General features: G+C 45.4%; 3 long non-coding RNA genes across 3 annotated transcripts; all 3 read left to right on the top strand.

Moving 5' to 3' along the window:
* Positions 1 to 3,438: 3,438 nt before the first annotated feature.
* LOC116989830 lies at positions 3,439 to 5,447 on the top strand. The gene is made up of 3 exons (XR_004416334.1): positions 3,439 to 3,532; positions 5,217 to 5,239; positions 5,336 to 5,447. It is a non-coding gene; the product is annotated as an uncharacterized LOC116989830 (long non-coding RNA).
* An 8,460-nt stretch (positions 5,448 to 13,907) lies between these two features.
* On the top strand, positions 13,908 to 16,876 carry LOC116989826. The gene is made up of 3 exons (XR_004416331.1): positions 13,908 to 13,958; positions 14,729 to 14,824; positions 16,823 to 16,876. It is a non-coding gene; the product is annotated as an uncharacterized LOC116989826 (long non-coding RNA).
* A 149-nt stretch (positions 16,877 to 17,025) lies between these two features.
* On the top strand, positions 17,026 to 31,515 carry LOC116989825. The gene is made up of 4 exons (XR_004416330.1): positions 17,026 to 17,056; positions 20,939 to 20,961; positions 21,059 to 21,177; positions 31,395 to 31,515. It is a non-coding gene; the product is annotated as an uncharacterized LOC116989825 (long non-coding RNA).
* Positions 31,516 to 64,121: the final 32,606 nt, after the last annotated feature.

Here is a 64,121-nt window from a genome sequence, read left to right as displayed (position 1 = left end):
GGACATGAGGCAAAAACTTTTTTTCACAGTGAGGTTGTGAGTCTGTGGAATTCTCTGTCTCAGAGGGCAGTGGAGGCCAGTTCTCTGGATACTTTCAACAGAGAGCTAGATAGGCTCTTAAAGATAGCAGCGTCAGGGGGTATGGGGAAAAAGGCAGAACGTGGTTACTGATTGGGGATGATCAGCCATGAATTCAGAAGATTGAGGGGGGATCTTATAGAAAATTACAAAATCTTAAGGGGTTGGACAAGGTAGATGCAGGAAGATTGTTACTGATGTTGGGGAAGTCCAGAATAGAGGTCACAGTTTAAGGATGAGAGGGTAGTCTTTTAGGACCGAGATGAGAAAAACATTTCCACACAGTGAAATACTCTATATCCATGTCAGCACTCTACACCAATACCATGTGCCCTTAATTTTGCCCACTTATCTCCCTATGTGAGACCTCTATCAAATGCTTCTGAAAGGCCAGGTACACTACATCCACTGGCTCTCCCTTGTATCATTTCCATAGTTACATCTTCAAAAAATTCCGAAGATTAGTCAGCATGATTTCCTCTTCGTAAATCAATGCTGACTCGGACGATCCTGCTACTGCCATCCAAATGTGCCTCTATCTATCTTTATAATTGACTCCAGCAACTTCCCCACCACCGATGTCAGGCTAAATGGTCTATAATTCCCCGTTTCTCTCTCCCGCCTTTCTTAAAATGGGGATAACATGAGTGCTTTCGACTTGATAAGCAGAGCCTACGGCCAGACTTTCCTCAAAACACACTGTCAGCCATTTTCGGTACCCCTACAACATCTGTTGCGGTGAACGGGGTTCCTAGCTTTTACAACCTTGTTAGCCCGGAGATGATCTTGCTTAACGGGGGCTCACCCGTCCCCGACACACGCCGCTGGATTAAGGAGGGGCTGTCAATTTAAAGCTGATAAAAAAACTTAGGTTCTCTCTCACAGGCTACCAAGACATACTAGATACATGGATCCCTTTCTTGTAATTGTTAACTCTCTCAAACTTGTCCCGGACTCGGAAGAGGACTGAGTGCTCTCCACCATTGTTCTATACAGCTGCTCTCCCCTTAAAACCCCCGCCCCCCCCCACACTATTATTAATTACTTACTTATCTGATGTATTTAGTGGACCCCTTATTTATTTATTTAGTTTTTTAGTACTTTTTGTGTAGTTTATCTTACCATATTTGTGTGGGTGTGTACGTATGTGAGTGTTATTTGTCCCCGTTTGTTCCGCCCTGATTCGGGTGGTTAAGGTGGGTGGGTAAGGGTAAGGGCTTTGAGGTCGTTACATACTGTTGCACAATTATGCCGTGACTGTCACGGTCTGGTATCATGTATGTATGCAAATGCTGTGAAATTCAAATAAAAAGAGTTAAATTAAAATGGGATACCATTAGCTACCTCCAATCCACAGGAGACAGATCCCGAGCCTATAGAACATTGGAAAAATATCACCAATGCATCAACGATTTCTAGAGCCACTTCCGTAAGTTCCCGGGATGCAGACCATCAGTCCATGGGGATTATCAGCCTTCAGTCCCATCAGTCTACCCAACACATTGCCTGCTAATGTGGATTCCTTCAGTTCTCTGTCACCCAGCTCCTCTGGCCCTGGTACATCAGGAAGGAGTTTTGTGCCTCCTTAGTGAAGAAGATCCACAGTACCTGTTCAAACTCATCTGCCATTCTTGTTCCCATAATAAATTCATATTTTTTCGTAAGAAAGGTCAACTTTGGTCTTAACTAATTTTTTCCTCTTACATAATAAAGAAAGATGCTATACTATACCTTTATTTCCTGACTAGCTTACTTCGTACCTTATCTTTTCGCCCGTATTGCCTTTTCAGTTATCTGCTGTTGCTCTTTAAACATTACCCAATCCTCTTGCTCCCGCTCATCTTTGCTACTGGTACTTCTTAATTTATTTTATACTGTCCTGACTTCCCTTGTCAGCCACGGTCAACCCTTACTCCCCTTAGAATCTTTATTCCTCCTAGGAATGAACTGATCCTGCACTTCTGTATATTCCTAGAAATATATTCCATTTTTGTTCCACTGGCATTTGCTAGTGTATCATTCAGTCAACTTTGGCCAGATCCTCCTCATGGCCCATAGTCCCTTTATTCAACTGCAAACACTGACACCTCCGAGTTGGAGGGGAACAGCTCTACAATTATACCGTCGCATTGCTGAACTCGGAGTCCCGCCGACAGATCCTCCGGTCCCGCAGTCCCCATTGTGTAATTATTCTGTTTTTTGATTATGCTGTATCATCTTTTTTTTTTGTTTTTCTATATTGCATATCTACGGAACTGACGCAAAACTGCATTCGTTGTACCTATACTCAGTATTTGTGCAATGACATTTAAAGTTGAATTGAATTGAATTGAATTGATTGAATCTACCCTTCTTCATCTCCATGTTTCCACTGGTGTGACTGCAGGACCAGAGGTCGTATACTTAGAATTAAAGGGCGCTTTTTAGAAAGGAGGTGAGGAAGAACTTAGAAAAGCGGTCATGGTGGTGCAGTAGTGATAGAAATTGCTGCCTTACAGCGAGCATGAGACCGGGTGGATCCCGACTATGGGTGCTGTCCTGGTGGAGTTTGTAAGTTCTCCCCGTGATGTTTTCTCCGAGATCTTCGGTTTCCTCCACGCTCCAAAGTCGTGCAGGGTTGTAGGTTAATAGGCTTGGTAAATGTAAAAAAGTTAATGTGTGGGATTACTGGTCAGCGCGGGACCCGGTGGGCGATGGGCCTGATTTCGCATTGTATCTCTAAACTAAAAAAAACTAAACATATTTTTTGAGGGTAATAATCTTTGGAACTCATAGCGCAGCAGAGGGTGTGGAGGCCAAAGTCAGTGGATGTTTTTGAGGCACAGAGAGACCTTTTTTGATGGAAAGGGTGTCAGGGTTTTGGGGAGAAGGCAGGGGAAAATGGGGATTAGAAGGCAGAGATCAGATGATTGAGTGGTGGTGTAGAATCGATGGGCCGAATCATTCATTCTACCTCTTATAACTTGTGACTGTCCACTTTTATCCACATTTCAGAAGCAGTTGGACAAGGATTTGAGTGCCACGGTAATTAAAGATACGGATTAAATCCAAGTGAATGTGGGACTATTGTAGATTACTAGGGTCGGCAGCATGGACATGTTGGGCCAAATGGCTTATTTCTGGGTCAATGCCACAAGGTTGATTAGCCAACTATCCCACATGGCGTTAGGAAAGACATACAATGACATTATATCTTGATCTTCACCTTCATTCCACAGGAACAGTCACACAACCTTCAGTCACAGGTCAAATCCCCAGTTTGCTGAACTGCACCCCAGATTTTCACTGAGAAAGAGCGGCGTGTACTCGCAGATATCCGGGAAGAGAGGAGAAAATTCGGAACGCAATGGAGAAAAGGCTTCAAGAGATTCAAGCAATTTAAATTCCATCCAAAAGGAGCTCTCAACGTTGCAGGAACAGATGGATCAAAAAGACAACGGGATATTTCTGGAAGGTGAGGGGTTACACTACAGTTAGGCGAAGTGAAACTGCCACAGTCACAACATGGTGGGTGACATTTCTGAATGAATGCATCATTTACCAGTCATTCAGAGCTGGGTCCATGTTCCGTCTTTTCCAGCGATGTGCTGCTGTTGTCCACAAACTAAATGGCCACCTACATAAACTGTGGGATCTCAGGACAGCCTGCAAACTCCTTGAGTAATAGTCGCTGTGATCTTGTCACTGAGTTCGTTAACGTGTAATATTTCCCGAAAGAAGGAAAATCTGCAGGAATCATAAGACTACGGGGAAAGTCTTCTGTTATGGTCAGCATTAGAGGAAAAGGAGTTTGTGGTGTTTAGAACATCCCAGTGCAGGCAGTCTAATGATTTTAGCCTAGGATGCACATTGGAATTTGTCCTCCTTAACAGCACTAAATTGGACTGTTCTATCCCTAGTTATCATTTTGCTCTTAAAGGGGAATAGTTCCCCCGGTTATTCTTCTTGCTGATCATATACTTGTAGAATCTTGAAGAGGGGGGGGGGGGGGATAGTCACAATTATCCGAGGCACATCAAGACCATTTGCATAGATTTCATGAACTTAACCATGAAATGATGTTACAGCATTGGAGGCAACACGAAAGAGAATCACCAGGATAATTGCAGGGTGAGGGGCTTGTTCTCATCTGCAGAGGTTGGCTCTATTCCTTGCATTTGAAAAGAATGATGAGTCGTTTCACCATTGTCCCAAGGTCCACGACTGGATAGAGAGCAGTGAAATCTCTGGAATTCTCCAACCCAGAGACTTTTGGGATTGAAACTGTTAGCAGTATTTTGAACCAGAAGGAGAGGCTTTTTTGTTGTTGAAATTTCCAGGAATTGAACATGAGGGAAAAAGGGGGAGTTCGGTCCTGGGCAAGATTAGCCATGACCACATTGTGGGGATTAACATTGAAATCTAGAACGTGGCGCACACATCATCATTTATCATCAGTCATCCATGAATTGAACATGCAGGGAATGGGGCAAACAGGGGGAAATCTCTGTGCTTATCCTACTCCCCCTTCAATGTATCTCCAATATTGGCTTTGGTCACATTTGTGTGAATGAGTTCCACGTTCCTTTGTGGCATGACTAATGGGATTTATTAAAGACCATCCCACATTTCATCTTTGAATTTCGGTCTCCCTAAAAGTAGCTGCTTCTCTTGCGTATGGCGTGCACAGCCTAAAGTTGAAGGACAACTTGTTCTATTTGATCATATTGATTGTGCACGCCGGGTTGATTGCATTCGTCGAACAGGACGGACTACGTGAAGGTTCCAATCTCCCACCCCCCTAAAGTAGCAATACTATTTGTCCCCCCCCACACATTTAAATCCACAGATAATCTTAAATCGCCCCATCCCTACGTTCGCTGACATCTTCTTCAGATAACACCACACCATCTCCTCATTCTTGCCCCTAACCTGCATCCTCTCAATGATGGCATCATTTCATGTACGTTCCTTGTGCCCCCCCCCCCCCCCCCCCCCCAGTGGTGCTTTGTCCCGACGGAAATACTATTATATGTCTGTGTAGCTGCCGCAATAAGAGTTGGTAACTAGGAATCTTGTGGCAATCTGCGTGCCATTTCTGCTGTCGGGGTGTGGATATTCTGTCTCAGTTATTCAGACGTGTGTCTTTTTTCTTTCAGGAGGCAGCTGGTCGGAGAAGGAGGTAGGACACGCTCTTGATTGAAACGCTGAATGTTTTTGTAGAACAGCTCCGAAAATGTTGAAGCTCAGATTCTAACCAGTTGATAAATATTTGCAGGGTCAGTGATGAAGCCCGTACATTGTCAGTGACAGATGGTGCCTTGCCGATTGAAAAGATTCATCACCACTTTGTGTTGAACACGTTGTGGAGAGAAACCTGCGTCATCCAGCCGGGTAAAACTTGTTCAGTTTCCATTCTTCTTATTGATTACACATTTAAGTACCACAAATGTAAACATTACACAGTAACTGTACTCACCTCCACCTCTGGCATCTCGTTCTATCTCTCTACCATCCACTGCCTGAAAACATTGGCCTACAATGCCTTTTCCAACTTTACCATCTCACCTTAAACTGATGCCCTCAAACTTTAGACTTTATAAAATTCCGTCTTCCATTCTTCAGCCCATTACACCTGCTAATTAAGATCACATTTATCACAGATCACCTTCTTCATTCTCCATGACGCCATCAATTTTAGTGTCCTCCACAAACCTGTTAACTATGCCACTCACATACACATACAAAGCGTTCGTATAAATAATGACCAACAATGGAGATAGAGTCGAGCTCTATGGCGCACCCTTTGCGAGAGCCTCAGTCTGAAAAGCATTCCTCCACCAACCCTCTGTCTCCTGCCTTCAGACCACGGTTGTGCTCCATTGTGTAACTCTTCTGGATTCGATCAGATCCAAACATCCAGACCACGTACCAGGCAGAGGGTTGAAGTTGTTTCTCCACATAGCAGTAATTATCTGGAATTGTGTGACTAATTGATGGTGACAGGCCATATCTTTGGATATAGGTGAAGGCAAAATAGTTGGATATTGGAAAGATCTTAAATTGAGGGTTATGGGGAAGTCAAACTGAAGAGGAACTGGAGCCAGCTTCGATTAAGCCATGATCACATTGAACAGAGGATAGGCATGCGAGGCGGAGCCTACTCCGCACCTATTTTCTTCCTGCATTATGTTTTTCTTCTACTTATTCAAAGATAAACTTTGCACAGAGCGAGTGTAGCAGCGATTGACAATAGTTGGTTCTGTAACGATATTTCTTGTGTAGGTGACATTGAGTAGACTCTGCCTGTGTGCTCGAGAGTCCAATTGTATTTGAGGAGATCTCTGGTAAACACAAAGTTCCTACAGGGCTCAGTGGGCTGGATGCAGGGAGGATGTTTCCCCTGTCTGAGGGGTCTGGAACCAGCGGACATCCTCTCAGAATGTAGGCTGGACCATTTAGGACAGAGACAAGGAGACGTTACTGCACGCAGAGACTGGGCAACCTTTGGAATTCCCTGTACTGATGGCTGTGGATAATCAGTCATTCACTGCTCTTGGAGCCAGAGAACCATGGTTGTACATTACAGAGTCAGGCCCTTCGGCCCATCACATGCTTGTCCACCTTTTTCCACAGCCACACAAATCCCATTTGCCCACATTAGAACCGTATTATTCTACACCTCGTTTGCAAAATCGCAATGCCTCTTAGATGTAGTAATTACATCTAATTCCATCACCTCTGGCAAAATATTCCTGGTATTAACAACTCTTAGTGTGAAGACAACTGTGTCCTCAGTAATGATATACCTGCATGACAATAAGGTTTCAATGATCTAGCCTATATCCTGCTGCAGACTTTGACAGATTTACTTGTTATCCACAACATTACCGTTCTCTGCAAACTTTGTAGTCACACCTCCTACATTCACATCCAAGCCATGAAAACATAAAATAAACAGCAAAGGTTGCAGCACCGATCTCTGCTGCACACCACCAGTCCCAGACCTCCAGGCAGCAAAATCATCCTTCTACCGCTACCTCTACCTCCAACCACCAAGTCAATTGTGGATCCATTTACCAACTCATCTTGGATCCCACCTGCCTTTGTTTATGGACCAGCCTTACATGTTAAACATTGTCAAGTCCCTCAGTGACGTTCATATATTGCTTCACCATGACATCAGAGTGTTCTTGGTTGTACAGACACATCAAACCCACCCTCCACTAAAGAAAGCAAGTAAACAGTAGCAGATTGCCTCGCCCGTCCAGTCCACTCCCGTTCAGTATGATCACGGCAACTCCACCCACATCTCTACATCCTCTTTAACCACCTCTAATTACCACTCACATCCGACTCCTCATCTTCCAATCTGCCTCTCCCTCGCCATCTACTGGCAAGATATTTGAATATCTGCCTGAAGAATGGTCTTCTGAAGAACTATAAAAGATGAAATAGCCGCACATTTGGATAGCAGTGACAGGATCGGTCCGAGTCAGCATGGATCTACGAGGGGGAAGTCATGCTTGACTAATCTTCTGGAATTTTTGAGGATGTAACTGGGAAAATGGACAAGGGAGACCCAGTGGATGTAGTGTACCTGGACTTCAGAAACTATTTGATGAGGTCCCACACAGGGGATTAGTGGGCAAAATTAGAGTACATGGTATGGGGGGTAGAGTGCTGACATGGATAGCGAGTAGTTGGCAGACAGAAAACAAAGAGTAGGCATTAACCTTCCCTTTCAGAATGGCAGGTAGTGAACTAGTGGGGTACTGCAATGCTCGGTGCTGGGACGCAGATATTTACAATATATATCAATGATTTAGATGAAGGGATTCAAAGTAACATTAGCAAATTTGCAGTTGACACAAAGCTGGGTGGCAGTGTGAACTGTGAGGGGATGCTTTGAGGATGCAGGGTAACTTGGACAGGTTGGGTGAGTGGGCAGATGCATGGCAGATGCAGTTTCATGTGGATAAATGTGATGTTAACCACTTTGGTGGCACAAACTGGAAGGCAGATTATTATCTGAATGGTGTCCCGTTGGGAAAGGGGGGAGTACAACGAGATGTAGAGGTCCTTGTTCATCTGTCACTGAAAGTAAGCAGGTACAGCAGGCAGTTAAGAAATTGAATGGCATCTTGGCCTTCACAACAAGAGGAGTTGAGTATAGGAGCAAAGAGGACCTTCTGCAGTTGTACAGAGCCCTAGTGAGACCACAACTAGAGTTTTGTGTGCAGTTTTGGTCTCCAAATTTGAGAAACGACATTCTTACTATTGAGGGAGTGCAGCGTAGGTTCATCAGGTTAATTCCCGGGATGGCGGGACTGTCATATGCTGAGAGAATGGAGCGGCTGGGGATCTTATTGAAACATATAAGATTATTAAGGGATTGGACACGCTAGAGGCAGGAAACATGTTCCTGATGTTGGAGGAGTCCAGAACCTGGGGCCATAATTTAGAACGGGGATGAGGAAACACTTTTTCACCAAGAGAGTTGTGAATCTGTGGAGTCAGGGGATATGTGGAGAAGGCAGGAACTGGGTACTGATTGGGGATGATCAGCCATGATCACATTGAATGGCGGTGCTGGCTCGAAGTGCCGAATGGCCTCCTCCTGCACCTATTGTCTATTGTCTATTGTCACTCGTCCTCCACGTCCACCCTCCCCGCCTCACGAAAACCCCCTCTCCATCCCTGGCTAAAATCTCTGTGACAAATGTCTGTTGTCCACCCGGTGTTGTTGTGGGTGACACCCCGGGCAAGGTTTCAGTTGTCCGCCCGCCTGTGCCCGAGTCTCCCCCCGACCCCCGGGGACTCTCTGATTCTCTGCTTCTCCCCCCAGTCTCCGTCACCCTGGATGTGGAAACAGCGCATGCGCGGCTCGAGGTGTCTGAGGATCGGAAGAGGGTGAGATGGACCGGGATCGAGAGGCGTCTCCCTGACACCGGGAAGAGGTTTACAGTGTATGGGTGTGTGCTGGGATCGGAGGGATTCACATCGGGGAGACATTACTGGGAGGTGGAGGTGGCGGGGAGTCAGCGGTGGAGTCTGGGAGTCGCCGCAGAGTCTGTGGAGAGGAAGAAACAGTTCACACCGACCCCGGAGACTGGAGTCTGGAGCATCTGGCGGTTGGGTGACCAGTTTGATGCATTCACCTCCCCTCGATCCCCTCTCCCCGCCCGTCCCATCCCCGGGAAGGTGGGAGTTTATCTCAGTTACGAGTCCGGGACAGTTTCATTTTACGACGCGGACACCAAGTCCCATCTCCACACCTTCACTGGGAATAAATTCACGGAGAAACTTTATCCTTACTTCTGGCCTTGTGATGTAAACCAGTGGCTGAGAATCTGCTCCGGTTCCGCTCCGGGTGTGTAAAAAAAAATGTAAATGTGGGAAGAGTGAAATAAACAGCAACTGAAATCAGAGCTGTCTGTCTGTCTGTCGACCCGTCATTTTAACGCGTTAACCGCGTCCGGCAACGGAACAGAAATTACTTTTGTGAAAATATAAAGTTTGAAACATACTCCGTTCCCGCGGGTTCAGCAGCAGCAGCCGCGGGCGGCGGGTCCTGAGCTCCGGGCTCCCCCGGGTCCTAAAGTCCATCGACTCTGCGAATTTACTGCGTGTTTGCAGCATTTGCTCTCCACAACAGATTCGTTTTCTTCGGAATGGATCTTTGGAAGAATGGGGTCAAGCCCAAGGGGGGAGGAAATTGGTGTAAACTTTGCTTTGACAGCCAATGAGGGGGTGCTTCGAGCTGCCCACCACATTAACATCATTTAATGATTTAAAGGGCGGTTGTAATACAACAGTCGGTGCAAGGTGGGACAGCGGTAGAGTTGCTGCCTCACAGCGCCAGATCCCGGGTTCGATCCCGACTACAGGTGCTGTCTGTACGGAGTTTGTACGTTCTCCCCGTGACCTGCGTGGGTTTCACCGAGATCTTCGGTTTTCCTCCCACTCGCCAAAGACGTACAGGTTTGTAGTTTAAGTGGCCTTGGTGTAAATGTAAATTGTCCCCAGTGTGTGTAGGATAGTGTTAATGTGCGGGGATCGCTGGTCGGCACGGACTCGGTGGGCCGAGGGGCCTGTTTCTCTAAACTAAATGTTAGAGTCAAGAGTGATTTATGCCATATGCCCCGAAACGAAACAATGAAATACTTGCTTGCAGCAGCACACGGCTCTGTAAAACCAGGATACACACAAACAACATCAGTGTATATAAAAACACACACACATAAATAAATAGAAAATGGTAGTGTAAAGTCACAAGATAATTCCCCCAAGTTTAAATAGTTTGAAGTGTATTTGGAGGTTGGAGTGTTTAATGGATGTATGGCCGTTACAGTTTTGAGGCTTCCTGTACCTTCTTCCCGGTGGTACCAGCGAGATGAGAGTGTGGCCAGGGTGGTGCTGGCTCGAGGGCCGAATGGCCTACTCCTGCACCTATTGTCTATTGTTTACAGATGCTGCCTCACCCGCTGAGTTTCTCCAGCATTTTGTGTCGACCTATTTTACCAGCATCTGCAGTTCTTTCTTAAACGCCAAGGAGACCTCCTCTTTGGAAAAGTCCATGGGGTATCACAGAAAAAATACAGAAAAATAGGCGCAGGAGTAGGCCATACGACCCTTCAATATGATCATGGGTGATTATCCAAAATTAGTACCCCATTCCTGCTTTTCCCATATCCCTTGATTCCGTTAACCCTAAAAGCTAAATCTAACTCTCTCTTGAAACCATCCAGTGATTGGCCCCCACTGCCTTCTGTGGCAGAGAATTCCACAGATTCACAACTAGTTCGGGACTAGTTAGAGAACTTCTCTAACCAGTCTGAAGATGGGTCGTGAACTGAAACGTCACACAATTTACAGAAGGCAATTAACCTACAAAACTGAGATAGACACAAGAAGCTGGAGTAACTCAGCGGGACGGGCAGCATCTCTGGTGGGAAGGAATTGGTGACGTTTCGGGTCGAGACCCTTCTTCAGACCGGTTAGGGATAAGGGAAACGAGAGATATAGACGGTGATGTGGAGAGATAAAGAACAATGAATGAAAGGAATGCAAAAAGCAACGATGATAAAGGAAACAGGCCATTGTTAGCTGTTTGCTGGGTGATAACGAGAAGCTGGTGCGACTTGGGTGGGGGAGGGTTAGAGAGAGAGGGAATGCCGGGGCTACTTGAAGTGAGATAAATCAAAAATTCATACAACTGGGCTGTGAGCTGCCGGGAGCGGAGGACAGAGTCACTCGCCAGCAACGGCGGTGAACTGAGATCCAGTAACTATGAAAGTAACCCGCTCTGACCGTGGGGATGGTTCAGCGTGATAATTGCTTTAATGTTGAAAACCGCATTGTTACTCAGCCAATGAGTCGGGCGCTTGCAGCGTCTGACGTTTAATAATCCAATTTGGCCCTTTTGCTCGCAAACCAGTCACACTCACACAACAGATTACAACACATCCTACTTCACGCTGTTCTCTGGTCTGACTGACTGCCTCTTTCTGGCTTCCAGTGTGGTGACAGTGCAGAGAGCAGACAGAGACCGTGACCACACTCTTTGAATCACTTCCCTCTGGAAGGCGACTCCGGACTGTCAAAGCTGCCACAGCCAGACATAAAACAGATTTTTTCCACCAGTAGTAGCTCTACTCAATAACCCAAAAATCTGTAGCCTCATTTTACTCTGGTATTTTATTTAATTCACATGTTTAATCAATAATGTTTATCGTTAATGTTCGAATGTTTTTATGTGTCAATCCTAAGTGTCACTTTATGTCGTTGTCACTTGTGGGCGGAGCACCAAGGCAAATTCCTTGTATGTGAATACTTGGCCGATAAATATTATTCATAATTCATTATCATTCATTCATTCATTCATTCATAATCATTCATTCAAGTTAAATGTGAAGCTGTTGACCCCAGAGAACATTGACCAGCTAAAGAGGGACTATTGCATGTTGGAGAACGGTGAAGCCCCGACACCAGGTCCGTCGCCCATTCCTTCTTTCCAGCAGACGACTGCCAGTCCCGCTGAGTTACTCCAGCATTTCGTGTCGATCCTTGAAGTTAAAAACACAGTCTCTGTTAACAAACAGTACAGAGTAGCAAGTGCTGTCACCTCATCCTGCAGGCGGGACTGACATACTATGTGATGAGAGAATGGGTCGGCTGGGCTTGTATTCACTGGAATTTAGAAGGATGAGAGGGTGATCTTATAGAAACATTTTACATTCTTAAGGGATTCGACAGGCTAGATGCAGGAAACACGTTCCCGATGTTGCGGGAGTCCAGAACCAGGGGTCACAGTTTAAGAATAAGGGGTAGGCCATTTACAACGGAGATGAGGAAAAACATCTTCATCCAGAGAGTTGTGAATCTGTGGAATTCTCTGCCACATTGGACAATGGAGGCCAATTCACTGGATGTTTTCAAGAGAGTTAGATATCACTCAAAGGGCTAACGGAATCAATGGATATGGGAGAAAAAGCAGGAACGGTGTACTGATTTTTTGATGATCAGTCATGACCATATTGAATGGCGGTGCTGTCTCGAGGGGCCGAATGGCCTACTCCTGCACGTAATTTCTATGTTTCTATGACCCTCTGAGTTACTCTAGCACATTGTGTCAGTCTATAGTCACAGAATGATACAGTGGAAACAGGCCCTTCGGCCCAACTTGCCCACACCGGTCAACATGTCCCAGCTGCACCATTCCCACCTGCCTGCGCTAGGTCCATATCCCTCCAAACCTGTCCTATGAATGTAACTGTTCAAAAAGGAACTGCAGATGCTGGAATATCGAAGGTACACAAAATTGCTGGGGAAACTCAGCGGGTGCAGCAGCATATATGGAGCGAAGGAAATAGGCGACGTTCATCAGTCTGAAGAAGGGTTTCGGCCCGAAACGTCGCCTATTTCCTTCGCTCCATAGATGCTGCTGCACCCGCTGAGTTTCCCCAGCAATTTTGTGTACCTATGAATGTAACTGTTTTTTTTTTTAACGATGGGATAGCCCCAGCCTCAACTACCTGGTCTGACGTCTATCTAAAGAAGGGTCTCGATCGCAAACATCACCCTTCCTTCTCTCCAGAGATGCTGCCTGTCCCGCTGAGTTACTCCAGCTGTTTGTGCCTATCTTCGGTTCAAACCAGCATCTGCAGTTCCTTCCTACACACACCTCCTCTGGCAGCCTGTTCCATACACCCAACATCCTTTGTGTGGAAAAAGTTACCCCTCGGATTCTTAGCAAACTTTTCCCTTCACTTTGAAACTTTGTCTGGGCAAGAGACTGCATCCACGCAAATTCTGCGCTTTCGTCAATAATCAGGCCGGTTTAATGTCTAACTGACTCCTCCCTCGTGTGATTAGTTGGGAGTGGCCAGGACACTGAACACTGAACACTTGCAGCCCAATAACATTCATTCCCCCGAGACGGCAGCGCGCGCAGTGGAAAACACTTTGAACCAGGAAGTGGAGATAAAATGGCTGCGAAAGACATTTTTGAGTGTTTAACCGAGGAGGCAGTTTGTCCCATCTGCCTGGATTTCTTCACCGATCCGGTGTCACTGGAGTGTGGGCACAACTTCTGCCGCTCCTGTATCACACAGAGTTGGGACAGGGAAGGGAGAAACTCCTGCCCGGAATGTAGAGAGGAATTTACAGACAGCACCCTCAAAGTAAATCGGGCCTTGGTTAGACTGGCTGAGAAAGCTCGAGCACTGAGCGTGAATCAGACAGAGAAGGAAAGTAAACTTCAGTGCGAGGAACATCAGGAAGAACTGAAGCTGTTTTGTGGAACGGACAAGAAGCTGATCTGCCTGGTTTGTGCAGCTGGGCGCGAACACAAGTCTCACAGCTTCATGCCGGTTAAAGAAGCTGTTGAAACCTACAAGGTAAAAGCAAACATAGAAACATAGAAATTAGAAACATAGAAATTAGGTGCAGGAGTAGGCCATTCGGCCCTTCGAGCCTGCACCGCCATTCAATATGATCATGGCTGATCATCCAACTCAGTATCCCGTACCTGCCTTCTCTCCATACCCTCTGATCCCCTTAGCCACAAGGGCCACATCTAACTCCCTCTTAAATATAGCCAATGAACTGGCCTCGACTACCCTCTGTGGCAGGGAGTTCCAGAGATTCACCACTCTCTGTGTGAAAAAAGTTCTTCTCATCTCGGTTTTAAAGGATTTCCCCCTTATCCTTAAGCTGTGACCCCTTGTCCTGGACTTCCCCAACATCGGGAGCAATCTTCCTGCATCTAGCCTGTCCAACCCCTTAAGAATTTTGTAAGTTTCTATAAGATCCCCTCTCAATCTCCTAATTTCTAGAGAGTATAAACCAAGTCTATCCAGTCTTTCTTCATAAGACAGTCCTGACATCCCAGGAATCAGTCTGGTGAACCTTCTCTGCACTCCCTCTATGGCAATAATGTCCTTCCTCAGATTTGGAGACCAAAACTGTACGCAATACTCCAGGTGTGGTCTCACCAAGACCCTGTACAACTTCAGTAGAACCTCCCTGCTCCTGTACTCAAATCCTTTTGCTATGAAAGCTAACATACCATTCGCTTTCTTCACTGCCCGATTTTGATCGCATCGTAGTTTTATTCCGTCTTTATTGTCTAACACTTTTATTCTCTGATTCCCAAACATAATCCCAGGATCAAATGAAATCTTCCATCCAGTCTCTCACAAAAAAGGAATCAGAGATCCAACGAATGGAGCAACAACAGAAACAGAAGATTTCTGGAGTTCTGGTGAGGCTTTCCAGTTTTGATTTCCTGATCTTGTGTAGATTTTATCCCTGTGATACGTGTAATAATAGGGCAGCGCAGTGACACAAGTAGTACTGCGGTCTCCTAGTTTTGGTGAGCGGGTTCGATCCTGACCTCGAGTGCTGCCCGTGTGGTTCACGCCTTCTCCCTGTGACCGCGCCGGATTCCTTCCACGTCCCCAGCACACGCTGGTTCAATGGTCAATCGGTGACTGTTATAATCCCTGGGAAAGTGGGTGGTGGGTGGAAAAATGGGAATTAATGGGCACGTGAAAAGGGATTGGCAGCAGGGAATTATATTGGGGTAGAGGATTGATGGATTCTATGATTACCCTCACGATATTTCAGAAACATTTAGAGAAGCTATTGATTTGCCAAAGTAAATAAAAAATGTACCGGGCAAATGTCACAGTCAAAGTCGTGAAGAAACACAATTGGTGACATTATATGTAGACAAAAATGCTGGAGAGACTCAGCGGATGCAGCACCTATGGAGCGAAGGAAATAGGCAACATTTCATGCTGAAACCCTTCTTCAGACTGATGTGGGGTGGGGGTGGGGAGAAGAAAGAAGAAAGGACGAGGAGGAGCCCGAGAGCTGAGAAGGGGAGGAGACAGCAAGGGCTACAGGAAAATGGAGGTCAATGTTTATGCTGCTAGGGTGCAGACTGCCCAAGCGGAATATGAGGAGGTGCTGCTCCTCCAATTTCCGGTGGTGCTCACTCTGGCCATGGAGGAGGCCCAGGACAGAAAGGTCGGATTGAGATTGGGAATGGGAGGGGGAGTTGAAGTGCTGAGCCACCGGGAGATCAGGCTGGTTATTACGGACTGAGCGGAGGTGTTGTGCGAAGCGATCGCCAAGCCTGCGCTTGGTCTCACCGATGTAGATCAGCTGACACCTAGAGCAGCGGATGCAATAGATGAGGTTGGAGGAGATGCAGGTGAACCTCTGTCACACCTGGAACGACTGCTTGGGTCCTTGAATGGAGTCAAGGGGGGAGGTAAAGCGACAAGTGTAGCATCTCTTACGGTTGCAAAGGAAAGTGCCCGGGGAGGGGGTATTACGGTAGGGAAGGGATGAATTGACCAGGGAGTTACGGAGGGAGCGGTCTTTGCGGAAAGCAGACGGGGGGGAGATGGGAAGATGTGGCGAGTGGTGGGGTCACGTTGGAGGAGGCGAAAATGACGGAGGACTATTTGTTGGATGTGATGGCTAGTGGGGTGAAAGGTGAGGACTTGTGGGACTCTGCCCTTGTTACAAATGGGGGGATGGGGAGAGAGAGCAGAGTTACGGAGTATTGAAGAGACGCTGGTGAGAGCCTCATCTATATTAGGGGAGGGGAACCCCCGTTCCCTGAAGAATGAGGACATTTCCGATGCCCTGGTGTGGAACACCTCATCCTGGGAGCAGATGCGGCGTAGACGGAGGAATTGGGAGTGGGAGATGGAGTCCTTACAGGAAGCAGGGTGGGAAGAAGTGTAGTCTAGATAGCCATGGGAGTCAGTGGGTTTATAGTGGATGTCGGTCAGATGTCCATCACCTGCGATGGAGATAGTGAGGTCAAGAAATGGTAGGGAAGTGTCGGAAATGGTCCAGGTGTATTTAAGTGCTCACTCCTCCATGGCCAGAGTGAGCACCACCGGAAATTGGAGGAGCATCACCTCATATTCCGCTTGGGCAGTCTGCATCCTAGCAGCATAAACATTGACTTCTCCAATTTCCGGTAGCCCTTGCTGTCTCCTCCCCTTCTAGGCTCTCCCTCGGCCCTCGGGCTCCTCCTCTTCCTTTCTCCCCACCCCACCCCACATCAGTCTGAAGAAGGGTTTCGGCCCGAAATGTTGCCTTTTTCCTTCGCTCCATAGATGCTGCTGCACCCGCTGAGTTTCTCCAGCACTTTTGTATACCTTCGATTTTCCAGCATCTGCAGTTCTTTCTTAAACACAGTGACATTATATATTGATTTTCACCTTTCATTTCACAGGAACAGTCACACAACCTTCAGTCCAAGATTACATCCCAGTTTGCTGAACAGCACAAGATTCTCATTGAGAAAGAGCAGCGCGCACTGGCGGATATCCGAGAGGATGAGAAGAAGATTCTAAATACAATGGAGCAAAATCTTGGAGAGATTCAAGAGAATTTAAATTCCATTCAGGAGGAACTCTTAAAGTTGCAGCAACAGCTGGATCAAAAAGACAGTCTGGTGTTTCTGAAGGTGAGGGGTTACACTACAGTTTGGTGAAGTGAAATGCACAGTCACAAAATGTGGGTGACATTTCAGAAATAAATGCAGCATTTATCAGTAATTCAGAACTAGGTAAATGTTTAATCTGTTTCAGCTGTTGTTGTTCCCAAACTAATTGGCCTCCCGTATAATCTATGGGATCTCAGGACTGCCTGGCCGGAATGTAGAGAGGTGTTTGTGTTCTGTAGCGTTTAGAACAATGACAGGTGATCCTATATCTGATCCCAAGGACCACGAATGGACAGAGAGCAGTGAATATCTGGGAGTCTCCAACCAAGAGACTCTGAGAGGTTTAACATGTTAGACGTATTTATACCAGAGGAAGATACATTTTTGAAAATTCGGGGAATTGTAATCGAAGGGAATGGGGCAAAGAGGAGGAGTTCAGTCCTGGGCTAGATCAGCCATGACCACATTGTGGGGATTAACATTGAAATCTAGAACGTGGCGCACACACACATCAGATTGATCATCTATATCCGGTTCCCATCAGCAGTGGGTGGTCACCTTGGGGGAATTTGCTCTGTTTGTTTTGTCCACCTTGTTTCACCATAGAATGAAATCACGTTCTACATCATAGACGTTCTTTATGTTTAAAACTCTTATTAATGTTATGTCTGTATTCCTTCTTTATGTGCTGCATCGGCAAGAAGCATTTCACTACACCTAGGTGTATGTGACTAATAAATAACCTTTGAACCTTGAACCTTAGACAGGCCATTCATATAACCATATAACAATTACAGCATGGAAACAGGCCATCTCGGCCCTACAAGTCCGTGCCGAACTATTATTTTCCCCTAGTCCCATCCGCCTGCACTCAGACCATAACCCTCCATTCCTTTCTCATCCATATACCTACCCAATTTATTTTTAAATGATAAAATCGAACCTGCCTCCACCACTTCCACTGGAAGCTCATTCCACACAGCTGCCACTCTCAGAGTAAAGAAGTTCCCCCTCATGCTACCCATAAACTTCTGTCCCTTAATTCTGAAGTCATGTCCTCTTGTTTGAATCTTCCCTACTCTAAATGGGAAAAGTTTGTCCACGTCAACTCTGTCTATCCCTCTCATCATTTTAAAGACCTATATCAAGTCCGCCCTTAACCTTCTGCGCCCCAGAGAATAAAGACCTAACTTATTCAACCTTTCTCTGTAACTAAGTTGCTGAAACCCAGGCAACATTCTAGTAAATCTCCTCTGTATTCTCTCTATTTTGTTGACATCCTTCCTATAACTGGGCAACCAAAATTGTACACCATACACCAGAATTGGTCTCACCAATGCCTTGTACAAATTTAACATTACATCCCAACGTCTATACTCAATGCTCTGATTTATAAAGGCTAGCATACCAAAAGCTTTCTTTACCACCCTATCTATATGAGATTCCACCTTCAGGGAACTATGCACAGTTATTCCTAGATCCCTCTGTTCAACTGCAATCCACAATTCGCTACCATTTACCATGTACGTCCTATTTTGATTTGTCCTGCCAAGATATAGCACCTCACACTTATCAGCATTAAACTCCATCTGCCATCTTTCAGCCCATTCTTCCAAAAGGCCTAAAGCTCTCTATAGACTTTGTAAATCTACTTCATTATCCACAACACCACCTATCTTAGTATCATCTGCATACTTACTAATCCAATTTACCACACATTCATCCAGATCATTGATGTACATGACAAACAACAGTGGACCCAACACAGATTCCTGAGGCACCCCACTAGTCACCTGTCTCCAACCTGACAAACAGCCATCCACCATTACTCTCTGGCGTCTCCCATCCAGCCACTGTTGAAACAATCTTGCTACTCCTGCATTTATACCCAACAGTTGAACCTTCTTAACCAACCTTCCATGAGGAACCTTGTCAAAGGCCTTACTAAAGTCCATATAGATAACATCCACTGCTTTACCATCATCAATTTCCATAGTAACCCCTGCAAAAAATTCCAGAAGATTAGTCAAACATGACCTTCCAGGCACAAATCCAGGTTGACTGTTCCTAATCAGACCCTGTTTATCCAGATGCTTATGTATATTATCTCTATGTATCTTTTCCATTAATTTGCCCACCACTGAAGTCAAACTAACCGGTCTATAATTGCTAGGTTTACTCTTAGAACCCTTTTTAAACAATGGAACAACATGCGCAGTACGCCAATCCTCCGGCACTATTCCCGTTTCTAATGACATTTGAAATATTTCTGTCATAGCCCCTGCTATTTCTACGCTAACTTCCCTCAATGTCCTAGGGAATATCTTGTCAGGACCTGGAGACTTATCCACATTTATATTTTTCAAAAGTGTCAATACTTCTTTTTCTTTGAATCTCATAATATCCATAGCTACTCTACTTGTTTCCCTTACCTCACATAATTCAATATCATTCTCCTTGGTGAATACCGAAGAAAAGAAATTGTTCAATATCTCCCCCATCTCTTTTGGCTCTGCAGATAGCTGTCCACTCTGTCTCTCTAATGGACCAATTTTATCCCTCGTTATCCTTTTGCTATTAATATAGCTGTAGAAACCCTTTGGATTTACTTTCACCTTACTTGCCAAAGCAACTTCATATCTTTTAGCTTTTCTAATTTCTTTCTTAAGATTCTTTTTACATTCTTTATACTCCTCAAGCACCTCATTTACTTCATGCTGCCTGTAATTATTGTAGATCTCTCTCTTTTTCCGAACCAAGTGTCCAATTTCCCTTGAAAACCAGGGCTCTTTCCAATTTTTACTATTTCCTTTCAACCGAACAGGGACATAAAGATTCTGTACTCTTAAAATTTCCCCTTTAAATGTCCTCCATTTCTCTTCTACATCCTTCCCATAAAACAAAATGTCCCTATTCACTCCTTTTAAATCATTTTGCATCTCATCAAAGTTAGCCTTTCTCCAATCAAAAATCTCAACCCTTGGTCCAGTTATGACCCTCTCCATAATTATATTGAAACTAATGGTATTGTGATCACTGGACCCGGCGTTCTCCCCAATTTCTCTCCTTCTCTCATTCAGCCCATCCTACCTAGTCATGTTTTCTGCTCCACTCATCATCCCTCCCATCTACTCTCCACACCCGGTAACAATACCCCAAATTCCAGGAGCCCTAATGTGCTTATCCCGCCTGCACTTACATTTATCTCTGCTGTTGGCTTCAGTCCCTCCAATGCAAGTGAGGTCCATGTTCTCATGACTGCATTCCTTTCAGTATTTGTTGAATAACATGCTATATTTCAGCTTTGATTTTTGGTCTCCCCACAAGTAGAGATATTGTTTCATCCCCACCCATTTAAATCCACTGATAATCTTAAATCCTATCTCATAATTCCTGACATGTTCTCCAGAAAAAATCCCACGACCTGCCCAGTCTTTGCATGGAGTTCTGTGTAAGAAGGAACTGCAGGTGCTGGTTTAAACCAAAGATAGACACAAAAAGCTGGAGTAACTCAGCGGAACAGGCAGCATCTCTGGAGACAAAGAATGGGTGAGATTTCGGGTCGAGATCCGAAGTCTGAAGAAGAGTCTTGACCCAAAACGTCACCCCTTCCTTCTCTCAAGAGATGCAGCCTGTCCCGCTGAGTTACTCCAGCTTTTGTGTCTATCTTTGCATTGAGTTCCATCCTCTGAGTTATGGCGTCATTCTCATGAACATTCCATGTGCTTTCCCCCATCGTTCTACATCTCTGCGGCAATATCCGCTTTCTGGCTGCATGACAGTGGTGATAAGAGTTGGGAAATGGGAATTATCAGAATGTTGTAGGAATTTGGTGACATTCCCGCTGTCGGGATGAGGACGGTCCATCTCAGTGAATTGAGATTTGTGTTTTATTTCTTTCAGGAGGAAGCTGGTCGTAAGCAAAGGTAGGACATGCTCTTGATGGAAACATTGTAAGTTTTTGTTGAACAGCCCAATATATTTCTAATGTTCAGTTTATAACCAGCTGTTAAATATTTGCAGGGTTCGTGATGAAGATAAACCACTGTCGGTGGTAGATGATAACTTGCTGATTGAAAAATTTGATCATCCTTTTTTGTACAACACAGTATTGGCAGAAACACCTGATGCCATCAAGCAAGGTAAAGCTTATACCTTTTCCATTGTTCTTGTTTCTGACATCTTTAAGTTATGCGTAGATGCAAACATTAATGGTATTTTGGACTGAAGGGAAATTGAAGATTTGATCTTCCACCAAACACAGCTGCAAAAAAGCATCACAGACAGAGTGTGATGTTGCACAGAAACAGGCTCTTTGACTCAACATGACCCTGCCAACCAAGTTGCCCAACCAAGCTAGTCCCACTTGCCTGGGTCTGAAACATATTCTTCCAAGTCTTTATTATTCACATCTCTACCCAACTGTATGTAAAATGTCATCATTGTAGCTGCCTTGTCCACTTCCTCTGTCAGTTCGTTCCATACATACACTACGCATTGACTGAAATAACTGAACCATTTTCCACTCTCATCTTACACTGATGCACTCTGAGTTTAGACTCTCCTACCTTGTGTAAAATACTGTGGCTATTCACCTTATCTGTGCACCTTGTATAGATCTCATACAAGGCCTATAAAGGCATTCTGATGGGCTCCAAAGACAAATGTCCCTGCCTGTCCAACGTCTCCTTATAACCCAGCCCTACAGACCTGATGAAATTATTGTAAATCATTTACCACCCTCTCCAATATACAAACAACCTCATTGTGTCAAATGCTGTATTTAATATCCTGACCTATAAATCATGAGTGACAAACATATTCTTCACCACCCTGCCTGTCACTGTTGCATCTTCCATGGCACTGTGTACCTGCAGCCCGAGATCTCTCAGTTCTATAAAGTTCCCCGTTTACTGTGTATGTCCTGCCCTGGTTTGTCTCAGCAAAGTGCATCACCTCACCTTCACATGAATTAATCCCACCTGCCGTTCCTGAGCCCATTGGCCCAGTTCACAGGGATCCCATTTATTCTCAGATAACTTTCTTCACTCTCCATAATGTCACCAATTTTAGTTCCATCTGCAAACTGACTAACCATGCAACCTACATCCAATCGTGTATATAAATAAGGAACAACATTGGACTCCAGTCCGAAAAACAACCCTCTACTAACACACACAGAAACAATAAAGATTTAACACAAACATGCACCACAGTATTCATCACTGTGGTGGCAGGCACAAAATTTGGCCAGTCCGCCTCCATTTTCCCCCGTGGTCGGGACCTCAACCCTCCGCAGCCGTCGCTGCGGACGTCCAGATGTACAGACTGGTAAAAGTCCAGGTAAGTCCAGAATCGCCTCTTCCCCACTGGATACCGCGGCTTCAGGTTGGTGGAGGCCGCAGGCCGGCGGTCGAAGATTTAAAGTCCCCGCCGCGCCGCAGCCAGAAGCACCGGAGACGGCAGGGCCGGCGGCCAGGGCTCCGCGGCGAGGGACCCCGATCCTGATGGTAAGTCCATGCCCCGCCCGCAGTAGAAGTTGGCCGCAGGCCGGCAGTCGGAGTCGGAGCTTCTTCTCCCCCCGGGGCCCCAACTAGGGATCCCAGACTGCGGACGTCTCGCCAGATGGAGCTCTGCAGACCCCGGCTTCAGGCTACCGCGGGTCAGCGAACGGAGCGCTCCCCTCCGGCGAGGGCTTGCCTGCTCCATGCCAAGAGTCCGCGCTGCGCCCGCCGCTGAAGCCCCAGGCACGTCTCCGGGTAAGGCCCCCCCCCCCCCCCCCAAAAGTTGAAAAGACTGACACGCTGCTGACAGGGCTGCCGGCTTGCAGCGCCCCCACCGACCGGTGAGGGAGTGCAGCGTAGGTTCTCCAGGTTAATTCCCGGGATGGCGGGACAGTCACATGCTGAGAGAATGGAGCTGCTGGGCTTGTGCAATCTGGAGTTTAGAAGGATGAGAGGGTATCTTATTGAAACATAACAGATTATTAAGGGTTTGGACACGCTAGAGGCAGGAAACATGTTCCTGATGTTGGAGGAGTCCAGAATCAGGGGCCACAGTTTAAGAATAAGGGGTAAGCCATTTAGAACGGAGACGAGGAAACACTTTTTCTCACAGAGAGTTGTGAGTCTGTGGAATTATCTGCCTCAGAGGGCGGTGGAGGCCAGTTCTCTGAATACTTTCTAGAGAGAGCTAGATAGGGCTCTTAAAGATAGAGGAGTCAGGGGATCTGTGGAGAAGGCAGGAACGGGGTACTGATTGGGGATGATGAGCCATGATCACATTGAATGGCGGTGCTGGCTCGAAGGGCCAAATGGCGTACTCCTGCACCTATTGTCTACTTTCTATTGTCACTCACCTCAATATCCTCTTGCTCCGATCTGCCTCCATATGTGAATAGTCCGCTTCATTCCTCCATCCCCACTGCAACCTGGCAATCTTCCTCACTCTCCCCACTCTGGATAGCAGTAACAGGATCGGTCCGAGTCAGCATGAATTTACGAAGTGGAAATCATGCTTGACTAATCTTCTGGATTTTTTTGAAGATGTAACTAGGAAAATGGACAAGGGAGAGCCAGTGGATGTGGTGCACCTGGACTTTCAGAAAGCATTTGATAAGGTCCCACATAGGAGATTAGTGGGCAAATTAGGCACATGGTATTGGGGGTAGAGTGCTGACATGGATAGAAAATTGGTTGGCAGACAGGAAACAAAGAGTAGGGGTTAACGGGTCCCTTTCAGAATGGCAGGCGGGGTACCGCAAGGCTCGGTGCTGGGATCGCAGCTATTTACAATATACATCAATGATTTGGATGAAGAGATTCAAAGTAACATTAGCAAATTTGCAGATGACACAAAGCTGGGTGGCAGTGTGAACTGTGAGGAGGATGCTATGAAAATGCATGATGATTTGGACAGTTTGGGGGAGAGGGCAGATGCATGGCAGATGAAGTTTAATGTGGATAACTGAGATTATCCACTTTGGTAGTATAAACAGGAAGGCAGATTACTATCTAAATGGTGTCAAGTTGGGAGAAGGGGAAGTACAATGGGATCTGGGGGTCCTTGTTCATTAGTCTATGAAAGTAAGCATGCAGGTACAGCAGGCAGTGAAGAAAGCGAATGGCATGTTGGCCTTTATAACAAGAGGAGTCGAATATAGGAGCAAAGAGGTTCTTCTGCAGTTGTACAGGGCCCTAGTGAGACCACACTTGGAGTATTGTGTGCAGTTTCGGTCCCTAATTTGAGGAAGGACATTGTTGCTATTGAGAGGGTGCAGCGTAGGTTTACAAGGTTTTTTTTTTTTTTTTTTTTTTTTTTTTTTTTAAATTTTATTAGAAGTTAATACAATACAAAACAATACAGTGGCACATAATTTTAGGTGCCAACTATGTCATACCGTAATCCATTCCATGTACAACCTCTAGTTTTATGTTATGAGTAAGCAAGACAAGAAAAAGAAAACAATAGAAAGGGGAAAGAGTGGAAAAATAGATGGTAGAAAGTAGAAAAATGTGAAGTGTGGATATAAAAAAAAAAAATAAATAAATAAAATAAAAAAGAAAAGGTGGAAAGTAGAAATAGAAGAGAAGGCCCCTTAAAAGAGAATTTTTCAAATCTATATTCGGAGATGTAGATCTATCCACGTCATGAACTGAAATCAGCAATCCTTATGGTACCGCTGCATCACATGATTCCAAAAAGTCGATGAAAGGAGACCAACTCCTTAAGAATTGGTCATATTTATCTATTAGTCGGAGTCTCATTTCTTCCAGGCGTGCTATGTCCATCATATTCCTAATCCACATTTTAACAGTTGGTATGGCTGTATTTTTCCAAAATTTAAGTATCAATTTCTTTCCAATTATTAACCCATAATTAAAAAAAACATTTTGGTCTTTATTTAAATTGGTATCTTCTCCTATTATTCCAAATGTAATCCATTCCATTTTGGGTTCTATTCATGACTTGAAGAGCTTTGTAAATATATCAAATATATCACTCCAAAATGTATTCAACTTTGTACATCCTACAAATGAATGTGTTATATTAGCGTTTTGAAACAAACATTTATCGCATCTGGGAGAGACGTTTGGATAAAATTTATTCAACCTCGTTTTTGAATAATATAGTCTATGTAATAATTTGAATTGAATTAAATTATGTCTTGCATTAATAGAACAGTTATGTGTATTCATCAAATACTTTTCCCATCTATCCTTCGAGATCTTTATCATTAGCTCATGTTCCCAATCTTCCCTTAGTGCTTCTGTTGAGGGTGATTCTCTATATAATATATTATTATAAACGCATGATATTAATTTTTGTGAATCAGCCTTAATATTCATTGCTTCTTCTAAAGGGTCTAAAAATATAGTTTGGAATCTATGTGTATATTTCTTCATAAAGTCACATACCTGTATATATTTAAAATATTGATTATCCTTCAATTTAAATTTTAATTTTAATTGTTGAAATGATAACAGTTTACCCAATTCATACATATCCCCTACTTTCCTAATCCCCAGTCTATCCCATTGTTGATATGTTTTGTCGATGAGAGAAGGTTTGAATGCGGGGCTGTTCAATAGTGGGGTTAGTACTGATAAATTATTTAATTTCAAGGATACTTTTATTTGTTTCCAAATTCTTATTATATTGTGAATAATTGGGTTCTTCTTATATATTATACTATTCTATTTTATCGGTGAGAGCAGGGTCGTTCCTATATCGTGCGGATAGCACTCCTCTTTCTCCATTCTTATCCACTCCAACTGCTGAGTGGAACTTTCCAGCCAGTACATTATGTTCTTAATATGCACTGCCCAGTAGTAATACATAAAGTTAGGTAATGATAAACCCCCAACTTCTTTAGATTTGCACAACTGCTTTCGTTGAATTCTATGTGTTCTGTAATCCCATATAAAATTAGTGATAGTGGAATCTAGTTTTTTGAAAAAATATTTTGGAATATATATTGGGATCGCTTGAAACAAATATATTAATTGTGGTAAGAAAGACATTTTTATAGCGTTAATTCTACCTATCAATGAGAGCGGAAGTGTTTTCCAAAATGTAATCATATCATTCAGTTTATTTAATAGTGGTATAAAATTGGCACTAAATAATGATTTGTGTCTTCTCGTAATTTGAATACCCAGATACTTGAATTTTTCTGTTGCAATTTTGAAGGGGAATTTTAGTAAGTGTCTCGAATCCTGTGGTTTTAAAGACATAATTTCACTTTTATTCCAATTTATTCTATATCCTGAAAAAGAGCCGAATTCCTCAATTAGTGTTAATAAGGTGGGTATACTCGTTTGTGTATTAGTAATATATAAAAGAATATCATCAGCATATAGTGAAATTTTATTCTTTGAATCCTTAGTGTTATATCCGTGAATATTCGGGTGATTTCTAATCTTTTCGGCCAACGGTTCTATCGTAAGGGCAAATAGCAATGGTGATAAGGCACACCCTTGCCTATTACCCCTTGATAAGTAAAATTTTGGAGATAGCGTATTGTTAGTTAATATTCTTGCCGTAGGTCTATCGTAAAGTAGTTTAACCCATCTAATAAAATTCTCTCCCATATTGAATTTTTGGAGTACCTTGTACTGCCATTCTACTTGATCAAATGCCTTCTCTGCATCCAGCGTGACAACTGAAATATCTTCATTGTCCTCATTATGAGAGTACATTATATTGAAAAGCCTTCTCAAATTATTAAACGATTGTCTTTTGGGTATAAATCCCGTTTGATCCGTATTTATTAAATTGTTAATATAATTATTTAGCCTTCTAGCTAGAACCTTTGCTAAAATTTTCTGATCTGTATTTAGTAGTGAAATAGCTCTATAAGAACCCGGTTCATCTAAATCTTTATCTTTTTTTGGTATAAGTGTTATTGTTGCTTCTGCTAGGGTTTCTGGTAGTTTATTTTCGGTATAAGCCAGCGTGTATAAATTGAATAATCTTGGTATAATTGACTCCTGAAATCTTTTATAAAATTCATTACTAAAACCGTCTGGTCCTGGGGTCTTCCCATTTTTCAGTGAGTTTATTATTTGTTTTATTTCTTCACTAGTAATCCGTGCTCCTATTGCTCTTGTTCTAAACTATCCAATTTTGGGAGCTTGCAATTATCTAAAACATTTGTGATTTTACTTACATCTGTATTTATTTTAGATGTATATAAATTGTGATAAAATTGGGCAAACCTCTTGTTAATATCCTTAGGCAGTGTTAAAAACTCACCCTTATCCGATTTAATTTTAGTAATAGTTTTTTCCTTTTCTCGTTGCTTCAGTTGCCTCGCTAGTAGTTTATGGGGCTTATCCCCAAATTCGAAGTGTGCTTGTTTTGTAACTTGGAATAATCTTATTACTCTAGCCGATAGTATTCTATTGACTTTATATTTCAATAAAGTTATCTTATTATGTTTATTTATGGTTGGGTCAGTTGCATTGTCCAGTTCTAGTAGTTTTATTTTCTGTTCTATCCGCTGAAGTTCTCTTTTATTCTCCTTATTTTGAAAACTTTGGTAAGAAATTATGACGCCGCGAATATATGCCTTGAAGGTTTCCCATAATAGCGGTGCAGAAATACCCGGCGTGTCATTTATTTCGAAAAAAAGTTTTATTTGTTCTTTTATATACTCATAACCCTGCGGGTTATTTAATATATGTACATTGAATCTCCAAAAAGGTTTTATACTCGGCATTCCCTCAATTTTAAGTATAAAAGTCAATGGTGAATGATCAGAAATAATACTATTATGATATGATGGTTTATTCGTATACGGGATTAATTTTGTGTCCAATAAAAAATAGTCAATTCGCGAATAAGTTTTGTGAACTGATGAATAAAATGAGTATTCCCTACCACTTGGATTTGCTATTCTCCAAATATCAGCTATGTTATTATTTTTTATATAAGTATTTAAAAATTCACAGGTCTTAGTTTTAACAAGACGCTTCCCTAGCTTTATTGATTTATCTAAGTATGGATCTATAACAGTTAAAATCTCCCCCCATTATTATATTTTGATAATTATGCTCTGCGATTAAATCTATTATTTTCCTAAAAAATTGTGGGTTATCAAAATTAGGCGCGTAAATATTTATCACAGTTAATGGTGTGTTGTAAATTTCTCCCGTGACTATAACATATTTTCCCTCTTTATCAGATATAGATTTCTTAAATTTAAAAGGTATACCCTTCCGAATTATAATAGCCGTGCCTCTTGCTTTAGAGGTGAATGAGGAGTAATAGGTTTTACCTATCCAATTTGCCCTTAATCTGATCTGAGTTTGTTGTTTCAGATGTGTCTCTTGTAGGAAAGCAATATCCATATTTAATGATTTTAATTGTGCCAGAAATTTACCCCTCTTAATTGGCTCATTCGCACCTCTGATGTTCCAACTACAGAAGGTGAGACCTCCGATATTTATTCGACTATTATCTTGCATTGGCTATTATTACCAGACTGTATGATTCATGTGATGCCGCCAAGTACCTCGGAATCCCGAATCCAGGGTTGTCCTTCATAATTTCTAGTAGTTCTACATCTCCTGACACTATTAAACATAATTAAGGGAAAGAGAAAAACATAAAATAAAGTGTACATAAAAATTATTAAGCCATACACCAAATAATTGTGAATAAACAAAAAAAGTGAATGTAATTTATCAAAAAAGCGATAAATTACAAAAAAAACACCTAAGGTAGCTAGATTTGTTTTTAAATTGACCTCCGTCGATGAGATTACGCACTGGGCCTTTTCCCCTATTAGAATTTGACCCAACGTTAGTCGGTTCCCTCTAATTGTTACCAAAATTATCATATCAGGTCAATTAATCGCTGAACAGTTTAAAATAGAATAAAATAAAAGGGAAGGTAGAAGATTTGGATTAAAATTAAAGAAATTATGGGTTAAAGTACCTCGTCAATAATGACACTTTTCATTTACCTGTATGTTAAGTAATTCATAATTAGTATTTAGTATTTAAAGTATATGTCTAACCTCCCCATCCTTCCTGCTATATAGTTAGTCATGTTAGTATAGTACATTACGCCTTTAACGTTAGTTGAGTTTATTGCGCGTAAGTGGTTAATTAGTTCGTTAATTATATATATAAATAATAGGTCATATAGTGTGGAACAGATGCCTCATAATGGCCATTTCAAAAGGAGACGGTCTCATAGTTCTCCGTGCTGAGGGGTTTGTTGACGAGCTTGCGACCTTGAGCTTCCATCTGTGCTTTCAGTTCAGAAGTTTAATTCGGCCTCTGTTATTGAACAACACATTCTTGCCAGATAAGCCTGTCTGGTAACCGTCTGAAGCGTTCGAATGTCTTAATTGAAACAGAAAAAACAAAGTTCCACAGATAAAATGTCTATTATTCTGTTCCTCCTTGAACTTTGTTTAAAATCTCCTGGGCGTATTTGCAAGCAGAGTCCGGGTCCGTAAATGAGCGTTGCTTGCCCTTAAACGTAATTAGCATTTTCGCTGGATAGATCACGCCATAACGAACTTCAGAATGTCCATATAAAATACTGCTTGCCCTTTTAAACTCGCGTCTTTTTGCCAAAATTTCCCGAGGATAATCCCTGTAGAATCTTACGATATTATCAGCAAATGTAAGATTTTCTCCATAGGTTATCTTCTTTAATAGAGTTTCCAAAGTTGAAATATCCAGGAACTTTACAATGATTTGCCTTGGTTTAGCATTATCATGTTTTTGGAAGCGACCCACTCGATGAGCCAGGTCTATCTTTGGTTTTTCTGGAAGTTTGAAAACATCTTTAAGTAGATTAGTAATAAAATCACGCATTTGAAGGCCGTGTTCAGCACCCTCTTTAACTCCTACTATTCTCAGATTTTGCCTCCTTGACCTGGCCTCTAAATCTTGACATTTCTCATTCAGCTTATTCGTTAGCTCCCAATTAGTATCGTGTTGTTTTTTCAGACCTTGTATTTTTGGCTCATCTGTTCCATTTCACCATCCATCTCTTCCATCAATTTTTCAGAGTCTGTTAATTGCTTCAGCAGGTTGTCATGTTTATTGTTATAATCTTTCTGGATACTTTCCAATTCCTTCGCCGTCCTGGACTCCAAATCTTTAAACTGCTGGTTCAAGGCTACATAAAGCTCTTTTACTTCGCCGCAGCTATTATCAATTTTCTTAGAAAGAGTGCCCTCCATAGTGGAGAAGTTGTTCTGAATTGTAGAATTCATTTTGGCAAATTGCTTCAGAAGATCTTTAGTAATATCTTTAAGAATATTAGCTCTTACCGTTTCTTCCCAGCTTTTCATTTCTTTCCCCTTTGTATCACTTCTCGCAGCCATATCACTTGTAGGTTGTTGAGGTTCCAGCTCCTCTTCCAAACTTTCAAAAGTGAGTTCCGGGGAGGTTTCAAGCTCACCCAGAGCTTTTTGGAGCTGGAAACTGATTGTAGTCTTCTTGGGTCCTCTCTGACCTCTTCTCTTACTCATCCAGTTTTTACGATAAAATCGTTTAAAATCCCAAATCCACCGGTACCGTTTGATGGAGTCAGTACCCTCGACGTTCAGCAAACCTGATAAGATTTTTTAACTCGATCCTGGCATGGGAGTCGACTTTAAACACGATTTGTCGGAGGAGAGCTCAGTGCAGCTGCCTTCACTGCTTCATAGCAGCCACCGGAAGTAGGTTTACAAGGTTAATTCCCGGGATGGCGGGACTATCATATGCTGAGAGAATGGAGCATCTAGGCTTGTACACTCTGGAGTGTAGAAGGATGAGAGGATATTTCATTGAAACATATAAGATTGTTAAGGGTTTGGAAACATGTTCCCGATGTTGGGGGAGTCCAGAACCAGGAGCCACATTTTAAGAATAAGGAGTAAGCCATTTAGAACAGAGACGAGGAAACACTTTTTCTCACATAGAGTTGTGAGTCTGTGGAATTCTCTGCCTCAGGTGGCGGCAGGTTCTCTGGATACTTTCAAGAGAGAGCAAGATAGGGCTCTTAAAAATAGCAGTCGGGGGATATGGGGAGAAGGCAGGAATGGGGTACTGATTGTGGATGATCAACCATGATCACAGTGAATGGCGGTGCTGGATCGAAGGGCCGAATGACCTACTCCTGCACCTATTGTCTATTGCCTATTGTCACTCGTCCTCCCCGTACACCCTCCTCCGCCTCACAATATTCCCCATTCCATCCCTGGATAAAAACTTCGGGAGAGATGTATGCTGTTCATCCGATGTTGTTGTGGATGAAACCCCGGTCAAGGTTTCAGTTGTCCGCCCGCCTGTGCCCGAGTCTCCCCCCGACCCCCGGGGATTCTCTGATTCTCTGCTTCTCCCCCCAGTCTCCGTCACCCTGGATGTGGGAACAGCGCATGCGCAGCTCGAGGTGTCGAAGGATCGGAAGAGGGTGAGACTGACCGGGACCGAGAGAAGTCTCCGTGAAACCAGGAAGAGGTTTACAGGCAGTCTGTGTGTGCTAGGATCGGAGGGATTCACATCGGGGAGACATTACTGGGAGGTGGAGGTGGCGGGGAATCGGCGCTGGAGTCTGGGAGTCGCCTCAGAGTCTGTGGACAGGAAGAGAGAGCTCACACTGACCCCGGAGATTGGAGTCTGTAGCATCTGGCGGTTGGATGACGTATTAATTGCACTCACCTCCCCTCCATCCCCTCTCCCCGCCCGTCCCATCCTCGGGAGGGTGGGAGTTTATCTCAGTTACGAGTCCGGGACAGTTTCATTTTACAACGCGGACACCAAGTCCCATCTCCACACCTTCACTGGGAATAAATTCACGGAGAAACTTTATCCTTTCTTTGGGCCTTGGAAGGAAAACCAGTGGCTGAGAATCTGCACCGGTTCCGCTCCGGGTGTGTAAAAGGGTCGGGACCCGGGACCGGCGTCAGGAGCGGGGCTCAGGGGCTGTGGGGCAGAAACCCGGTGGAAAACAGGTCGACGCTGAACGAACGGCTCCCATTTAATCCCCAAATTCCGCGTCGTGAAACAAACCCCAGTGAGCGCGGAAATAAAACCAGGGGGAATGTAAATGTGGGAAGAGTGAAATAAACAGTAACTGAAATCAGAGCTGTCTGTCTGTCTGGCGATCCGTTCATTTTAACGCGTTAACCGCGTCCGGCAACGGAACAGAAATTATTTTTGTGAAAATATAAAGATTGAAACAAGCTCCCTTCCCGCGGGTTCAGCAGCAGCCGCGGGCGGCGAGTCCTGAGCTCCGGGCACCCCCGGGTCCTAAACTCCGCCCACTCATTGCATTTACAGCGTGTTTGCAGCATTTGCTCTCCACACAACAGATTAATTTTATTCGGAACGGATCTTTGGAAGAATGGGGTCAAGCCCAAGGGGGGAGGAAATTGGTGTAAACTTTGCTTTGACAGCCAATGAGCGGGTGCTTCGAGCTGCCCACGACATTAACATCATTTAATGATTTAAAGGGCGGTTGTAATACAAAAGTCGGTGCAAGGTGGGGCAGCGGTAGAGTTGCTGCCTCACAGCGCCAGTGACCAGGGTTCGATCCCGACTACAGGTGCTGTCTGTACGGAGTTTGTACGTTATCCCCGTGACCTGCGTGGGTTTTCTCCGAGATTGTCCCTAGTGTGTGTAGGATAGTGTTAATGTGCGGGCCGGTGGATGTAGTGTACTTGGAGTTTCATAAATCATTCGATAAGGTCCCACCTATTGTCTATTGTCTATTGACATATGGTGAAAGAATGGATCGACTGGGCTTGTATTCTCTGGAATTTAGAAGGATGAGAGGGTTCCTTATAGAAACATATAAAATTCTTAAGGGATTGGACAGGCTATAGACAATAGGTGCAGTCGTAGGCCATTTGGCACGTCGAGCCAGCACCGCCATTCAATGTGATCATGGCTGATCATCCCCAATCAATACCCCGTTCCTGCCTTCTCCCCATACCCCCTGACTCCGCTATCTTTAAGAGCCCTATCTAGCTCTCTCTTGATAGCATCCAGAGAAGTCAAGTCAAGTCTATGTGTCACATCCACATACAAGATGTACAGTAAAATAAAAGTGGCAATGCCTGCGGATTGTGCAAAACAGCAGAACACAATAGAACAGAACCAGTATTTACATGTTAGAAAAAAAACAACAATTTAAAAAAGACACAACACAACATAACGGCCGAACGCATCACTCTCTGCAGAACCTTCCTGTCCTGTGCAGAGCTGTACCCAAACCAGATTGTGATGTTGCCGGACAAGATGCTTTCTACAGCCCCAGAGTAGAAGCACTGAAGGATTCTCAGAGAGACTCTGAATTTCCTCAGCTGCCTGAGGTGGTAAAGGCGCTGCCTTGCCTTACTCACCAGTGCGGCAGTGTGTGTTGTACATGTCAGATCCTCGGTGATGTGGACTCCCAGGTATTTAAAGCAGCTCACCATATCCACAGTAGCCCCATTTATCTCCAGCTGAGAATTCCACAGACTCACAACTCTCTGTGTGAAAAAGGGTCGATGCAGGAAAAATGTTCCCGATGTTGGGGGGAGTCCAGAACCAGGGGGTCACAGTTTAAGAATAAGGGGTGGCCCACTTAGAACGGAGATGAGGAAAAACATTTTCACCCAGAGAGTTGTGAATCTACAACTTCTGAAGCAAAATGTATCATTCAAAAATCGCAAACCATACGTGGGTTTTGAATTACATTTTACTCAGATGCTAGCGAAGGAATGGCATAATTGTCAGCTGTTCATTGGACATAATCAACCTCAGCAAATTGACAATATCCTATTGAAAGGGAGTGGGTGTTTAAGCTGTCAGGCCATTTTATTATTTGTCAAAATATACATCTCAATAAAATAATGATAGAAAACTTACTTTTCCACACTCCACTCGTAAGTCTGGAGATTTCTTAAATTATAAATTTAGATTCAGAAGCGTTTTCATTTTGTATGTAAAACCCACTAGAGAACCATGGGCGATTTAAAAATTTTACAGCCAGATTTATCACTTCTGAAACTTTTTAGATACCAAAGGAATCAAGAAAAAACACAAATAATGCCTTACTGTTGATGAAATGCAGTGAGCAAACGCGATAATTTCCAATATTTTCAATCTCGATATCTGCACGGCCAATGTTCGCCAAGCACTTTAGTTGATGTTGTCCCTTCAGCTCTCGCTTCTCTTTACATTCATTTCTCTTCACTTTTGGAATTCTGAAGTAGGCAAAATGTCTCTCACACTGACCCCGATTTCCACAATTATTTACAGCGCTAAAAATGATCATTTTGGAAGTTTTTAACAGGTAGGAAAGTACGCGTTTTGTGCTTTAACAGTGTATGCCGGAGGCTGCCTTGTCCTCCGCATGGATTGAGCTGCTCCGTGCGTCACGCCCTTTGACCCGATGACCCCCTATTTGGCTGCAAGTGATCCAACTAATCTCACACGAGGGAGGGGCCAGTTAGACATGAAACAATGTCTTAAATGTCGATCGCAGTCGCTGCCTCAAAAAGGCTGCCATCATCATCAAGGGCCCACACCATCCTGGCCACACACTCATCACCCCGCTACCATTAGGTAGAAGGTAGAGGAGCCTGAAATCTGCAACATCCAGGTTCAGGAATAGCTACTTCCCCACAGCCATATAACCATACAACAATTACAGCACGGAAACATGCCATCTCGGCCCTACAAGTCCGTGCCGAACAACTTTTTTCCCATAGTCCCACCTGCCTGCACTCATACCATAACCCTCCATTCCCTTCTCATCCATATGCCTATCCAATTTAGCCATCAGGATATTAAACACAACTTCATACAAACTCTGAACTATAACAGCCTATTGCACTTTATCTGTTTATTTATGCATATAAATATGCATATATATATATATGGTCTATGCTACACACACACCCACACACACACACACACGCACACACTCACACACACTCACACACACTCACATTCACACACACACACACTCACACACAACACAACACACACACACACACACACACACACACACACACACACACACACACACACACACACACACACACACACACACACACACACACACACACACACACACACACACTTGTGCGTGAGACTTTGGCCGCTGTTTTCACTGTGAAAGAAACAAGAGGGGGAGAGTGGTGGTAGAGAGGGGAGGTGGCGGCTGTGGCCAGTTCTCTGATCCCCCGGAAGGGCGAGAGGGGGAGGGGAGAAAAAAAGAGAGAGGAAGAGGGGGAGAAGAGGAGAGAGGGAGAAGAGAATAGAGAGGAGGAGGGGAAGAGGAAAGAGAGAGGAGGAGTGAGAAAATGGGGAGAGAGATAGAGAGGGAGAGAGGGGGTGGAGAGATGAAGGGGGTTGAGAGGGAGAGGGGGAGGGGAGAGAGAGAGAGGGAAGAGGAGAGACAGGGAGGGAGGGAGGTGAAGAAGAGAGAGAGAGAGGGGGAATGAGAAATTGCGGAGAGAGAGGGGGGGAGAGAGGGGGGGAGCAGAGAGAGGACAAAGAGGAGAGGGAGAGGGGGAGTGAGAAAGTGGGGAGAGAGAGAGAGAGAGAGAGAGAGGGAGAAGAGGAGAGAGAGGGAGAGTGAGAGAGAGAGAGAGAGGGGGTGGGGGAGATGAGGAGAGAGAGGGGGAGTGAGGGAGTGGGGGTAGAGAGAGAGTGGCGGAAAGTGGTGGGAGAGAGAGGGAAGAGAGGCGGGAGAAGAGGAGAGGAGGGGTGAGAGCGACGGGGGCAGAGGGGGAGGGTGAGTGAATGTGCACAAAGATAGAGGGGGAGGGAGAGAGCGGAGAGAGATAGAGAAGGTGAGAGAGAGAAGGGAGAGAGAGAGAGAATGTTTGTTCAAAAAAAACACTCGGTGATATTCCACCCTCAGCGATGTCTAAACCTCTACCCGGCCGGGCAGAATCCGGAGCCGGCAATGATGTGAGTGAGTTGGAACCGGCAGCTTGGAGCAGAGAGTGGGGGCGACTCTAGCCCTGTCTCGGCGCTGCGGGAGCCGGGAGCGGTGCAGTGACACGGCGGGTGTCCCGGTAACGTCGGGACGGGGAGGGCGTGGAGGAGGTGGGCAGGGAGGAGGGATAGGGAGGGTTGCGGTCGGCTATGCCGCAGTTTCGCCACGCCCAGGGCTGTGACTCAGCGTCTGAGCGCCGACAATTGTGATGGAAGGCGGAATAAAGTTCAAGACACTTGCCTTTGTTCTTCCTCGGTCGGGGGCCTCGAGCCACCGTTGACGGGACGAGCCCTCCGTTGACTCCCGTAGCCGGCGGTGTTTTGGCCCTCCGGGTCTAGGCTATCAGCTCCTGCATCGGGGGGGATGTCAGCTCCCCCGCGCCGGGCGATCGAACCTCGCGTCGGGGCAGGTCGAACCTTCCGCGGCGTTGGAGCTCCCGACTCGGCCTCTCCCGAGACTGCGAGCCCTTGATGGCCGCGGTGGGAGCGATGGCCGCGGTGGGAGCGATCCCAGGCAAGGGATCCGCTCCGATGTTAAGTTCGCGTCCCGCGGTGGGGCTCGCGACAGCCCGAGGAGGCTTCCAGCTCCAGCGACGGTAGGCTGCAGAGCCCGGAGAATATGATCCGAAAATTGATCACATCTCGGGGAAATAGAAAATGGTTGCATAAAGTCAAAACATAATTCCCCCAAGTTTGTATAGTTTGGAGTGTATTTGGAGTTTGGAGAGCTTAATAGCCTGATGGATGTATGGTCGATGCAGTTTTCATACTCCTGTACCTTCTTCCCGATGTTAGCAGCGAGATGAGAGCGTGGCCAGGGTGGTGTGGGTCTCTGATGATGCCGGCTGCCTTTATGAGACAGAGCCTCCTGTAGATCCCTCAGATTCGTATTGAATCTTTTCCCCTTCACCTTGAACCTATGTCCTCTGGTCCTCGATTCCCCTACTCTGGGCAAGAGACTCTGTGCGTCTATTCCTCTCATGATTTTATACACCTCTTTAAGATCAATACACCTCTGGAAGATCAGATGCCCACACAGATTTTGTCGGGGGAGGGAAAGGGGAATGAGAGGGAGGGGTGGGGTGGGGAGATGACTGGAAATTTCTGTCATTTCTGTCCCACCCCTCCCCAGTCACCCTGCTCCTTTCCCCTCTGCAACCCGCTCACATCTCATCCCCAAGACCCCCATTTCCCTGTTATCCACCCCCCCCCCATCCCCCCATTCCCCCATCACGCCCCATCCCCCCACCCATCTCTCCCTCCCTCCGGCTTTACATTTCACTCCACCTCTTCTCTCCTCATCTGACATCATTTTGTCTAATTTTCACCTCTAGTCATTGTCACTTATTCCACCCACTGATCACCCCCTCACCTGTATCCCACCCATCATTTAAGATCGACACAAAATGCTGCCGTAACTCGTGACCCTTCTTCGACCCATTCCTTCTCTCCACAGATGCTGCCTGACCCGCTGAGTTACTCCAGCTTTTTGTGTCTATCTTCGGTTTAAACCAGCATCTGCAGTTCCTTCTTCCACCAATCACTTGACAGGCATCACCCCCCCCCCCTCCACACACACACACACACACACACCTCTCTGTTCCAGCTTTCTCTCACTCCCCCATCAGTCTGAAGCGTCGTCTGTCCATTCCCTCCACAGATGCTGCCCAACCCGCTGAGTTCCTCATTTTACTGACAATTATCCATTCTCGACTCAGCGGACAGCAGCAACGGGGAGAGGGGACGGGGAGAGGGGACGGGGAGAGGGGACGGGGAGAGGGGCTGGGAGTGGGGCGGGGAGAGAGGGGCGGAGAGAGGGCGAGGAGAGGGGGCGGGGAGAGGGGGCGGGGAGAGGGGCGGGGAGAGGGGCGGGGAGAGAGCGGGCGGGGAGAGGGGCGGGGAGGAGGGGCGGGGCGAGGGACGGGAGAGGGGGGTGGGAGAGGAACGAGAGACGCGATGGGGCGACGGGCGGGGAAGAGAGGGGCGGGGAAGAGGGGCTGGGAGAGGGCGGAGAGAGGCAACGGGAGAGGGACGGGGGAGCGAGCGGGGCGGGAAGAGGGGCGCGGGGAGAGGGACGGGGGAGAGGACGGGGAGAAGGGGGCGTGAGAGAGGGGGCGGGAGAGCGGGCCGGGGAGAGGGGGCGGGCAGATGGGGGGGGAGAGAGGACGGGACGAGCGGTACTGGGAGAGGGGGCGGGGGAGGGGGCGGGGGAGCGGGACGGGGAGAGGAGAGGTGGCGGTGAAGAGGGCGCGCGAGAGGGGCGGGGAGAGGGGCGGGGAGAGGAGACGGGGAGAGGGGGCGGGGAGAGGGGCGGGGAGAGGGGCGGGGAGAAGGGCGGAGAGAGGAACGGGGAGAAGGACGGGGAGAGGGGGCGGGGAGAGGGGGCGGGGAGAGGGGGCGGGGAGAGGGGGCGGGGTGATGGGCGGGGTGAGGAGCGGAGAGAGGGGACGGGGAGACTGGCGGAGAGAGGAACGGGGAGAGGGGGCGGGGAGAGGGACGGGGAGAGGGGGCGGGGAGAGGGGGCGGGGAGAGGGACGGGGAGACGGGCGGAGAGACGGGCGGGGAGACGGGCGGAGAGAGGGGCGGGGAGAGGGGCGGGGAGAGGAACGGAGAGAGGGGACGGGGAGACGGGCGGAGAGAGGGGCGGGGAGAGGGGCGGGGAGAGGAACGGAGAGAGGGAACGGGGAGACGGGCGGAGAGGGGGGCGGGGAGAGGGGCGGGGAGAAGGGCGGAGAGAGGAACGGGGAGAGGGACGGGGAGAAGGACGGAGAGAGGAACGGGGAGAGGGACGGGGAGAGGGTCGGGGAGAGGGGGCGGGGAGACGGGCGGAGAGAGGGGCGGGGAGAGGGGCGGGGAGACGGTCGGAGAGAGGGGCGGGGAGAGGAACGGAGAGAGGGAATGGGGAGACGGGCGGAGAGGGGGGCGGGGAGAGGGGCGGGGAGAAGGGCGGAGAGAGGAACGGGGAGATGGACGGGGAGAGGGACGGGGAGAGGGGGCGGGGAGAGGGGGCGGGGAGAGGGACGGGCAGAAGGGCGGGGAGACGGGCGGAGAGAGGGGCGGGGAGATGGGCGGGGTGAGGAACGGAGAGAGGGGACGGGGAGACGGGTGGAGAGAGGGGCGGTGAGAGGGGCGGGGAGTGGGGCGGAGAGAGGGGCGGGGAGAGGGGCGGGGAAAGCGGGGCGGGAGAAGCGGGGAGATGGGCGGGCAGAGGGGACGGGGAGAGAGGGGCGGGGAGAGGGGATGGGGAGAGGGGCGGGAGAAGCGGGGAGAGGGGCGGGAGAAGCGGGAGAGGGACGGGGAGAGGGGCGGGAGAAGCGGGAGAGGGGCGGAGCGGATGAGTCAGGGGTGGAGGAGTGCCAGTGGGGGAAGGGGAGAGAGAGAGAGATAGGAGGTGAGAAAGAGAGGAGATGGCACAACGCTGGGTGGCAGTGTGAACTTTGAGGAGGATGCTACGAGGATGAAGGGTGACTTGGACAGGTTGGGGGAGTGGACAGACACATGGCAGATGCAGTTTAATGTCTAACTGACTCCTCCCTCATGTGAGATTAGTTGGGAGCGGCCAGGACACTGAACACTCAACACTTGCAGCCAAATAACATTCAAACCCCGAGACGGCAGCGCGCGCAGTGGAAAACACTTTGAACCAGGAAGTGGAGATAAAATGGCTGCGAAAGACCAGGTCGAGAGCTTAACCGAGGAGGCAGTTTGTCCCATCTGCCTGGATTTCTTCACCGATCCGGTGTCACTGGAGTGCGGGCACAACTTCTGCCGCCCCTGTATCACACAGAGTTGGGACAGAGAGCAGAGAAACTCCTGCCCGGAATGTAGAGAGGAATTTACGGACCGCACCCTCAGGGTGAATCGGGCCTTGGTTAGACTGTCTGAGAAAGCTCGAGCACTGAGCCTGAATCAGACAGAGAAGGAAAGTAAACTTCAGTGCGAGAAACATCAGGAAGAACTGAAGCTGTTTTGTGAAACGGACAAGAAGCTGATCTGTGTGATTTGTGCAGCTGGGCGGGAACACAAGTCTCACAGCTTCATGCCGGTAGATGAAGCTGTTGAAACCTACAAGGTAAAAGCAAACCGATTCTGATCACATCATCGTGTCATGTTGTGTTCATTTTCTGACATTTTTATTCTCTGATCTGAATCCCAACCCCAGGGTCAGGTGAAATCTACATTCAAATCTCTCACAGAAAAGGAATCAGACATCCAGGAAATGGAGCAGGAACAGAAAGAGAACATTTCTGGAGTTCAGGTTTGTACTGCCGATTTAATGTTCTTGTGTGGATTTCATCCCTGTGATGTGTGCAATAATTTGGCACCACTACATTGGAATGTTACAACATTTTGAGATTAAAAAAATCAAGCCTGTAATTTATCCCATCAGATAAAGCATAAAAAGAACTTTCATTTGATACCCAATTCACATTCATATCTTCAGTATAAAAAAAGTTATGGTCATTTACATACTCGGAAATTAACATCCTGTTCCCTATTGCTTTTCCATTGACTTAACACAAAAGCTGTGATCGAGGACAGTCAGTTTACATAAAAGCCCATAACTTTCTTAAAAATTAAGATAACTGAATGAAATTTTCAGTTATTATCGATTGAAGTATTCTGAAACAAATGACACATTTTACTCGGATGGCCTGATATTAAAGTATATAATTAGTTAATTACCTAATTAAGTAGCTAAATACAAAATTACCCGTTGTGACGGAAATAGTAATAAACACCCAGACTGCCTTGAAAATTCAAAAATGTGATATTCTCAAGATCAGAACTATAATATTATTGTAACGTTAAAACAAATATTCAATACTCCCCCCCCCCAAATAATTCATATTCATCAGTCAAATCAATTAAATTCATCTAAATTCAATTACTAGATCTAAACATCTATCTAAAAATAATTGTTTAAATAGCCAAAGTATCCAAATAACAAACTGATCCCATTCACACAAGAATTCACAATACAACATGATTTTAAAATCTCACCTTGTCATGAAATTCTATGCCAAGGAAGGAATTGAATGTTTAATTCCCATAAAATGTCCTATGTTGGATATAACACTGCAGCAGACAAGGGGCGTTTTGCACAGACATTTGTTCCAAATCCAGAAACATCCATTCTCAAGATTACCAAAATCATTATTTTATGCTCAATCATGTCATAAGAACATCTACATTTTCTATATTTAGTGTTATTGTCTATCCATGATCAATATTTTCATACTAAATATCTCACTAAAACTTTACTGTGGAAGTTTCCAGTTATTTAGTATGAAAATATTGATCACGGATAGACAATAGCACAAAATATAGATGAATTAGACATGACTCTTATGACATGATTGAGCAAAAAAATAATGAATTTGATTATCTTGAGAGTAGCAGTTTCTGGATTATGATCGATTGGCATGTGGTCGCTGCTGTGATTTAAGCCCCGATTGGCAGGCAAGGCACGGCCAATATCGCATCGGAGCCTAAATGAAAATCAGATATTTCGCATCATCTGATTACAATGAAACCACACCAAAAAGCAAGTTAAGATGGGAAATATACGACATACCTTTTGTTTTGTCCCGCACTTGCGATCCGTGATGTTGAAGGTGTTGAAGGCGAAGTCACATTAACTTCAATCCAGCGATGCATTCGCCCAGCAACCTTTTTTTTTTTAAAAGGGAGCGGGATTGCAGATCAATTTTTCTTCATCAGCTTGAAGTCCAAGCAAATTCCTCTCTGACAACCAATGCAAACCTGCATTTTCATTCCCCCCCCACCCCCTCCCCAACCAACAGCCTCCTGAATTGCACGCCTAGGCAGTGGGCAGATCTGGAGCGCTGCTGATGGTAGGGTTTTGTAACAACACTACACTATACAGCTCAGTGGTCGAGGACCAGAACACTTGGGAGAGGTTGAGCAGCCAAGGACTTTACTCCATGGAGCGCAGCAGTCTGAAGAATGGTCTGTGGCAGGTGTACAATACCATGAAATGGAATGATATGTTGGATGGTCAGTCTTTTACCCTTAGTAGGGGGGTCGAGAATGTGAGGGTATAGGTTTTAGATGAGAGGGAAAAGATTTAAAACGAACATGAAGGACAACTTTGGTAGTGGGTTCATGGAACGAGCTGCCAGATGAGGTAGTTGAGTCAGAAACCGTAACAACATTTAAAAGATATTCAAACAAACTCGTGGGGAGAAAAGGTTTAGAACTATCTGGGCCAAATACGGACAAGTGGAAATAGCACAGATGGGACGTCTTGGTGGGTATCTAACACCCCTTGCTGTATGACTCTATGAAGTCTGTCATTCTAAGTGGTGCTGCTGTCTGCTAGCTCTGGTGACCTGGTTCTGTCCACTGAGGGTTAATGGACACAGGAAATGGAATAGGTTGCAGGGAATTGTACCGGGGAAATGGAAATGATGTGAGTGTATGTTACTTTCACCAAATATTTCAGAATTATCAAGACGAGCTCTTGAATTGCCACGGTGATGAAAGGAGCGGATTAAATACAAGTAAATTGAATTAATGTAGATACGTACAGAGCCCAGCATGGACATAATAATAATAATAATAATAATAATAATAATATCTTTTATTGTCATTGCACGTCAGTGCAACGAGATTTAGTGTGCAGCTCCACTGATGTACAAGAAAGGTAAATAAATACAATACATAAATAAGCAAGCTGAATTGATCGACGTGACCATCTGAGGGAGGGCACTCATTAGGGCCGGTTCAGAGCCGCTATAGCTCTTGGGATAAAACTGTTCCTGAGTCTGGAGGTTCGGGCGTAGAAGGCCTTGTAACGTCTGCCGGAGGGGAGAAGTTGAAACAGACCGTGACAGGGGTGTGATGAGTCCTTATGGATGCTGAGGGCCTTCCTAAGGCACCGCGTGTGGTAGATGCCCTCCAAGGCTGGTAGCTCTGTCCCGATGATCCATTGCGCTCTGTTGACGACGCGCTGAAGAGCTCTCCTCTCCGCCTCCGTGCAGCTGAGATACCACACAGAGATGCCATACGTTAGTGCCTTCTTGACCAGCGCAGCGGTGTTTGTGGACCATGTGAGGTCTTCTGAAATGTGAGTGCCCAGAAACTTAAAGCTGGACACTCTCTCCACACTTTCCCCGTAAATGGAGATTGGGGCGTGTTCTCCAGTATGGGACCTCCTGAAGTCAATAATCAGCTCCTTGGTCTTGGAGGTGTTTAGTGCCAAGTTGTTATTGGCGCACCAGTCCGCCAGGTTCTGCACCTCCGCTCTGTAGTTTGTTTCATCACCGTTGGTGATCAGCCCAATCACTGTTGTGTCGTCTGCAAACTTCACGATGGTGTTGGTGTCGAATGCAGGGACACAGTCGTGAGTGAAGAGGGAGTAGAGCATGGGGCTTAGTACACAGCCCTGTGGTGTGCCGGTGCTCAGGGTGATGGTGGAGGACAGGTGCGGGCCCAGTCTCACTGCCTGCGGTCGCTCCGTGAGAAAGTTCAGGATCCAATCGCATATCGGTGAGCTGAGGCCTAGCTGGTGGAGTTTGGTGGTGAGCTTGGTGGGGATGACCGTATTGAATGCAGAGCTATAGTCAATGAAGAGCATCCTCACATACGTGCCCTGTCTGTCCAGGTGAGTCAGGACAGTGTGAAGGGCCAGAGAGATGGCATCCTCTGTTGATCTATTTGCCCTGTATGCAAATTGATAGGAGTCCAGTGAGGCAGGGATGCTGGAGTTTGGGCCGAATGTTGGGCCGAATGACATATTTCTCTACTCGAGAATTCGACATTGATTAGCCAAATGTCACCTTCCATTTCAGGAGGAAACACAGCAGAGTGACATAATATATTGATTCTCATCTTTCATCTGACAGGAAGAGTCACACAACCTTCAGTCACAGGTAACATCCCAGTTTGCTGAACTGCACCAGATTCTCACTGAGAAAGAGCAGCGCTTACTCGGAGATATCCGGGAAGAAGAGGCGAAGATTGTAAAAACAATGGAGAAAAATCTTCACGAGATTCAAGAGAATTTAAATTCCATTCAGAAGGAACTCTCAAAGTTACAGGAACAGATAGACCACAAGGACGGCGTGATGTTTCTGAAGGTGAGGGGGTTACACTACACTTTGGTGAAGTGAACGTGCACAGTCACAAAGTGGTGGGTTAAATTTCGGAAATAAATGCATCATTTACAAGTAATTCAGAACGGTGTCAAAGTTCCATCTGTTCCATCTACTCACATATCCAACAACAATTCCCCAAATTCCAGGAATCCTCATGTACTTTTTCCCACTTCAACTTAAATTTATCTACAATATTGTCTACAGGCCGTCCGCTGAGTTCCACATTCTCTTTACTGCAGCACTTGTGGAATTTATTAAAGGCCATCATACATTTCAGCTTTGATTTTTGGTCTCCCCACAGTTAGTGATAACATTTCCAACCCCCACCCATTTAAATCCGCCGCTGATCCTAAAATATTCCATCCTATAATCTCTGACATCTTCTCCAGATAACACCCCATGACCTGCCCGGTCTAACTCGTAAGTGCGTTCAATGTCTCTACGACAATATCCACTTTCTGTCTGTGTGACAGCGGCAAAGAGTTGGGAAATGGGAATTATCAGAGGGGTTTTCTGTAGCAATTTGGTGAAATAGGCGCCGTCGGGATCATGACGATCCATCTCAGTCTATTGAGATTTGTGTTTTATTTATTTCAGGAGGAAGCTGGTCGCAAGAGCAGGTAGGACATGCTTTTGACTGAAACAATGTATGTTTTTATAGTACAACATCAAAAAAACAGCTCATGCTCAGTTTCTAACCAGCTGTTAAATATTTGCAGGGTTAGTGATGAAACCAAAACAATGTTGGTGGTAGATGGCGCGTTGCCCATTGAAAAGTTTGATCGCACCTTTTTCTACAACATGGCATTGAGAGAAACATCTGATATCATCAACCGAGGTAAAACTAATCCCTTTTCCATTGTTCTTTTTAAGACATCTTTATGCAATATTATATGTGAAGATTAATGGTATTAATGGCTCTGGGTGAAGCATCACAGAGACAGAGAGCGAAGTTTGTTTGCACTTGAAGAAAATCCTTATTCCTGGGTGGTAGACTAAAATGCTGGAGAAACTCAGCGGGTGAGGCAGCATCGATGGAGCGAAGGAAATAGGCGACGTTTCGGGGCGAGAGACTTCTTCAGACTCAAGAAGGGTCTCGACCTGAAACGTCGCCTATTTCTTCGCTCCATAGATGCTGCCTCACCCGCTGAGTTTTTCCAGCATTTTTGTCTACCTTTGATTTTCAGCATCTGCAGTTCCTTCTTAAACACTTGTTCCTGGGTGAATGAGTTTGCTGTGCTGGGTGAATGAGTTTGCTGTGCTGGGTGAAATTGCGTAGACTAGGCCTGTGTACTCGAGAGTTCAGATGTATTAGTGGAGATCTCAGTGAAACACAAAGTCCTTACAGGACTCAGTGGGCTGGATGCAGGGAGGTTGTTTCCACTGTCTGAGGGGTCTGGAGTCAACAGAAACCATCTCAGGGTTTGGACCATTTAGGACAGAGACAAGGAGACATCATTGCACGCAGAGACTGGGCAACATTTGGAATTCCCTGCATCGCTGGCTGTGGATAATCAGTCATTCAGTGCTCGTGGAGCCAGAGAGCCATGGTTGTACATTACAGAGTCAGGCCCTTCGGCCCATCAGATGCTTGTCCACCTTTTTCCCCAGACACATTAATTCCATTTGCCCACATTACAACCGTATTATTAATAATTATAATAAACTTTATTTCAGATTCAAGTTCCAGACAAGGGACAACATTACACAAAAATACATTGCATATAAAACACCATAAAATACATATAACATCTTAGTAGATCACTTATAAAAGCATTAGATATTATATATTAAATACAACACAATAGGTGATTTAAAATCCAGAATTAAAAGAATGATCAATGTCCTACAATGAGACAATGATACCATTGTCTCCACAGCTGGGATTGGTAGCATGTACTAGTGCTGAACCTTATGTTTGACAAGGCCACAATGATTACATTTTTAGAGTCTTTTATCCTGCAAATGAATTTATACATATGAATTCTTAGGATAGCTTCTAAAGTACTGACCTCTGCAGACACAAACATGTTACTAGCACTTCACCATCTAGGTTTCCTTAGCAGTGTTCTGATGGCATCATTATAGGTCACCTTTAGTCTCTGCAAACTTGGCTTTCCATAGTTTGAGCACAGGTGTGCAGTATAGAGTGGTGTGCAATATGCTCTAAACTGGGACATCTTCACCACATCTGTACACGCACCAAATTAGACTAGAGAATATTTGCCTGTACGTGCAGCATGCGTCATTGCCTATAAATATTCTCATCATCTGTCATCTGTTCTGTAATAAAATGCCCAAGATATTTTACCGTATTACAGACAGTAAGATTATTGTCAGACAATTTAAAATCAGGAATTTTTAGACATTTATCCTCTTAGGTTCTACAGATCATACCCTCACTTTTACAAGCATTATATTTAATATCATTAAATAACATTATATTGAGATTTGAGAATTATGGAACAGAAGTTTAGGGGTAACATGAGGCGGAACTTCTGTACTCAGGGAGTGGTAGCTGTGTGGAATGAGGTTCCAGTGGAAGTGGTGGAGGCAGTTTCGATTTTATAATTTAAAAATAAATTGGATATGTATATGGACGGGAAAGGAATGGAGGGTTATGGTCTGAGTGCAGGTAGATGGGACTAGGTGAGAATAAGTGTTTCGGTATGGACTAGAGGGGCCGAGATGTCCTGTTTCCGTGCTCTAATTGTTATATGGTTATATGGTTAATATTCAACACATCGTCTGTTAAATCGCAAAGCCACTTAAATGTAGTAATTACATTTGATTCCACCACCTACTCTGGCAAAATATACCAGGTATTAAACTCTTTGTGTGAAGAAAACAGCGTCCTCCAGTATTAATATCCCTGCATGACAGGAAGGTTTCGATGATCCAGCCTATATCCGGCTGCAGACTTTGACAGGTTTCCTTGTTATCCACAACATTACCCGTTTTCCACAAACTTTGTAGTCACACCTCCTACATTCACATCCAAGCCATGAAAACATAAAACAAACAGCAAAGGTTGCAGCACCGATCTCTGCTGCACACCACCAGTCCCAGACCTCCAGGCAGCAAAATCATCCTTCTACCGCTACCTTCTACCTCCAACCACCACGTCAATTGTGGATCCATTTTACCAACTCGTCTTGGATCCCACCTGCCTTTGTTTTATGGACCAGCCTTACATGTAAAACATTGTCAAGTCCCTCAGTGACATTCATATATTGCTTCACCATGAGATCAGTGTTCTTGGTTGTACAGACACATCAAATCCACCCTCCACTAAACAAAGCAAGTAAACAGTAGCAGATTGCCTCGCCCGTCCAGTCCACTCCCGTTCAGTATGATCACGGCAACTCCACCCCACATCTCTACATCCTCTTTAACCACCTCTAATTACCACTCACATCCGACTCCTCATCTTCCAATCTGCCTCTCCCTCGCCATCTACTGGCAGGATATTTGAATATCTGCCTGAAGAAGGGTCTTCTGAAGAACTATAAAACATGAAATAGCGGCACATTTGGATAGCAGTGACAGGATCGGTCCGAGTCAGCATGGATCTACGAGGGGGAAGTCATGCTTGACTAATCTGCTGGAATTTTTTGAGGATGTAACTGGGAAAATGGACAAGAGAGACCCAGTGGATGTAGTGTACCTGGACTTCAGAAACTATTTGATGAGGCCCCACACAGGGGATTAGTGGGCAAAATTAGAGTACATGGTATTGTGGGTAGAGTGCTGACATGGATAGAGAAGTGGTTGGCAGACAGAAAACAAAGAGTACGGATTAACCTTCCTTTTCAGAATGGCAGGTAGTGACCAGTGGGGTACTGCAAGGCTCGGTGCTGGGACCGCAGATATTTACAATATACATCAATGACTTAGATGAAGGGATTCAATGTAACATTAGCAAATTTGCAGATGACACAAAGCTGGGTGGCAGTGTGAACTGTGAGGGGATGCTTTGAGGATGCACGGTGACTTGGACAGGTTGGGTGAGTGGGCAGATGCATGGCAGATGCAGTTTAATGTGGATAAATGTGATGTTAACCACTTTGGTGGCACAAACCGGAAGGCAGATTATTATTTGAATGGTGTCAAGTTGGGAAAGGGGGGAGTACAACGAGATCTCGAGGTCCTTGTTCATCTGTCACTGAAAGTAAGCATGCAGGTACAGCAGGCAGTGAAGAAAGTGAATGGCATGTTGGCCTTCATAACAAGAGGAGTTGAGTATAGGAGCAAAGAGGATCTTCTGCAGTTGTACAGGGCCCTAGTGAGACCACAACTGGAGTATTGTGTGCAGTTTTGGTCTCCAAATTTGAGAAACGACATTCTTGCTATTGAGGGAGTGTATCGTAGGTTCACCAGGTTAATTCCCGGGATGGCAGGACTGTCATATGCTGAGAGAATGGAGCGGCTGGGGATCTTATTGAAACATATAAGATTATTATGGGATTGGACACGCTAGAGGCAGGAAACATGTTCCTGATGTTGGAGGAGTCCAGAACCTGGGGCCATAATTTAGAACGGGGATGAGGAAACACTTTTTCACCAAGAGAGTTGTGAATCTGTGGAGTCAGGGGATATGTGGAGAAGGGAGGAACTGGGAACTGATTGGGGATGATCAGCCATGATCACATTGAATGGCGGTGCTGGCTCGAAGGGCCGAATGGCCTACTCCTGCACCTATTGTCTATTGCCTATTGTCACTCGTCCTCCCCGTACACCCTCCCCGCCTCACGAAATCCCCCTCGCCATCCCTGGCTAAAAGCCCCGTGACAGATGTCTGTTGTCCACCCGATGTGGTTGGGGGTTAAACCCGTGGGCAAGGTTTCATTTAGCCACCCGCCTGTGCCCGAGTCTCCCCCCCCGACCCCCGGATGATGCTGCCAGCCTTTTTGAGGCAGCGACTGCAATAGATCCCTTCGATGGTGGGGAGGTCAGAGCCGATGATGGACTGGGCAGTGGTCACAACTTTCTGCATTCTTTTCCGCTCCTGGACGCTGAAGTTGCCGAACCAAGCCACGATGCAACCGATCAGCATGATCTCTACTGTGCACCTGTAGAAGTTCGAGAGAGTCCTCCTTGACAAACCGACTCTCCGTAATCTTCTCTGGAAGTAGAGGCGCTGATGTGCTTTCTTTACAATTGCATTAATGTGCTGGGACCAGGAAAGATCTTCGGAAATATGCACGCCCAGGAATTTCTTGACTCTTTCCACCATATAAACGGGATTGTGGGTCCCTATCCTACCCCTTCCAAAGTCCACAATCAGTTCCTTGGTGTTGAGAGCCAGGTTATTGTGCTGGCACCATTTGGTCAACAGGTTGATCTCACTTCTATACTCTGACTCGTCCCCATCAGTGATGCGTCCCGCAACAGTGGTGTCCTCGGTGAACTTGATGATGGAGTTCGCACTATGACCGTCTACACAGTCGTGAGTACAGCAGGGGGCTGAGAACGCAGCCTTGAGGTGCTCCCATGTGTGTATACACACGAACACGCATATATATGCGCACACACACGTACACACATATATATATAAATACACATGCATACACACACACATGTATACACACACACATATAGACACACACACATATATATTCACTCACACATATATATATATACACACACACACACACATATATATATACACACACATATACACACACACACATATATATACACACACATATATATACACACACATATATATATATTTATATACACACACACGTGTATGCACACACATTTATAGAAACACAAGTAAATACATATATATATATATACGCACACACACAGTCGCACAAACACATATCCACACACACACATAACTATATACACACACAAATATATACGCATGCCTCGCTCTCATATTCCTTTCGCTTGCATTTGTCTTTCGCTTGGTTGAAGTGGAAAGGCTGAGCGCCCTCAGAGCCACAGCTCCCTGTCCTGAATCCGCTGTTTCAATTTAAAGATTTAATGGGAATCTGAGAGACAACTATGACTCTATGACTCGGATTCAGTGTGAGGTTGTGGATTCTGAGATGAGGATCATGAATGTAAATAAACAACGGGGTGAAAGAAAGAGGGTGAGAGGAATTGGTTGATAGATTAGCAAAAGCTGACACTGACGGAGAGCGTGGACAAACGACAACTGTTGTACACTTCTGTTTGGGAATATTCTAGACAACAGGTGCAGGAGTAGGCCATTCAGCCCTTCGAGCTAGCACCGCCATTCAATGTGATCATGGCTGATCATCCACAATCAGTACCCCGTTCCTGCCTTCTCCCCATATCCCCTGACTCCGCTATCTTTAAGAGCCCTATCTAGCTCTCTCTTGAAAGTATCCAGAGAACCGGCCTCCACCGCCCTCTGAGGCAGAGAATTCCACAGACTCACCACTCTCTGTGAGAAAAAGTGTTTTCTCGTCTCCGTTCTAAATGGGTTTCCCCTTATTCTTAAACCGTGGCCCCTAGTTCTGGACTCCCCCAACATCGGGAACGTTCTCCTATTTCCTTCGCTCCATAGATGCTGCTGCACCCGCTGAGTTTCTCCAGCTTTTTTTATCTACCTGTGTATTAGAAAACCCTCGTCAGAGGCCGGGTCTGTCACGTGACAGGGTTGGCGCGCGGTCTTTTGACAGTTGATGGTTGGCGGTTGGTGTTTGACAGTTGACAGTTGGTGTTTGACAGTTGGTGTTTGACAGTTGGCGGTTGGTGTTTGACGGTTGGTGTTTGGCGGTTGGCGGTTGGTGTTTGACGTTTGACGGTTGGCGGTTGGTGTTTGACGGTTGGCGGTTGACGGTTTAGTGTTTGACGGTTGGCGGTTGGTGTTTGACGGTTGACGGTTGGCGGTTGGTGTTTGACGGTTGACCAGCTGGTGCTCTTCGCGTTAACAAGAGCTCAGAAACGGTTTTCCCTCGACCAGATACCCGTGCAGTTTAAATGTTGTTTTTACAATAAAACTATTTGACTCTACCCGTGTGGTCTCGCTACAACCTATTCCTTCTCTCCAACACATGCTGCCTGTCCCGCTACATTGGTCACCCCGTCGGTCCTAACGTTTCCGGACCCGCTGTTATGGACGCAGCCGATGACCTCGACGCCAACCCGGCCCAGCAAAACGTCACGGCCTCAAGCCTGGTTCCTGCAAATCGAGGCCCAGTTTCAGGTCCGACACAGTTACATTGCCGCCGGTTTAACCAGGTATTTCTACATGGATCAAGGAACCTCTCCTTACCTCTAACAAGCGCCGGCCGAAGGCAAGTACGAGGGCCTCCAGGATCCTGCACATGGACGGCCTCGGCGTGAACTGATGAGGGAAATGTTGTCGCTGATGGACGGTGACCGGCCTCGGCTTCTCTTTGACCAGGCGTTCGGCAGCGACTACACCGGCCCCCCTGCAAGTCGCCGAGGGAGCGGACGAGCTGTGACAAGACAAGCAGCAACATGGCGGCGCTTCCATCAGCCGGGTATCTATCTGCGGCTCCACCATTCCACCGACAACACAACGACGCAACCGGCAGCAGCGGATACCGGTCAGTGTCTGACAGTCTTGGGCCTCATTCCTACCACACATTAGGAATGTTCACCCTGAGGGAGTTCCCGCCACCGCTGGGCACCGAGGGGGGGTTGAATGTATCCTGGACAAGGATTGCAATATAGTTGTTTAGCACTTGCTTAGCATATTTGTTTGTCTTGTATTATGCTGGTGTTTTGTTTTACTGTATTGTAAATACTATTTTCATATTTGAATAAATATTTTTGATTAAAAAAAAATATATAAAAAAAGATTAGGAATGTTACAACATTTTAAGATTTAAAAAAACCAAGCCTGTCATTTATTCCATCGTATAAAGTTTAAAAAGGACTTTAATTTGACACCTAATTCACTTTCATATTTTAAGTATTAAAAAAGTTATGGCCATTTTCATACTCGGAAATTAGCATCTTGTCCCCTATTGCTTTTCCATTGACTTAACACAAAAGCTGTGATCGAGGACAGTCAAAAGCCCATAACTTTATTTAAAATTAAAAGAACTGAGTGAAATGTTCAGTTATTATAGATTGGAACATTCTGGAAACAAGCATCCTTACTTGGATGGTCTGAAATTAAAGTATATAATTAGTTAATTACCTAATTAAGTAGCATGATTCGGGAGGGGCTGCTTGTTTTGCGCGGTTTTTCACTTGGTTCAGCGCTGACCACCGTTGTGGGCAGACGTGTCTGGAGAACCTGTATACTGGATATCCAACTTTTGAATAAAGATCTGTTGAAAACTCCAGTAGTCGTTTCTCAGACCACTAAAAGCTAATTACAAAATTACCCGTTGTGACGGAAATAGTAATAAACGCCCAGACTGCCTTGAAAATTGAAAAATGTAATATTCTCAAGATCAGAACTGTAATATTATTGTAACATTAAAACAAATAGTAAATACCCAACAAAAAATTCATATTCATCAGTCATCAAATCAATTAAATTCATCTAAATTAAATTACTAGATCTAAACATCTATCCCATTCTTAAGAAAAGGCTAAAAATAATTTTTAAATAGCCAAAGTGTCCAAACAACAAACTAATCCCATTCACACAAGAATTCACAATATAAACTGATTTTTAAATCTCACTTTGTCATGAATTTCTATGCCAAATGTAGGGAATTGAATGTTTAATTCTCATAAATTTTACTCTTTCTCACTGCAGCAGGCAGGGGGCGTTTTACACAGACATTTGTTCAAAATCCAGAAACATCCACTCTCGAGATAATCAAAATAATTATTTTTTGCACATGTCGGAGGATTATTTGTTGTATGTGATGGATGGTAGGGTGGAAGGTGAGGACAAATAATCCTCCGACATTTTCGCCACCTCCAACAGGATCCCACCACTGGCCACATCTTCCCATCTCCTCCCCTGTCTGCTTTTCGCAGAGACCGCTCCCTCCCTAACTCCCTGGTCAATTCGTCCCTTCCCACCCGAACCACCGCCTCTCCTGGCACTTTCCCCTGCAACCGCAGGAAATGCTACACTTATCACTTTACCTCCCCCCTTGACTCCATTCAAGGACCCAAGCAGTCTTTCCAGGTGAGACAGAGGTTCACCTGCACCTCCTCAAACCTCATCTGTTGCATCCTCTGCTATAGATGTCAGCTGCTCTACATCGGTGAGACCAAGTGTAGGCTTGGCAATCGCTCTGCCCAATACCTCCGCTCAGTTTGCAATAACGAAACCTGATGTCCTGGTGGCTCAGCACTTCAACTCCCCCTCCCATTCCCAATCCTTGACCTTTGTGTCCTGGGCCTCCTCCATGGCCAGAGTGATGCCCACCATAAATTGGAGGAGCAGCACCTCATATTTCGCTTGGGCAGTTTGCACCCCAGCGGTATGAACATTGACTTCTCCAATTTCAGATAGTCCCTGCTTTCTCCTCCTCTTCACAGCTCTCCCTCAGCCCACTGGCCCCGCCTCTTCCTTTCTTCTTCCCGCCCACCCCCCCCCCCCTCCACCCTCACACCAATCTGAGGAAGGGTCTCGACCCGAAACGCTGCCTGTTTCCTTCGCTCCATAGATGCTGCTGCCTCACCCGCTAAGTTTCTCCAGCATTTTTGTCTACCTTCGATTTTCCAGCATCTGCAGTTCCTTCTTAAACGTGTGGTTTAAATGTTGTTTTTACAATAACTATTTTACTCCACCCATTTGAACTCGCTACAACCCATTCCCTCTCTCTACACATGCTGCCTGTCCCGCTGAGGTGGGTGCTGATGGAACACGTGTACATTCCAGCATCTGATACTTTGACTCTCTTCAGTTTAAGCGAGGCGTTTCCATGGGGAAACTCTTCCAGAAAGAGTTCCGTCCTCCCACGATAAGCCTCGTCCTGCACCTCAGCTCTGTCCTGGCCGCTGGTGTATAAATGTACCGGTGACTCCGGGCTCATTGTAAACCATCGGACCTCCAGAGCGTCCAGTGATGTATCCGGTACCTTCTGACATTCCAATAGGGCATCTTCACCCACCATGGCCACCACCGGATAGTCCGGCACAATCACATAGAACTCCTCTGGAACTTCAGCTTTTTACTTTGGCGACTTGTGTAACTTTTCGAGGGTAGAGTGGCAGTTAAGCAAAAGCAGGTACATTTCCATTTTACAGTTGCCAATTCTTCCAAAAATCATATTAGAATAAAGTCACAATCTCTGTCGCTCGAATGCTCCAAATGGGGGGTTTGAACCCACGACCATCTGACCCAGGACTTTGTAAACAGCGACGCTACTGCCAATCGGAACTCATCCCACACATCGGCTGAGGCAGTGAAGTAGCACAATATTCACGGGAAGGTGTATGTGATGGTCGCGTAGATGGTGCCATTACCTACCCATGGTCACCGCAAGAACAAGCAACAGCACAAAGATGCAGCCTGCTCCCTTCATCGTTGAAAGAATTCCTTCCTTGGTTTCACCTGGAAACAGAACATCGAGATAATGTTTAAATGGGTAGCACTACCGCACTGAAATTAAGTCCATGAACTAATTCTATGCATTCTATGTTTAAAATATTTTTATTAGAAGCATGTATACAAATAGCAGTAAACGACAATATAATTACAGATTTCTTACGTAGCTTCACTTTTAATTTTTTTTAAAGAATAAAGATAAAGAGATAAAAAGATAAGAGAAACTATAAACTAATAGACAGAAAAAGAAAACGAAAAAGGAATTACAATAACAAGATGTTGAGTATAACTATTCATCCAATCCCAAACTCATGTTTCTATCCTGATTTTGTGTAAAGCCAATTCACTTTTTTAAAAATTCAATAAATGGAGACCATATTCTAACAAATAATTCTGGTTTGTCAATTAAGACAAATCTTATTTTTTCCAAATGCAAGGTCTCAGTCTATAAATTCTGTTTTATCAGGTAATATAAAATAAATTATTGGCAAAACGCCACAGGGTACAACTTCAGACAAATACAGAAGGCATGTGTCCAACAATATGCATACGTTCGAGGCTGATCGTTTTTACCAGAGTTTTCTCCTTAGTGTTTTATGTTTGTTTTTGCAAAATACTATCATTAAACGCTAGTGCAGTTTGCAAACTGCTCTTCAGTTTCAGAAAATTCAGAACATTACACAACGTTAATGCAGGGAGTGGAGGGTGGTGGATTGTGTGACAACAGTTAAGCATTGGTCTCTGCATCGTGTTCGGCACAGACATTGTGGGCCGAGGGTCACGTTCCTCTGTTGTTCTGTGTTCTATGTTCTATTGTGCATTGAGTCTACGTTTACAGTTCCAGTAGAGAAACGGAGGCGAGGAGAGAGGCAGGAAGATTGCTGTGGTCAACGCCTCCGTCACCCCAGATCCCCTGGTCACTGTTATATCAGGAAGATTGTTTGTGTCCTCCTTGGTGAAGACAGATCCAAAGTACCTGTTCAACTCATCTGCCATTTCCTTGTTCCCCATAATAAATTCACCTTTTTCAATCTGCAAGGGTCCAACTTTGGTCTTAACTAATGTTTTCCTCTTCACATACCTAAAGACGCTTTTACTATCCTCCTTTAGGGAGAGGCAAGAAGATTGCTGTGGTCAACGCCTCGAGATAAGCATTGTGCAGGGCGACAGTGAGAAGTCAAGATACAGCGTCCATTCACAAGGGGACATGATATAAACCACGCGAGGCTATCCCAGACCGTGGAGCAAGATGCACCCCACTAACCGGAATATACGGAATAAATTATTGTCCTTTAGAAGAAGCAGAAAGACAAAACAACATTGTTAAGATTTCTCACAGCAAAAATGTCCAAGTTGCTTGTCTTTAAAAATGGCGGCGTTGCTTTAATTTAACATTCCAAGATTAGGAAGGAAAATTATTTGACAAAGAACATCCAGACAATTTGGTCAATGTTGGTAAAAGTTGGGATATTGAGATGTACAGAATAAACGGCTGAAGAAAAAAACGATTCGCCTGTTACAGAAAAGGTTTGTGGGTGAGGTACCGGATGGTTTGCTGTTTGAGACAGCCTGCGCTGGGCAACTGGTTCAGTCCAGTCCTGAGTTTCTGGTCAACGTGACTCCTTTCACTGGCTGCTCTAACCTGACATCTGCTCCCATGAAACACGCCTTCCTTTGAGTTTGAAACCAGATAAATGTTCCACACTAATACTCTTCGCAAATATGCAACCTCTCAACAGCAAAAACAACACGCCACACCTTTTCTGGGCAGTGATGGTCCAAAGTCTGGCTTGTTCCTTTTATTAAAGAGAACTGATAAAGATTCAGGCTGAAATCATAAAGGAATCCAAAGGAGTCCAAAGGGCTTTTACTGCACATTAACAACCACAGGACTGTGGGGAGGCAGTGAGACGATGAACAACCAAAGTTGGGAATAAGGTAGGGACATTTCTACGCTTTTAACTTGTTTCCTATAACTGTGGCCATACTGACCAATGTGGACATTAGAACCATCTGAAGTTATGTGCAACGCTGTATTAATGCCATTAAACTGTCCCATGGTGTGTCGTTAAAGAATCACCAAAACAGAAGAGTCGACAAAGAAGTCAGTGAATGGTATTTACTTGGATTATCAGAAGGATTTTGATAATGTGCCACACGCGAGGCTGCTAAACAGGATTGGAGCTCCTAGTATTTGAAGCAAGGTTCCAGCATAGATAGTAGATTGGTTGACGGGCAGATTCAACGAGTGAGAATAAAGGGGGGACATTTCTGGTTGTCTGCTGGTGACTAGTGGTGTTCCACGGGGGTCGGTGTAGGGCTTCATGTGTTAATGGTCTGGATGGGAGAACTGGTGGCTTTGTGGACAAATTTGCAGACGGGATGAAAAGAGGTGGAGGAGCCAGTTGTGTAGAGGAAGCATGGAGGCTGCAGAATGACGTGGACAGGTTGTGAGAGTGGGCAAAGAAGCGGAAAATGGAATACAGCAGGTTGTTGTGTTTGACTCTGAGAGTTCACAGTCTAAATTATCCATTCCCCGCCACTCCCTGGTACTGATAAGGACAAGCACAGTGAACTGGGCGGCACGGTGGCGCAACGGCAAAGCTGCTGCCTTTTTCTTCTTGCGAATGGCGTGCACAGACTAATGCCCCTGTCCCACTTAGGAAACCTGAACGGAAACCTCTGGAGACTTTGCATCCCACCCAAGGTTTCCATGCGGTTCGCAAAGTCTCCAGAGGTTTCCGTTCAGATCTCCTAAGTGGGACAGGGGCATTAAAGTTGTAGGACAACTAGTTCTATTTGATCTTATTGGATTGTGCACGCCGGAGTCATTGCATTGGTCGAAACAGGGCGGACCACGTGAAGATTGCAATCTCCCACCCCAGTTGCTGCCTCACAGAGACCCGGGTTCGATCCTGACTACGGGTGTTGTTTGTACGAATTTTGTACGTTCTCCCTGCGACCGCGTGTGGTTTCTCCGAGTGCTCCGGTATTTTCCCACAATCCAAAGACGTGCAGGTTTGTAGATAATTGGAATCATGATAATATGTAAATTCTCCCTAGTCTGCAGGGTCGTGCTGGTGTACACGGTGATCGCTGGTCGTCGCGGACATGGTGGGCTGAAGGGGCCGTTTCCATGCTGTATCTCGAAAGTAAAATCTAAAGTCTTTCCATTGGACACGTGGTGTATGGAAGTAACTGAATTCTTTTATTTTCATATTAATTATATTTGGAAACTCTCCGGGAATATTCTTTATGCCCTATAACATCACAGTGTCAAACAATGTAAAATGCCCCCATTCGCTGTGGAAAGTATTCCCCGGACACTCTGGGAGCAACGTTCATGATTGCAACAACCACTTCAGTCCACGTACAGATCTTGTGTAAGAGAGATATTACATAATCTTGTGTTAGAAAGTTCCCCTACTAGTCCTACTGTTCCCGCCTACATTCTATCTTTGTCCCATCCCCTCCCTCGACATCAGTCTGAAGAAGGGTCTCGACCATAAACATCACACATTCCTTCTCTCCATAGATGCTACCAGTCCCGCTGAGTTACTCCAGCATTTTGTGTCTATATTCCACTGACAGATCTTCCCCACACATTGACCGGCACCTTCCCCTCAGCTCCCCTGCTGTACCACCTGAAGCCACTCTGGGAATGTCCTCACTCGGCATTTGTCAACAAGAATCCACAGTGTCCAGGCCGTGCCCTCGTCTCACTGCTAACGTCATGCAGGACGTGTAGAAGCCTGAATTCCCACACTGCCAGGTTCAAATACAGCTTCTTCCCCACAACTGTCAGGTTCTTGAACCGACCCGCACAACCATAGTCCCACCTCAGTATTTACAGAACCATATCACCAGAGGACTATGGTCCAATACAAATACTGAGTAAGTGCATCGAACAAATCAACGATTGGACGTGCCAAAACTTTCTTCAATGAAACGAAGGCAAAAGGGTGGAAGTTGTTTTTATAAAGAACTGAATGATTTAGGGCCAAAATACATCTCTGATTTTCTGCTACATTATGAACCATCCAGACCTCTGAGGTCGCCCGGGACAGGTCTGCTTTCTAACCACAGAGTCAGAACCAAACATGAGGAAGCAGAGTTTAGTTTTTATGTCCCACATCTATGGAACAAACTTCCTGAAATATGCAGGTCCGCTCCAACTCTCAATCCTTTTAAATCAGGGCTGAAGACTTTCCTATTTGGTGTTGCCTTTAATTATTCTTCATTTCTCACACTGCACTGTAATTTTTATTCTTGCATTTTATACATGTCTTCATCTATTTCAGCTTGTTTTTATTTTATATTCTATTTAATGTGTTTGTTCATCATAATTGATTGCTTTTTAATGTTTAGTTTGTGTAAAACATTTTGAATTGGCTTGTTGCTGAAATGTGCTACGTAAATAAACGTGTTTGCTTGCTCAAGTTCAAGTTCAAGTGAGTTTATTGTCATGTGTTCCTGTATAGGACAATGAAATTCTTGCTTTGCTTAAGCACACAGGAAATAGTAGGCATTTACTACAAAACAGATAAATGTGTCCTCAGTAACGGAACACCACGGACCCCCTCTGCCACTACCATTGATATTTTTATAATTATATTTTCCATTAGTGTTTAGTTTGTGCGCGGTTGTTTTTTATTTTGTTTGGCGTTGTTATATATAATTGATGTTTTGGGGAATGGTTTGTGTCTCTGTTCCTGTCGGGCTGCTGCAAGCGAGATATTCATTGTCCTGGACCTCGCAGTAATGTGCAGATGACAATAAGGTTGACGAGTTCCCGCTCAGACTCTCCTGTGCTGGGGATGAGTGGGAAATAGAGGCCAGAAATGTCGGGTCCACATCGGATAAAACAGGGGGAGAGAGAAACAGGAGCTAATGAGAGAGCAGAGACCCGGGAGATATCGTTCACTTTTTATTCCACTGGACAATATCATCTCACACCGTGAATATTTTTTATTGTCCCGGCATCTTTTGACTTCAGAATTATTTTCTGTCCTTTGACAGGTTTGATGATGGGTGACTGAAGAAATTCCCGGGAGAAGGTTTATCCCAGACCCGGCCCCCTTGACGGGAGACTCAAGGAGCAGATTGTAAAGGGAGCCGGGATCCCGGTGCGGAGCCTGGAGTCCTTTGGCCACCGGTTGCCCTTGGCCACCCCGCACAAGGTGTGACCTTTCACCCCGCACATGGTGTGACCTTTCACCCCGCACAAGGTGTGACCTTTCACCCCGCACAAGGTGCGAGCTTTCACCCCGCACAAGGTGCGAGCTTTCACCCCGCACAAGGTGTGACCTTTCACCCCGCACAAGGTGTGACCTTTCACCCCGCACAAGGTGTGACCTTTCACCCCGCACAAGGTGTGACCTTTCACCCCGCACAAGGTGTGACCTTTCACCCCCTGGTCAACAGTGAGTGTGGATGGTGGACATCGGCAGCGGGGATGGGGGGGGGGGTGACAGCTTCGTGCCCATCACGGGTCTGTCTAACACTTCTCTCTCTCTCTCCCCCTCAGGCACTGACCCCTCCACTAGGATGGGAGTGGTTCACTGCGCTGTGTTGTTACTAAACTGGATCCTCAGCTCAGCCCACGGTAATGACCACAACATCTGGTCTGATTTCTATTCATTTATCTCATGGAGGGGGCTTCATGGAGTCAGAAGATTCATATTTTAAAATCATTCATTTTAATGCAGTTGTCCACATCACTTAATACGATCAGGTAGGAGGTTCTTCCTCCCTCTGTGAGCGATGATGGGAACTGCAGGAGTAGGAGGCAACTTCATTTTCGTGGATAATCAGGATAGCAGGAAGCAGAGAGTGGATGCTGATCATTTTTCTCTCTGGGTGGCAAGATGGAAGGAGTGGTGTCCCACGGGGATTGGTGTTGAGGCCCCAATGTTATGTAAAAAAATAATCGTGGACAACCAGTGAAAATGTTCATATCCTGGCTTCATCCCTGAATTATAAGGTGAAGGAGCAGATTAAGGTCATTCCACCCAAGTCTACTCCGCCATTCAATCATGGCTGATCTATCTCTCCCTCCCTAACCCCATTAGAGTCATAGTCATAGAGTGATACAGTGTGGAAACAGGCCCTTCGGCCCAACTTGCCCACACCGGCCAACAATGTCCCATCTACAATAGTCATAGAGTGATACAGCATGGAACAGGCTCTTCGGCCCAACTTGCCCACACCGGCCAACAATGTCCCATCTACACTAGTCATAGAGTGATACAGTGTGGAAACAGGCCCTTCGGCCCAACTTGCCCACACCGGCCAACAATGTCCCATCTACATTAGTCATAGAGTGATACAGTGTGGAAACAGGCCCTTTGGTCCAACTTGCCCACACCGGCCAACAATGTCCCAGCTACACTAGTCATAGAGTGATACAGTGTGGAAACAGGCCCTTCGGCCCAACTTGCCCACACCGGCCAACAATGTCCCATCTACACTAGTCCCACCTGCGTGCGCTTGGTCCATATCCCTCTAAACCTATCCTGTCCTATCCATGTACCTGTCCAACTGTTTCTTAAAAGATTGGATAGTCCCAGCATCAACTATCTCCTCTAGCAGCTTGTTCCATACACCCACCACCCTCTGTGTGAAAATGTTACCCCTCGAATTCCTATTAAATCTTTTCCCTTCACCTTGAACCTATGTCCTCTGGTCCTCGATTCCCCTACTCTGGGTAAAAGACTCTGTGCATCTACCTAATCTATTCCTCTCATGATTTTGTACACCTCTATAAGATCTCCCCTCATCCTTCTGCGCTCCATGGAATAGAGACCCAGCCTACTCAACCTCTCCCTATAGCTCACACCCTCTAGTCCTGGCAACATCCTCATAAATCTTTTCTGAAGATTCTCAAGCTTGACAATATATTTCCTATAACCTGGTGGCCAGAACTGAACACAATATTCTAAATGCGGTTTCACCAACGTCTTATACAACTGCAAGTTCTGTACTCAATACTCTGACTGATGAAGGCCAAAGAGCCAAAAGCCTTTTTGACCACCTTATGTACCTGCGACTCGACCTTCAATAAGGGATTATCCTTATTGATTCCTTAAATAATTATATTTCCAATTATTTGAATTGACCCGCAGGTGAATTTCTCGTTATTGTACCTGTGTACGGTTCTGTAGCCACTGTAGGTGGAGATGTGGTGTTGGAATGTCAGCTTGTACCAGATATATTGACCAGCAACATGGTCGTGCAGTGGTGGAAGACAGGTCTCATCTCGCCAGTCCTTGTGTACAGACATGGATACAATGACGCCCTCGCTCAACACCGGGATTACAGAGCAAGGGCCGAACTGTTTAAAGATGAAGTGACCAAAGGGAACATTTCCCTCAGAATAAAGAATGTAAGAAGGTTTGATGAAGGGGAATATACATGTTCAGTTACAGAAGGAACCGAGTATGAAGGTTCTCCAGCTCAACTACAAGTTCGAGGTGAGTAAGTAAAACACCGATGATTGACGATAAATGTAAAACTAACAGATTGTAAAGAGCGTTCACTCAACAATGTTGATTTATAATTACATAATTAAGAACTTGCTGCTGTTGTTATGTTTATATTGAGAAGTAACTTGACTAAATGGAGAAAGGGTTTCATCCCGAAACGTTGCCTGTTTCCTTCGCTCCATAGATGCTGCCCCACCCGCTGTTTCTCCAGCATTTTTGTCTACCTTTGAGTAAATGAAGGGCAGCCATGGGAATGTATTTAACTGTAGTTCCATCACATCTGTCGCAGTGTTTTTCATTGAGGGGAATGGAGAATGGATGTAGGGAAGATGCATCACAGTTGTATAGGATGTTGTTGAGATCTCACCTGGGGCAAAGTGTACAGTCTTTGTCTCCTTACTGAAGGAAAAATGTACTTGCCATATGCAGCATATATGTACACACATATATATATATACATATATATACTCTCGCTTTGAAACTCCACCTCGTTGCGCTCATTTCCCAAATCAAGGTCAAGTATAATCCCACCGGGCGATGTATTAACTGCCTAGTGTGTCAGGAAACCCTTCTAGATGTATCAAACAAATGCTGCCACATCTAAGTCCTTGCCCCAGTGGCATTCAAGGTGAATATTGGTTGGTTGTGGAGGATGACTTCAAATTTCCCAATATTGACCATGAGTGCTACTTCCAGGTGGCCAGATACTTGGACCCCCAGATACCTCCGTTCCACCTCACTATCCAGGTTCCAGCCGTTTACCCTGTTACTTCAGCCTGGATTTAATTCACCGCGACACTGAAAACATTCTGCAGGTCAGGCAGCATCTGGGGAGAGAGAAGCAGAGTTGACATTTCTGCTCAATGACTTTCCATTGGAACTAGAAATAATTAGAAATTGTATAAGTATTGTTGCAAGAGGTTTGAGTACTTGAACAAAATGCTGTATGGTCCAAGTTGCTATTCTTCCTGACTATTGTTATTTCTACATCTGTCACTGATGCAGCTTTGGGGAGTTTGATCCGGATTCGGTTGCAGGGATACCAGGGAGATGGAATCCAGCTTGTGTGTAAGTCCAGTGGATGGTATCCTGGACCAGAGATGCTGTGGATCAGTGAGGATGGACAGGTTTTACCACAAGCTGAAACAACGTACCATGAAGATACGGAAGGTCTTGTAAATGTGGAGCGCAACGTGACAGTAATGAGGCAATCAACAAACAAGATCAAGTGTGTTGTTCAGTACGGACGATTAAACATACAACGTGAGGCAATTGTTAAAATATCAGGTTTGTAAATGTTGTTGTTTGATCATTGAAGTATAAAGGTGATTTACATTCCATTGAAACCCCGACTGTACAGAATGCTCACTGAGGTGCTCACATGTTCACACAAATAGTAATTGGGGACTCTATTGTTAGGGGATCGGATAGGCGTTTCTGTGGACGCAGTCGGGAGACCAGGATGGTGGTCTGCCTCCCTGGTGCCAAGGTCTCGGACGTGTCTCAACGCATCCAAGAGATCCTGAAATCAGAGGGAGAGGAGCCTGAGGTCGTAGTACATATTGGTACAAATGACATAGGTAAAAAAAGTGAAGAGGTCCTGAAGGGAGGATTTAGGGAGTTGGGAGGAGAGTTAAGGAAAAGGACCAAAAAGGTAACAATCTCAGGATTACTGCCTGTACCACGCGACAGTGAGAGTAGGAATGGAGCGAGGTGGAGGATAAATGCGTGGCTGAAAGACTGGTGCAGAGGGCAGGGATTCAAGTTTCTGGATCATTGGGACTTCTTTTGGGGAAGGTGGGACCTGTACAGAAAGGATGGGTTGCACTTGAACCCGAGGGGGACCAACATCCTGGCGGGGAAATTTGCAAAGGTCACTGGGGAGACTTTAAACTAGAATGGTTGGGGCGAGGGACTCAAATAGAGAAAGCTAGTAGACAGAATGGGAGGCAGGAAGCAGAAAAGGGAAGCACTCGGACACAAGAGGAGAAAGAAAAAAAAGGAAATAAACAGAGAAGAAGAGACGGGGGGTTTCTTAAATGTGCATATTTTAATGCT

Source organism: Amblyraja radiata, chromosome 30 (assembly GCF_010909765.2).
Source record: "Amblyraja radiata isolate CabotCenter1 chromosome 30, sAmbRad1.1.pri, whole genome shotgun sequence".
In the NCBI taxonomy this organism is placed as follows: domain Eukaryota; kingdom Metazoa; phylum Chordata; class Chondrichthyes; order Rajiformes; family Rajidae; genus Amblyraja; species Amblyraja radiata.
The sequence above is the reverse complement of the archived record's forward strand: the minus strand, read 5'-3'. Positions and strand labels throughout refer to the sequence as shown.